The sequence below is a fragment of the Python bivittatus genome, unplaced genomic scaffold (genome assembly GCF_059951505.1).
Source record: "Python bivittatus isolate LINGU-HERP-01145 unplaced genomic scaffold, Pbiv_v1 ctg000410_np1212, whole genome shotgun sequence".
NCBI classification, from domain to species: Eukaryota; Metazoa; Chordata; class Lepidosauria; order Squamata; family Pythonidae; genus Python; species Python bivittatus.
In genome coordinates, this window is record NW_028277067.1 from 10152113 (window position 1) to 10224201 (window position 72089).

Genomic DNA, 72089 nt, shown 5'->3' on the forward strand with positions numbered 1-72089 from the left:
TTTATCATGGAGAGTGAAGAACTAGAATTCAAAAGCTAATATAAAATCCAGCTTACACACCCAAATTGGTAATGTTGTTTCCCTCTTTCCTGTGCTCTCATTTGCTTTCTTGCTTTCTTCAAGAAGAGTCTGCAGACATCTTCACTTGTACCTGGATTAGGATAACAAAAAAGATATTTTCAAATTTAACAGATAACTCTTCTGCTCCCACTACCGGTCCACATGTGAACTCACATGAACGTGTGATACAGAGGTACGCTACCCCTTTTTACTGAAGTGTACCTGCTCAGCACAATTCTAAGCATGTGCAAAGAATGTGTGTTACCCCAAGATTCAGTTTCCATGTCGTCTCCAGCTACCCTCAGGTCTGATGCTTAGCCAAGAATAAAAATAATCTGGCAGTGATCAGTACTTCTATCCATGCTATGTTTCTCAGTCTTGCATTACTAGGAAGTCACAGACCAAAATTACTTCTAGTCCGATTAGTGCATACAGGTAGTCTCTAGTATAAGAACGAGTTCTGTTCCCAAGGTCTGTCCTTAAGTCGAATTTGTATACAAGTCAGAACGGTATTATTGTATAATACTGTATAAATAGTATTGTGTAATGAACTCAAACCATTGTGTATTTAACTCAAATCATTGTGTATTTAGCTTGAATTTTGCTACAATAGGCTCGGTTCTTAACTATGGGTTGTCTGTAACCTGGATGTTCTTAGCCTGGGGACTACCTGTAATCAAGTGAGGCTCAAAGTAACCAATAATGGAAATCAGTAACAGCAGAAGACAAAAACATCAAATACCTACTTCCTGAAAGGAGCTCTGGCTATCTGACATATGAATCAGCAGGGAAAAGTGTCACAATGGAGACCATGTCACTGTTACCTTAGCAACCTGGCTCAGCCATGAACACTTTTTATGGCTTTAATTCCTTCAGCCTGTATTATTTACCCACTTGCTTCTCAGCTAGGCTATAATGGCTTGGCTGCTCATTGTTCAGTTTATAGAACATTACATTTGGGAGGTCACCCCATGTAATGTGAAAGGCTCCATAAAATCATATCTGGCAGCGCCACTAAGGATTCAGTTGCACCGAGAACAACCACAGTGCTGCTTCTGAATCATCAAGCTCTCTTTGCATGTGATATCAACACTTATCTTTCCAGGGAGGGTTATGTGTATGGATAACGGTTGGGAAATTTTACTCTTGTACTGTAGTGCTCTAGTTTGTAATATTATTACTGATTTGGAGACCCATAAGCTGCTCAGAGTCAGACATGACACAAGAGCCCCATAGTTTGGCGTTGTGTATCCCACAGGAGCCAATTCAATGCATGTGGGAAGTTCATAGCTGGGATGGAGAGTGATAGCCCCTTCCACGGTTGCTTCCCATTAACCAGCATTTAAGACACACTGCCTATGATGAAGAAAGTAGTAAATAGCTAATGATAGCCTCCCTTCCCTAATCTGTGCCACAGCTGCTGACCCGGAATTCCAGCTTAGCTTCTTATTTTCTTCTGTTGGTCCTGCATCTCCCTGCATTTAGTTTCAAGGAGCACTCACAGCGAACAACCTAATTCTGCATGGAAGACTTTCTTATCCTGGGTCCTTGATAGTAGTACCAGCTGTGGAGTCCTTGGGGTTCTCTGAACTTGGTTCTTTTCTTGGAAACGTTTCATTACCCGGCTAGGTAACATCTTCAGTGCTAAAATGGGATGGGGTTTACTCTCTATTTATGTGCTGTGGCCTGCCTTGCCAGTGCTGGTAGGGGTAGGGGTTTCGCTCCTCTGGTAGTTCTTTGATTAACATCTGTTTACTGCTTGTGTGCCTGGTGGTAACCTTTGCTTATCTGGGTGATGATTGCTGGTGATGATTGCTGGTGAGGCGATCTTCTGATCTTTTGTCTCTTTTGAATAGTATGTAGATGCTGTTTATCTCTATGTGTCTGTTAATCGCTACCTTGTCTGAATACCAGGCTTCCAAGAATTCTCTTGCATATTTGGATTTAGCTTGGTCTAAAATGCTGACAGTTTCCCAGTTAAAACTATGGTTGAGTCTGTCCATGTGTTGTGAGATTAAGGAATTTTCATCATGTCTTCTGACTGCTAGTTGGTGCTCGTGGATTGTTTGCAAGAAAGGAACCAAGCTCAGAGAACCCCAAGGACCCCACAGTTCAACCCTGAGCTACACATATTCACCTCTATTAGTAGTATCAGCTTCAGATTTGGCAAAAGGAACCACCTTCCTTGCATGACGGAAGAGAAAATATAATTAAAAATAGCCCCCTCCACTGCTCACCCACCCACGTTGCCACAGCAAAATGTAGGATTCAGTACTCTCATCCGTATATATCCTCAAGAGTCCAATCATATGCTACAAGCCACGGAATATATAGCAAACACAAGGGAGAATTTGGGTGAAAAGCACAACACACACAAAGGAGCACTCTGCACAAACAGCCTGTCTCCAGAACATGCAGCCTCATAACTTCTGTTTTAATACAAAGCAGTATTTCTCAGCCTCGGCAACTTTAAGATGTCTGGCCCTCAACTCCCAGAATTCCCTGGCCAGCAATGCTGGCCGGGGAATTCTGGGAGTTGAGGGCCAGACATCTTAAAGTTGCCGAGGCTGAGAAACACTGATATAAAGTCTGCCCAATTAGCCTCTCTTCACTTCCTATTAAGAGATCTGTACTTTGGAGTCCTTGGGGTTCTCTGAGCTTGGTTCTTTTCTTGCAAACGTTTCACTACCCGGCTAGATAACATCTTCAGTGCTAAAATGGGATGAGGATTTGCTCTCTATTTATCTGCTGTGGCCTGCCTTGCCAGGGCGGGTGGGGGTTCTGTTTTGCTCTTCTGTACTTTGCACCTAAGGCTGGAAAGAGCTTCAGCTTAACACATTGATTTTTATTTTTTTAAACATGCGGGACTAAGAACTGCTTATTCTTTTGTCAGCAAAACCTTGGGAAAGTCCTCAGCATAACCTAATGCCAGCTCTCCGCGTCACAGGCCCACTAAACACTGCAAATGCTTTTCATGACTCCATCACTGAAGTCCATACATGGCTTTCATAGGAGCTACAATGTTCCTTTTCCTCTTCTTGTCACCATCCTGTTGACTGAAGACTTCTTAAAAGCTGAAAGCGGTAAATCTTCAGGTCCCTAATATGGGCGCGGGAACCCGCGTACCTTGCTAACATGACGAGGGTTGCAAAAGTCTGGACCGCTAGATGGCAGAGTTTTATGCGGCCTCCGTCCGGATTTTTTAAACCCCAATCCGCTAGCCCTAATTTATTAACGCCTTAAACATCTAGGATTTACCTCTTCTCTTTGCCATAGGTGGACTAGTTTGCTATAACTTGAATGCTAACGTTCCAGATAATAGGTTTACTCTATCCTTTCGCTGTTTCTAAGTTCCTCGAATTCTCCTTTTAGAAATTTCGGGTTGTCCCCCTATTGGTCGAGAATCAATATTTCAGACAGCACGTGACGTTACGTCTTCCGCCATCGTTCGAAGGAGCCTTCGGAATAATAATAACCATGAAAAATGCTCGCTTTTCATTGGGTTCGCGAGAGCCCGCCTTCTACCTTTCTATTGGCAATTTTGTAGTTCTCCTCTTTTGATTTGATGTGATCAGAGAAAGGGGATGGGAAAGAAGAGGGATTGAGTACTGCGGTGATATTTCTGATTGGAGGTTCAGACATTTTTCCCCGCCTCTCAACTTCTGACGAGGGAGGGTAAAGGCAGCTTCGAATTCTAGAGTCTGGCCGCTTCGCTTCTTTTCGCGCATGCGCGCTGTGTGGGAAATGTGACCTTAATGTTTAGGTTCAGGCATCTACTGAGGCTTCGTGCTTCGAGTCCGATCAGCCTTCGTAGCTCGGGTCAAGTTCAAAAATCTTCTTATGCCATGGATTTAGGATCTCTTCGGAAAAACTACAGGGGGGACGAAGAGGTGAGACAGCTAAATGCCCTTCAAGGATTCAGCACAGAGAAAATGTTAGCAAGCGGTTGGCGATAGCCTCTGAACCTGTGCAGAGTGCATGGTGTTACTTGCGCTAGGCTTAATCTCGAGATCTGCTTCCAGGACCGGTGTTTTGTTTTGCCAGAAATAATAATGGGACCCTAAAAATGGTGTTTTACAGAGTGCCCTTTTCTTTAGCCGGGGATCCGATCTCGGGAATGGTTCTGATGGATAAATGGATCTTGGGTTATTTAAAACATGCACGATTTCAGGGTCGCATCAAGCCATTTTATAGCTTTACAACAGCAAAAATGAATAGTAAACAATGAGATGAAATATTTAAAGCAAATACTGTATGTCAAATTAAAATGGCCGGGAAACTATGTATCTTTCAAGTGTTTGGATAGGCGGTAACTCCTGAAGGCAAATTTGACTTTTTAGTTAAAATAAGAGTTAGAAGGTCAGTTATGAACAAGGGCTGTACAAGTGGAGATGTTTGAGCGATGATAGGCACTTATAACAAAGAGGCGGTGAGGGAATAACTGCAGGATTGTGATAGGAAAGGCTGAAGAGTGGTGCTGCTAGATAATTTCAATCTTGGGCTGAATCATTTTATAGGAGAGGAGTCTTTAGACTGCCTTGTGCATTTTTTCTGTTGTGAAGGACCCAGTGACATCTTTCCCTTGAACCATTTTCCTTGTTGCTTTACAACTGCATCTACATTTCTCTTACTACCCACAACAACAAAAATGGGGGTAGTTTGCAGTGGTGGGAAAAACAGAAGTAAATCCTCTGAGCTTGTGCATTTTTACAGGTTCATCTCACTGAACAGGGTTAAGTAAACACCATCATGACTCCAGGGATCAAATGGAATCATTTGACTGTGGAGATCAAACTGAATTGAGTTTTGGTTTCCTGACACTAAACCCATTTCTACCATTTTATTGTAGAAAGTGAGTTTTTCACATTAAAATGATAGGCACTTGTCAACTGTAGAAAGGGGGCTGTTCTTTGGATATCTAGACATCACTGGAAAGCATGTACAGTATCAAAATCAGAGAAGCAGTGGGAATGGATGAAAGCAGTAAAAGAGACCAGCCTCATTTCAAAGAGGAGGAAATTGGCACTTGTAATTGAAAGGGATTGCTAAACACGTGCATGCTTTCTACTTCCACCCCTCTAGGCCTTTGAGGAAAAACATCTCACCTCCCTTAATCCCATTAAACAATTCTCCGCATGGTTTGAAGAGGCTATGAGGTGTCCGTCTATTGGAGAAGTCAATGCTATGTGTTTAGCCACTTGTACCAGGTAGGGTTTGGTTCCTCATGGCTTATCTTTCTTTATTATCTGTCTGTGTTTTATCTGTCTTTCTGTAATCTGGTTTTATCTCTTCCCAGGGAAGGAAGACCTTCTGCTCGGATGCTACTTTTGAAGGGATTTAACCAGGAAGGCTTTCGTTTCTTTACCAACCATGAGAGCCGGAAAGGAAGGGAATTGGTGAGCATTGCCTTATGAAGAATAGTTATTGGAGAGAGACTGAAGCTCATATGCTGAAAGTCTAAGTTATGTGTGAAGCTGATCTATGCACTGGTGGCGGGCGGGGGGGGGCAAGGAAAGGAAGCCACAGATCAGTCAAAATTTTGCCCAGTTACACACAGTTTATGGAAATGTGAAAACTTTGCTTATTTTGCATAATTCTGCTTTTGTTAGTCATGATTTCATGAAAACATTCTAGAACCTGGACATAATGGTCTTACCAGAGCTCTCCCATTTGTTATTACTGAAGTTGTGAGACGTATTTCTCTTACTTCCATGGTTTTACATTCCACGTATGTTACAGCAGCCTTTCTGGGGCCTGCTGACCTACAGATGCATTGGACTATAACTCTTATGATTCCCATCCTGGCTAGTGGTAATGGAAGTTGTTGTCCAAATGTGTCTGGGGGGTACACAGTGAGGAGGTTATGTGCTGGGTGGGTGCTTACAATATTAATAGTTTAAATAACTTCTGTGGATGTTTGCTTCTGTTGCACTGATGCTAAAGTTACTTAACTTGGGGGAGGGAAACTTTTAAACATAATAAAATGAGCATGGATCATCTGGCTAGCCAGTTAGCCTTTAACTATGAAATGCTGAAAGGAAGCAGGCTTCAGTGAACTGCAGCCTATCTGACATGCCCATAGAGGTGCTGAGGCTAGGCCCAGCATCTCCTGTTCCTCTCTGGGTCGTAAAGACCAAGAACGAAGGGGCTGCAGCACTATTGGAGGTATTACAGAAGCCATTTCTGTGTTTTGAGCTCCTTCCAGTTTAGAACAACTGGTGTTCTGGGTATTCCTACTTGTTAGGATCTTATTACTGCAAAACAGACAGTTCAGGCAACAAGGAACACCAGCTGAAGAAAGGCAGATGCTGAAGAGTATACTCTAGCGCAGGGTTCCTCAACCTTGGCAACTTTAAGACGGGTGGACTTCAACTCCCAGAATTCCCTGGGAGTTGAAGTCCACCCGTCTTAAAGTTGCCAAGGTTGAGGAACCCTGCTCTAGTGTTCCTTCTTATATTTATTAGCACAACCCCCCAGCAAACATAATCTCAGTCCAATTATCACCTTCTCAGTCTCACTCTTAGAGAGTTCAGAGGTGTCTTTTAATAAATGGACAATAATCGTTTCCCCTCCCAAATGTTTCGTGTTGCCCTTTCCCACATTATTTACAGGATTCCAACCCTTTTGCTTCAATGGTCTTCTACTGGGAGCCCCTCAATCGGCAGGTAAACTGTATCTTCTTCTCTTCTAATATGGGTGGGGGAGAGAGAAGAAGATGGTAGTCACACTTGAACTTGTTGGAGGCTAAGTGCTTCAGGAAAGGTTATCACAGGTTGTCCTTTCAATCTTACCTTTGTTTATATTTGCCAGTCCCACCTGTATAAGGTGAAGACTTGAGCAGATGAACAGAGCAAAACTTCACTGCAGCCAAGCCATTTGCCTGTTCCCGCTGGTTTATTCAGTGTGGGAAGCTGAGTTCTAGTCCCATTAGGGAATTGCATCTGTGTTTCCTGAGCTGGAGATAGTGGAATTAGAGAGCACAGGGTATGGGACTGAGGTTTGGATACTTGAGAGCTTGCTTTGGAATTGTTCAGCCTGGTGCCAGTGAAATCAACCTTTAAGAGAAGTGTGAGAAGAAGCCTCTTCTTACTCTTCTTGATCTGATTGGAGGGATCTGAAAAATAGGGTAGTGATTCTGCTGATCGGATCTAGTGTCAGTTCTTCAGAAAGTCTATGGGGACAAAGGACTTTTAATTTATCCTCCTTGAGGCTGAAAAGATAACAAGACAAAAGATAGTATCCCTAACTGCTGGAGCTTTGGAGGATGAATATATTGTTAGTTCATCTAGGGAATCAGTTTAGAAACAAGGAATATTTCTCTGTGGAACTACAGGTAGTCCTCAAGTTACCACCATTTGTTCAGCAACTGTTCAAAGTTATGGCCGTGCTGAACGAATGATACTTAGGCCCGGTCCCCAAAGTTACGGCCATTGCAGCGCCTCTGCAGTCACATGATCAAAATTTGGGTGCTTGGCAGCCTACCTGCACTTCTGACAGGAGGGGTGCTTCAACTCCCTCCACCTGCCTATCTTCCCCCAATCTCTGCCCTTTTGGCCTCCTGCACTCCGCCACCCCCAGCTGATCTTCCTGTCTTCTTGCTCCCACTGCTGACCAAGCATGCCCAGTCTGGCCCTTGGTGAGGCAGATGCTGGGTGCATGCAGCAGTTTCCTCGTGAGACCTGGGGAAGAAGGCCTCATGTAGCCAGCAACTGCCTCAGCAAGGGCCAGGCTGGGTACACCTCGTCAGCAGTGGGAGCAAGAAGATGGTGAAGGTCAGCTGGGGTGGCAGAGCATAAGGCTGAGGTTGGGGCTGGGGCATCACGCCACACTGCTGGGTTGGACTGGCACAGCTGAAGCTTCCAGGGGTGGCTGCAGGTTTGCCCTGCAGCTCAGAGGCTTCTTGCAGCCCCAGAGCTGCGGTGCACCAAGAAGGCCCTGAGCCACAGCGCGGCAAGCAGCCCCAGAGCTGCACAGTTCTGGGGCTGCTTGTTGCCCTGCAAGAGATGGGGGAGAATAGGCAGTTTGGGGGAATGCAGCCCCTTACCTTGGAAGAACTGATCGGGGTAGATCCTTGACTAACGACCGGTGGGATTCAGTTAATGACAGCAACGGGGAGTGCCGGGATTGCCGTCGCTAAGTGATGTGGTCACGTGATGTCGAGTTTTACAACCACATCACTTAGGAATGGAAATTCCGGTCCCAATTGCCATCGTAACTTGAGGATTACCTATAGATTAGAGCCTGGCCTCGGTGGTTTCCCCTATTTAATTACTGACATCTGCAAATAGGGCTGTAAACTCTCTGATCTAAAACACTGGAGAGCAGCTGCCAGTCAGTGTTGGCAGTGTTACATGTTGACAATACTACCTGGTACATTGATCTTTATTGATTATCTGACTTAGTATGACAGCTCCTTAGGTTTCCAAAGGGGGGAGGACTCATTTTGATGACAATCTTTGAATGGATAGGGCCTTTTATGAGCAAGTGAGCCCCAATGAACCAAGTCAGAATAGTTCTAATAATGCTGTGAACTTTTAAAAGCACTAATTTAATTAGTAATTATTTAAAGTAATTAAATTACTTTAATTTGCAGTACTGGGGAAGCTTGAGATGAGCTGAAATTTGAGCTACATAGATATCTCCCTCTCCCTTTTTGGCCTTCTCTTTCACTCCTTGAACTGAATTTGCTGCAGGTGCGGATCGAAGGCTCCGTAGAGAGGCTTCCAGAGCAGGAATCAGAGAAATACTTCCATTCGCGTCCAAAGAGCAGTCAAATTGGGGCTGTCGTGAGCCGGCAAAGCTCGGTGATTGCAGACAGAGAGGTGAGGAACTGTAGTGCTGTGTCTCTGGGGTTTCTTGGCTGTACGTCTTTGAGCAAAGAAAGGGCAACCAACACGAAAATATTTCTGCTCTTTATATATAGGAGAGCAGTACTTTTTTCCCCAACCACATATTCAGTCAGTCTCTTTGAATTTGTTTGCCATGATTCTTTTCATGATAAACTTTCATGATAAGGGAACCAGTCTGGTGTAGTGGTTAAGATGCTGGCCTAGAAACCAGGAGACGGTGAGTTCTAGGCCTTCCTTAGGCATGAAAGCCGCTGGGCAATTTTGAGCCAGTCAGTCTTTCTCTCGGCCCAACCCACCTCAAAGGGTTGTTGTTGTGGGAAAAATAGGAGGCAGGAGTATTAAGTATGTTCACCACCTTGAGTTGCCCAAATGTTTATATTAAAAAAAGTGGGATAAAAATGTAATTATCATAAGCTTGAAGGGTTGGGATGCTCACAAAAGCTCATTGGATGAACATCAAATGGATATAAATGTTTAGTTGTTCAGATTGAAAATTCTTCATCAGAACCATTCAATAACAGTTTTAAACATCAGTTTATGGGAAAATGATGAAAGCTTAATCACTGTCTGATACAAATGGTAACCTGACACCTTCAGGCATCATAACCAATATAGTCCTTTGTTGGTTGGGTCTGATGGGAGCTATAATCCAAAGCACGTGACAACATTAGGTTGCCTACCTGTGCTTTTATAGGTAGCCAGTGCAACAGGCTGTAACAGGAAATGTGGTGCGTTGGAAGGACAGGTTAACCATGAAACCTCCCACTAACCACTGAGAGGCATAATTTTGCAAGCAAAAGCAGAAAGCTCAGAATGTTGAATTTAATGTGAACAGATTGTATGCATGCTAGTTATCCTCTCAAAGGTGAAAATATGCCAAGACTTGTTTTTGCTCTTAAATATACTTTGTTGATAGCACCACATGCCTGCTTACCATAAGTGGCCAGGAAATCCATGTAAGTGAATGAGCACATGTGTGTTTTTGCACAGTAGACTTAAGTTCTTCTGTGATGGATCATGTAAGTAGCCTTGAAAAGTAAATCTGTATTTTAGTCATCTCTGAGAGTATATGCAGAAAGCTCTATTAGCAACTTAGAGATGCTACCAAGCTGCTTCTTATTTGCTTGTTGTGATTATCTATATGAGGCCTTCATAACACTGTCCCCTCTCTTAGTATTTAAGGAAGAAGAATGCAGAGCTAGAAGAGATGTACCGAGAGGCCCAAGTGCCTAAGCCAGCATACTGGTGAGTTGGACCATCGTGTGCATTTTGGCATTGGGTATTTCCACTGTGAACTCACCCCTTAATTCACTGTCAGCAAGAATTCATTGTGGTCTCTGAAACTTGAAATGTTTATAGCAATGGATAGCTGGCAAATGTAACCTGTGACAAGACAGTGTGGAGTGGAACAAACTGAAATGGCTTTCCGTTGGTAACACCACCCAGATATCTCTTTTGTTTCTAAGCTAATATGAGAAATTGTACCATAGCCATTGTCTTGGATTCTCTACTGGGTATACAGTATGTGAACTTCCTAAGTAGAGCCCTCCAACACCATATTTTTGCAATCCAGATTCCACTTCAGGGGAAGCTATAAATTTTTATAATTATGTCAAATTTACATAGCTTATTTGTATAACTCTGTTGTTTCTCTTTTGCATAATTTTATGCTAGCCATGAGAGGAACATAAAAACATGACTCCCATTTATTCTCTTATGAGTTATGAGAGTTGAGAACACAGCATTCTCACCACTTTCAAGCATTTTTTTTTCACCAGAAGAAAACTACTTTATTTCAAAATAGGAACTTGAGGTTAATGGATAACTGAGTTCTAGAATAACTGCAATATTCTGTGTCCAAAGCACTGTGAATCTTGGATAGACAGACTGTTTTTCTCCAGGGTTCATCATTGTTATTGAGAAGTGTTTTTGTGAGCAGTGTCTCTATATCTGGGTTGATGATGAGTGAGAAAGTCACATTGTCATGGCTTGCTTTTATTAAGTTATGACTTAATAACTTAGGAGGCTTGTCCCTTTATGGCAGATGGACAGTCGGCTGACCAAATGTAGCCTTTGGACCTTTTTTATGTCTTCCTCCTCCCCCCTCCATTCCTTTCCTTGATGCTTTAGCTATTATAGTTACACTGAATAAGAGACTACAAAATATTTTCCTTAGGATTGCCAAGGAGGATAATGTTAAAATACCTTGTCCAGAAATCCTGAGTAAGATAGCCATTTCCTCCCTGCTAATGTCCCATCCCTTGGTCCTTCTCTGCTAGAGGAAGATGGGTCTTCTCTACTTGAACAGAGGAAGCCTTTGTGGGCATGTTCATTTGGCCCCCAACCCATTGTCCCATTGGATGTGACCTTCTGACCCGAATAGTTCAGCCTAGCCTGGACTTGGAGATCAGGGATCAGTGTAACTCACTGAACATCGCTGTCAAGCAACTTGGTGCTGGTGTTCTTTCTTCCAGGGGAGGCTACATCTTAAAGCCAGAAGTCATTGAGTTCTGGCAGGGCCAGACCAACCGCTTGCATGACCGCATCGTCTTCCGACACATCCAGGCCAGCAGCGCATCCTTGGAGCCTATGACTCACAAAGGGGAGGGCAACTGGGTATATGAGAGACTCTCTCCTTAAAACAGCTTGCAGGATTTGTCTTTGAATATACATGGCAACATCTCTGATCCCAACCCTCCCCTGAGACAGAGCAGATGAAGAACCAGAGGATAAAATCCTGGATCTGCACTAGGAAGACCTGAATTCAGATCTCTGCTAGCCATGAGTAACTTTGGACCAGTCCTTAACTATCAGCCTAATCTACGTCACAGTTTTTGTGAGGATAAACTGAGGGTTTCCTCTGTGTAAACTATCCTGAGCTCATGGAGGAATGCAAACGCAATAAGCACTTTTGGTGCTTAAAGGTGGACTGCTACACATTTTAAATGATTCAAATCTATTTATGCATTATAAAATCATGATTTTTGAGAATTTATATGGAAAGGATTGAATTCTCAACAAGAACACCCCTGTTGAAACAATGCTTCTCAGAGATAGGGAGTGACATTAGTGGGTGTACATGATAGACTGGGCTAATTTTGTAGTTTACACTTAGCAGTTAAATCTGTATAATTCTGCGTTCAGTTGGAATAGATAGATTGAATTTGGTTTTGCAAAATGTCATTACATTATCCAGGATATTAACAGGCTTCTGTTCTAGAGAGGCAGTTTGGTGTAGTGGTTAAAGGCACTGGGCCAGAAACTAGGAGACTGGCATGAAACTAGCCGGGTGACTTGGTGCCAGCCACTCTCAGCCCTGGAAAGAAGGCAATGACAAACCATTTCTGAAAACTTTGCCAAGAAAACTGCATGGACGTGTCCAGGCAGTCCCTGGGAGTCAAGACTGACTCGAAGGCACTAAAAGAAAAAGAAAAATCAGTTCTAAAGTACATATAGTGCCCTTTGGCTCAACCCAGCAGTTAAGATGCATTGCAAGCAATGTGGACGCTGGAGCCATGATTAGAACTAATGGAAAAAACAAGATTAGATCATCAGTGCCAAGTGCAGTAATTGGCATTTATAAAATAATAAACGAGGATAACATGGGCTGTAAACTTCAGAAGATGAATTTCAGGGGTGGGAATAACAGTTGGAAGGTCAGTCTTTTTGCTTCTGATTTCAGTGATCCCTGCCCATGTTTTTAAACTTTTCAACCTGTAAAATGAGAGGGCTGAGGTACCCAAGTCCCCTCTCACTATGATTGCTGAAGATTGATCACAGTTTCCTACCACTTTGAAGTAGGAAACACAAACACTGTACAGGGAGTTCCTGGCTTAAGAATGCCTGGGTTACAGATGACCCATAGTTAAGAATGGAGCCTATTGTAGCAAAATTCAAGTTAAATACACAACAGTTTGAGTTCATTACACAATACGACTTATACAATAATACTGTTCTGGCTTAAGTACAAATTTGACTTAAGGACAGACCTTGGGAATGGAACTCATTCTTAAGCTGGGGACTACCTGTAGTGTAAACCTTAAAATAGGTAGGGCATAGTTTTAAAAAAGCAGGTCCTCTCAAACCCAGAAACCCAGAAAACATACAGAAGCATACCACATATATTGTCAGAGCTGGAAATTCCTGCTCTGACAATATATGTAGCATGCTTCTGTATGTTTTACATCATCAGTCTGCCTACCATGGTCTTCAGCTCTATTAGATGTGGCTATTGGCCATTGAAAGTTTATTCAACCAACTATGCTTTAGAAGGGAGATGCTCGCTTAAAAAAGGAAATATGGGCACTGAAAAGCGGCAATGGATATCTCATTCTATAAGTGCCTAGCTGTTCCTGGGAAACAGAATATGCAAAGTTAGACCCTGTTTCTGCTTGCATGGTGGGAGAGGAAACGCATCCTATCTCCCTCCATCTGCAGCCACTGTATTGCATCACTCAGAGTGCTTTCCAAACCCGAGGACAGATTTTTCAGTGGTGCTGGAAATTTCAGCAAGAAAGGTGGGGGCTGGAAAGCCTCATTCTCTGAACAGTCGTGTTCCATTCGCACAGGAAAAGTTAGAGTCAGAATTACTGAATCCAGCCTGGAACAATAGTTAACAAGGAAACCCTCTGCTTTTGTCGTGAGATGCATTGTCCGCTGTAATAAGCATTGTATATGCTTTTGTTTTCAGAAATGTGGTTCTTTCATGTTAGAACTGGAAATGCAGTTCTCCATCAGCAAGCAGTCGCTGTGGATCAGACACAGGGGGTCGTGAGCACTTTGTGTTAATGTTATTTGTAAAGAAATATTTAAGTGGGGTGTATTATCTTAGTAATTGTTGTTCTGTCTGGCCGACCTATCTTTGTGCTCTTATGTACTTAGTTTGATTCCGTGACTATGTACATTTGGACAATAAAAGTTAGTGAATGATAGCTGAAGGTGAGCATAGTTTAATATTAACTTTTGTCCTGTTTTCTTGCTTCCTTAATTTTCTCAAACACTAGCATGAGGATGTCTCTTCTGTATTTCACAGGAATGCTTTAAGACTTTAAATCAACTGTGCTCCAAAATCAAACTCAACTGGATCAGCTGCTATTAACAACCCTGTTTGTTTATTTGTTTGTTTATAATAGAGCAGTGTTTCTCAACCTTGGGATCTTTAGGATGTCTGGCTTTCAACTCCCAGAACTCCCCAGCCAGCATAGGGTAATACGGTATCAGATACATACTTTTGGATATGCATATTCTAAAAACATCTGCCTTTCTTACCATTTTTAACTAGTATCACTTTTTACCCACCTTTCTCTGGAGAAAGGCTCAGGGGCAATGTGTGGGTGCCTTGTCTGCAGAAGGCCCCGAATCTTGAGAGAAATCCAATCCCAGGTTTCTCCCAAGGAAAGAAGACATTGCAGCTGGTGACACTAACGCTTCTGTTACAGAACCCTGCAAAAATGCTGCAAGTTAGACTAAGACGGCATTGGACCAAAAGGATAAATGGTTTGACCTGATATAAGTCAGCTACTTACATTCCAAAGAAACCCAAAATTTGATCTAATCTACTAGGGTGCTCTCTCAGCACCCTCACCAGCACAATAGTTCCAAACTGTCAGGTGGCTGGTAAAAATTAAATAATTACCAATTCTAACTCCTGAAGGATGCAACCGCCTCTCCCACAATTGCTGAAAACTGGCGAAGTACGAAGGGCTAAAATCAAGTTTAAACCCTTTAAACCCTCTTCCAAGAATTTGGGATTTGGAACCTGAGAAGGGCAAAAGAATGGAACAGCTGAAATGGTTTTTGTGTCCCTGCAGAATGTTCTGCAGAAAAGAAGAATACAGTAAATGTTTGTTTTGAGAGCGTCCTTAGTAAAAGAGTGCAGTATATTTGCTTTCCACCAGGAGGAGCTAGAGGGAGACTTGGTGTACAGTGCAAGTATCGGTTCTCCTGGGTTGCATCCCAGTGAAACTGCAGCTGTGATAACCTTTTGCCCTCGCTCAGCTTCCGGCATGTATTTGCCTTCTCAGTCACTGCTCTTTTGTTTTCTAATCGTGGGTCAGGATCTCTTGCAGCAAATCATTTGAACGATGGGATTCCCTAAAGGCCAGGTGAGTCCCCTGCTTTGTGGAAGGCTTCTTGGACAGCCACTTTCCTTGTTTAGCCTGTGGCTTCTTGAACATCGTTAACATGCCTGCAACTTGCAAGCCATATTCATAATAATGAAGGAAACCCTGCCACAGCCCATGTGCAGAACAACAGCAGCGGCTGAGCAACTGGAAGCAGTTCTCACCTCCTCCATTATACACTGGGGATTGCAAAAGAGGCCCCAACTTGGGAAGTATGGCTTCCAAATTAATTGAGCTAGTGCCATTGATTTTAGAAAGGAACATATTGGCTGTACTTCTCTTGACATGTGGAAACACAAGCCAATGACATCTTAGCTTAGTTTGGCAAATACGGCCTGTGGGATTGGTTTATGGTTCAGAGAGGGGTGTGAGCCTTGAGTCATCTGATGTGATGCCAGCTTTTCCGTAGGTCAATCTTTTTTCTTGCACTGAATGTATCAGAAGCTCAGCGGGGAATCTTTTTTTTCAAGCTTGAGTCCCCAAATGTTGGGCTACAACAAATCTTGCATCTCTACCCAGCACTGCCAAGAAATTAGGGGATGGTCAAGGTGGCAAGAGATACTGGGAAAGATGGGATCAATCTGCCTCCCCCAATCTGGTGACCTTCAACTTGGAATTTTGAGAGCTGTAGTCCCTCTATATCAGCGTTTCTCAATCTCAGAGCCTTTAAGATGAGTGGACTTCAACTCCCAGAATTCCTCAGCCAGTATGCCTGGTTGGGGAATTCTGGAGTTGAAGGCCACACGTCTTAAAGGCTCTGAGACTGAGAAACACTGCTCTATATCAAGGGAGTCCTAGGTTAGAAAGACAGATTTTGATTATGGGGTTGGGAAGTGGTACCACATTTTGGACAGGGATGCAGACTAGATTGAATGGCATGAATGGGCTCTTCAAATTGGATTCCATAACTTGGGGAGTTCTATTAAATGCTTTTTTCCCTTTCTTGATAGTTTGATGGGATTAGATACAATTCAAAAGAGAAAGCAGTCTCTAAAGGCCCAACTAATCATCTTCAGCCTTGTTGACAGGGAATTTGACAGATTTTTAAAAATCTTATTTTGATTATTTTGGGCAGGGGGGGGACCTTGTTCTAATTTATGCCAGCTGGAAATTCAGTCTGTCTTGGATTTGACTGTAGAATTTCTCATTGCAGACTTCTGCTTAACAAGACAACTTTGGACCTAAATTAAGCTTCACAAGATTGGCTAAGGGTTAAAAACTGTAAAATCACTGTAAAACAACATTGAAGTGTGGTATGAAGATGATATTTGCCCTTGAGTGCACATGGAAAGTTATTAACTGTGTTCCTGCGTAACTGGATATCTGAAGCAGAAACACAAGCGTCATTTTACATCCATGTGAGGAGATACAGTACCTGCAAACAGGCACGGTACCTTGAATATAAGTGGCTGAATCCATTGCAAAGAACAAAGAAAGGAGTTTGGATTTGTATAGGACTCATATCTATGTGTTGTACTGAACAGAAAGATGACTCCAAATTTAATTTAAGACAGTCTCTCCCACGCCTCGAAAAGGAAAAGCAGAAAAAACTAATCTGTGTATTGTCATATTCTCAGAAAATATAAGAATCCTCCTATTCGAAGGGTAAATGAGGGCGGGGGGGCAGGCTCCGTACATTTCCTTTCAAGTAAATACATGGTTAAATCAGATTATCGGACCTCGGGGTTATACAGGTAATCCCCAGGTTAAGAACTCCCGGTTTACAGATGACCCATAGTTAAGAACAGAGCCCATTGTAGCAAAATTTGAGTTAAATACACAATGGTTTGAGTTAATTACACAAACTACTTATACAGTATTATACAATAACATTGTTCCAGCTTACATACAAATTCAATATAAGGACAGACCTTGGGAACAGAACTCATCCTTAAACTGGGGGCTACCTGTAGCTTGATTCTAAGGGAGGGGTTTGGGGGGTTTTCTTTGATTTGGTTTGGTTTTAGAAAACCTTCCAGAAGCTTAAGAATTGTCTTGTCATAGCAGGATGAGAAATGGCTCAGAACCAACCTTGCTCAACCCACTGCCTTCTGCATGGGCTGGACTACAAATATCATTATCCTCACCCAACATGGCCACTCAAGGGCACCATGTTGGGCACCACATTGCTCATAGCCTAGATGTTTTTTTATCAAAACAGAGAGAGGAATTAAGTAGAAAGATAGTTCCAGATGCAAGTGAATAAGCTCCTTTGTAAGTGTTGATCCAAAACAGGAATAGCTTCAAAAAGAACCTATTTTTAAACACCTGGGTGTGCCCAATTTTGAAATGAAAGAGAAATAAAGCAGGGACATTTCAGTATGAAGAAAGATTACATTGTATGGACTTGTGCTTTGTGTCAAATTCTCACACAGACATAAACTCTGCCCAAGTTTGCCCCAAGCAGAATGTATTTCCTGTACTTCCCACTCTCTGTTACCAAAATAAGAGATTGCTTTGTCCTGGAATGAGTCCATCTGCATTCTTTCTACCTGGAAGTGTAGCCTCCTTTGGTTGGAGCGGGGCAGGTGAGAAAATTAAAACATATATTTTACAAAGCATAAGAAATGGCTGTAGCCTGAGTGCTGCAATGTCTCCTGTATTATAGTGACACAGAATTGGTGCAAGCAAATTATCGCTCAGGAGGAGGGAAGACTTGGTTCCTCGATTGTGCTAAGCTATAAACTGTGCTCCTAAAACACACTTGGCTTAATCTGTTGTGTGAACTTGGCAAGCGTGCCTAGGTTAGTTTACGATTACCGTTAGGGCTACCACAATAGGGCTGCCAAAATCCAGACAACCACCAGACCGCAGCAAACTTTACAGAGCATCAGCTTTGCTGGCATTTGCCGGCCATACAGATATACCCAAAGGAATGCAATCCATTCCAAATTTTTTTTTTTAGCATCAGCACTGCCCCGCCATGCCATGCCATGCCATCCCCCGCTATCCTCAGTGAGAAACATAACAGCCCTCACTATTTCTCAGTGGAGAAATTCTGAAAATAACCTGATTCAACACAGCCTTTTTCTCACAAATGTTGCTCATAGACATCAGAAATGTAAGACCCGTACTCACAGAAAAATACTCTACGCATGCTTAATTAGATTTACATTTTCTTTCCTTTACTGCTGTAAGGATCAAACCAGCTGTGGTAGTATAGCTAATTTCCGGAGAAGCACCTTACCATGGCAAGGTTTAGTCTGTTGAAATCAAAAGAGGAGCAAGAATAGAACAACCTTTTTGTGACCCAAAAAACCCTTTCCTATTATCTTAGATGCTTATTCATTGCTATCCTTTCTATTACTCCCTGTATCTTTGCATTCACATACTGACACTGGAACACAGCATTTAGGAAGCAACCTTAATTCAAGCCTTGATTATTCTAACTTCAACTAAACTTGCTTCCCACAAAGAGCATTTGAAGACCATCCTATATTGCATAATTAATTAGATCAGGCTTGTCCAACATGGTGCCTTCCAACTCTTACAATTCCAGCTATCATAGCCAAGCTGAAGTCTAACACAGTTGGGGAAGGTTAAATAAGGTTACAGAATGAAATAATCAATAAATAATTATTTAAAGGCAAGTATTTTATCAATAGGATTATTTTGGGGGGGGGTCAATTGTTATCTTTTTGTAGACCCTGGAGGGAACATTTATTTTGATCAGTTGCCTCTGTGAGCTAAGGTGAATGTGTAAAGGCCCTTAAGTCAAGCTTAATTCCTGGTTCCTGCAGTTTTCTTGAGGACAACATGGACATGATGCTGTTGCCTTCTTCCAGGAATTATTTGACACCTCAATCTAGCCTACAGCCTGAGATTTCCTGGTGGTATGCTGTCGAGATACTAACCAGGCCCAATCTGGCTTACTTTTCTGAGACCAGGTAAGGTTGGTTAAGTATTACCACCTGCTGTAGATGAATACAAAATTGACATGTTGAGCATCTCCAGTGTGGTGTTTAACTTATGGCAGAACTTGATATTAAGTGCAGACATCCTTGACTATATTTCATTTCCTCCTCCTCTTTTACTTTTGTCCCACTTGGTGCAGGGTCTGCTTGTCTGCACCGCACTTGCCCAGTTCGTACAGCAAAGTCATCAATGCATGATGTGAGTAGCTGTTTTGTTTTTCAGCCAGGTTGTCACAGAGGCTGACGCTGTTTTGGTCTGAGAGGAGTGACTGGCCCAAGGTCACCCAGCTGGCTCCCAGCCTAAGAGAGAATTAAAACCTGGATTTCTCTACTCATAGTCCAGCACCTTAAGGACCACATCAAACTGCCTCTCATACCGAGTCTCCCCATATAATTGTCTTAAATCTTAAAGCGGTTCTTCCCTTTCCCCACCTCCAGTTTGAATAAGGGTTGTACCACTGGAGGAACAGTCTCTAACATTTTGAAATGTACTACAGCCACAATCCAGATATGCTCCTGCTCCACCCTAGAGTTTCTATTAGTAATAGAGATAACTTTTCCATCTACATTTCAAAGAAGATTGGATGAGGGCCAAGTTGTGAGAGGAAAACAGTTCCTCTGCAACTCTAAATGCGAGCGTCTTGCGGCTGCTTTTAGAAGAAAGAAAATCAAGTGGAAAGATACTGGGTCTTTAACTTTATCTAGTTTGATACTTAATTTTTTACTCTGTAAAAGAAAGTTTAAAATGTCTTCACATTTTAAGCTATAGACACCCAGGTTCCAGCCAACACAAATTCACAAGACTGAGACATAGAACAAACTGCAGTATCTAAAGGGATGATTTTACACCTAAATCTCAAAATAAATGAAGGGAATCTGACCCTCCAGATGTTAGACTACAGCTACTATCATTCCTAACCATAGCCCCTGCTGGTGGTAGCTAATGCAGTTTAACAATTTCTGGAGGCTCACCAATTCTTTACTCGTAAGTAAAACTTTATTTAGGTGAGAAGGGATTGGATTTGATGGGGCAACAACAGCTAACTTTGGAGTTTGTGTTAACAATTCTGATGAAATGGGTAACTTTTCAATTGTTTGCTTAATAAATCCATTTAGGACAAGTGGACTGAATTACGCACCAGGTGATTTGTGTCAGATCATAAGACGAACTGCTACAAAGTTCAACAAAACTGATGTTCAAAGTTCTTCAAAACTGTAGTTTTTACAAGTGCAAAATGAACTTGATGGATGAGTTATTAATATCGTTCTTTGCAGCTAAAGTTCACATGGCTTGCTAGGCAAATTCGAAAGGGACTAGCCTGAAGGCATTTGCAGTGAATGTGAGAAAAGAACAGCCTTGAACTGAACTTATGTAGCAAGCAAATACTTTAGAGGTATTTCTGCTGATTTGGTGGATCAAAATTACAAAATCAGGGGTAATGTTTGCCATCACTGCAGTGACTCATAGGAAATGGAATTTCAGATGTGGACACCAGGATATGGAATAAAAACAACGCTTGAGGCCAATGTATAGATGCGTGGAAAAATATTCAAATCTCCTTTTCAAATGCCATCCCTACCTAACAAGACATTTGTGAGAAATTCAAAAGAAATTATTCTAAGTGACGTTAGAGAACTCTAAGTTACAGAGAGAGAGAGAGACAGAAACAAGAAGTAAGCTACTCTTGAGTCTGTGTATTTAACAATGCCCTCTCTGGAATATAGGAAATGAATTATAAAGTTTCTAATTAACTTTCTGTCCAATTCCTTTTGAGAAGGAACAGCCACCCAACAGAAACCCACTCACTATTTTCACTAACCCATCGGAGAGGGAAAAAAAACAAATAAGCTGTTCAAACTCAGCCATACTGTGGTCCAAAGAGAGGGAAGGTTTGCAAAAGAATGCATTATCTTTGATGACTGAAGCTAGTAAAATACATTATACGTTAGAGGAGGAGGAAATCTTTTTACATGGAGATTACTGTTCAATTTGAGTTGAAGAGAAACTACAGTATTTCTGTTTCAAGAATCCTTGGTATAAACCAGGGTTTCTCAACCTTGGCAACTTTAAGATGGGTGGACTTCAACTTCCAGAATTCCCCAGCCAGGAAATCAAAGGAGATATTAACATACCTTAAAACAATGTAATGCTGCACAATAAGGAATTAAGGAGGAAACTGAAGGTCATAAATGGAGAAGTGAAAAAAAAAGAGACATTTGTAGTCAAAGTCAGTGGAATTTTCATGGGGTGATAATTCACATGCTACGCTTCCCTCTTTAGCTCGCTCCTTTTTATGTGGTGTGCATACACACCACTGCTAATCTGTTGGGTCACATTTGGTCCTGGTCCAGTATATGTTATTATCTGAACAAAAAAATGATATAAGAAAGTAATGGAGCTTACAGATGAATGTTATTTTTACACTGATATCAAGATGGTGGTTTCTATCTGGCCCATGCAATTCTGCAGCGCAAACCCAGGATATTCTGCCATCTGATGCAGAGGACAAGATACTACCTCTTCCCAGTCTATAGACTAGATCCAACAGATTTTGCAGCTGAATTTTTACTTCAAAATTGGAGAAAGGATAGCAAGCTTCATCATACTACAGGACGGCAGACAAACTTAGCAGGATCCCAAAGTGGTGTCCCATTTTCTTTGATTTGACAGGTTGTAAATGTGATTAATAAATAAAATAAAACCATACAACTGCACTCTAAGACACCCTACTACTGATTCCAATCTCTTAGTGACTGGGTTCATATATTTTATTAAGCCATAGTTTATTGAACAAACCACTATTGGTTGATTTTGTACTGTATGCTAAACTATAAAGCATGGTTTATACATCACTGTGTCTCGGTTCACATATTGTGCTAAAACAACCCCAAACAACCACATCATTTAGTAGGTTATATGAACCTGGCCATTGTTGTCTGACACATCCTGTCATTTTGCCCCACAAAAGGGCTGGGCCTGGGGAAGATAAAAGTAGGGCCACAATTTCACCCCATTTTACTTGGGTGCAAGTTTGTGTATTTTGCAGCCCAGCATCCTGAAAACATGATACTCCTTATTTGGTGGCCTGCTGTTAAGATCAGTACCCCTCTTTTTGCTACACATCCAGGAATACAAAAAATAAACAGGACTGTTATATACATGGCAGTGCACAATATGGACTGAGAGGCTGTGTCTGGCTTGGTGGGCCACAGCCTTAAGCAAGCCCTTGTACCAGAAACCTTGATAGCATACTCAAAGCCGTGAGAAGAATCTCCACTTTTGCTTATTGGTAAATTGGTAAAGTGATATTGCCCACAGCTGTCAAGTTCAAGACCCAAAGAATGGAAGGTGCTGTTAGGTCAACTGGTTCCACCCACTGCTCCAATTACAGCATCCCTGGTAAATGATTCTGGCTAGCCTCCACTTGAACACATCCAACAAAGAGGAGCCACTACCTCTCTGAGTAAATAGTTCCATTGTCAAACAGCTCTTACAATTCAGAAGGTTTTTTCCCCCTTCATATTCAGTCAGAATCTCTGTTCCTGTAACTTAAGTCCATTATTCAGTGCCCTATTCTATGTTATATCCTCTCAGGGATTTGAAAAACACTACCCTAGCCCTCATCAGTTTTCTCAAAGATAAGCATCCCTGTTTACTTAACCCAGTGTTTTTCAAACTTGGGAATTTTAAGACGTGTGGACTTCAACTCCCAGAATTCTGGGAGTTGAAGTCCACACATCTTAAAATTGCCAAATTTGAAAAACACTGATTTAATCTCTCTTCCTAGCCCCTTGGTCACCCTCACTGCTATACTCTAAACATGTTCCAGATTGCCTGAACCAGAGCCCAAAACTGGACACAGTATTCAAGGTGGAGGGGATCTGTCAAATGCAGAACAAAGGGCAACTATCATTTCTATTTAGAAGCTAATGTGAAGGATTAGAATGCGAAGGATGTGTGCTTTTTATTCTATGGTTTTTATATTTGTAAGGTGCACTGGGGATGGCATTTAATTTCATTGTACGAGGTACAATGACAATAAAGTTTACTACTACAAAGTTTACTACTAAATCTCTGTTTATGCTACCTAAAATTGTATTTGCCTTTTGGTTTTTTCTTTTTCTTTTTTTCAGCCACATCATATTGCTGACCCATATCCCATATTCAGTATTAGTACTCCAAAATCTTTTTTCACTAGTACTATTACCATGCCATATTTGTGCACTGATTTTTACTTCCTTAGAAAATAACTTTGCAATTGTCTCTATTAAATTTTATTGATATTTTAATCCCATTTCTCTAACTTATAACTTATTTCTGTTTTTAAAGGTATCCTACCCAGTTTTATATCATCTACAAATTCAATAAAGCATTCCCTCGACCACTTCATCTAAGGAATAAAAATGTTTGAGAGTACAGGATCTGGGATCAAACCTTGTAATATCTCCCCCCTCTCCCACTTTACTCCAGTTTGGTAAGGAACCACTGATGAAGTTTTTGAGCTCAATTTTTGAGCCAGGTATGTAACTACCTATCCAGCTCACATTCAAGTAGTATACTAAGCAAATGTAATGGGCTATTTTGTTAAGTGCTTTCCTGCAATCAAGTTAAACTACATCACCAGCATTCCCTCAATCTAAGGATGCTATCCAAACAACACATTTGCTAAGGTTCATTTGGCAAGACTTGTTTTTGACAAGTCATGCTGATTGCTAGTAATTATCACATTGTTTTCAAGTTTCTTAAAAATAAAGATTTCTATGAACTGCTATAGAATCTTTCCAAGTACTGACATCAGACTGACTGGTCTGTAGATCAATATCTAAGAGGCCACCAAAGGCCCCTTTCCCTAGCCATGAGCTTACCTAGAAGAAGCAACTTAATCTGTAAAAAAAAAAAAATTCATTTATATTTTCTACAGTGACTTAGAGCAAGTATACGCAGGGTGAATCAGGGGGTGGATGTGTGATTTTCAGTGATGGTCAGATTTGCAGACTCAGCTGCTGTTGCCAAGAAAGCTTGCAGCTGGGAGAATGGGTGGGTAGGAAGAGGAAAGCAGGTGCCAGTACTGATGAGGCCTATCAGAGCAGCTGCCCAAGAGTGCCAGGAGCTGAGCAGGCCTGAGAGCCAAAGACAAACATTCTCTATTTACTCTGATTAGAAGGTTGACAGGGTTGCTAACCAGGGATAATTGATCTGAGTTTAGCAGCACTGTGTATGTTCCCTGTTCTGCTCCACCTCTTGATTTTCCTTTCTCACTGTTGATTCCTTCGCAAGCTTGTGTTTAATGCAAATATTATCTTTATTTCTTAAATTAAAAAAAGAGGAAAAAAAAACATGGATGATGTTCATGGTTTTTGAGACCTTCACATGAAAATCAGGACCTGATCCTGGACCCCAGATAGCTCCCTCGTTAACTTCATTAGCAAATGTAATGAACCTTATGCGTCGTCAGCTTCTCTTCAGCAGAGAAATGTCCTCAAAGAAGGGATTACGAAGAGCATCTCCTTCAATTGGCTCTTATTTTTCGTCCCGCTCCCCATCGGAGAAGAAGTTGGGGTTTTCTGGCAAAGTAGCCCTGATTTTCTTCTTTTCTTTGAAGCGTCCCGAATTGGAAACTTTGACATGTTTCCCTTTGGTGCTCTTGTCCACAATTTTCTCTAGCCGGGCATTGAATTCTTGCTCGTTGTGGCTTCCGCTGCTCCCATCTCCTGGCACGCCCTCTTGTAGATTCTCGTCATTGGCCACTGCATAAATATCTGGGCTTTCATACAATACCTTTGGAGTGGACTTCTTCTTTCGGAGGAAGGTTAACTTCCACCAGCTATAATTATTTTCTGCCATGGAGCCAACAGGAAGGATTAGTAACCCTTGGGAGAGGGGAAAAAGCACAGATCTGTTATGATCAAGTTCTTGTGACATGGGTTGGTTCTTCTTCCTCCAAAAATGGTCAGTAAGGCATATTTAGAATTCTGCACTTCACATCCCTCATGTACACATAATAAACACCTCACTCCAAATCCCTATTTCCATTCCAAAAAATAAATTATGCACATTAGATGGGCAATGTAAGCGAGACCCTATGAACTTCCTCTCTTGATCTGTGCCGATGCCCCTGGTGCTTTGGAGGAGAAAATTTGTAATGCAGATAAGGACACAATCAAAATTCATGTACATAGCAATGATTCATTTTCAGATGTTTCTGTTTTCTAAAGTGCAAGCATTAAAGCTTCAGTTTGAAGGAAGAGGTTGAAACTGGGGTTGGGAATAGTTGCTTAACCAGGGCTACCTGCAGAGAATGGCAACTCTGGGCAATTGTCAGACCACCAACTTTAATAGCAGGCCCACAACCACCACAGTGCTAGCATAAGTTCTTTGCAGTGAGTACCCAAAATAATGAGATACTGCCTAAAAGAATACTTGGTTTGCATGTCCCTGTTCTGAATACTGCATTTAAGCCTTCCCCCTTAAATCTTAGAGCATCATCTCTTTTTTTTTCTTTTTGACTGTTTTCATCTCAAGTTGCTTCACACCCTAATTTGTTTTATCCCCTGCTAATGGTGGTGGAGACACAGTATATATACTATTAAAATATCAGTGTTAAGCCAGGAAGATATTGGATGAAACTCATCTTATTTGTATACTGCTGGATGATCTTAGCTCAGCCAGTTCATCTCCGCCTAAATTCTTTCATCCATTTGTGATAGACCATAATTATACTGGTCAACTTCACTTACTGTAATCATTCTGAAAAACTGAAATGCACTATATAAATGATACATTGTGGGTAGAGGAAAGAAGCACATTGTGGTGCTTAGACACTGCCAAATGTGCTTTTCAGATGGGCTGGATCTATACATTTTGCTAAGCCATGATTGTTTTAACTTGGTTTGGAAACAATTTACAGTGTTCCCAAGAACCACATCAGCCGAATTCATGGATCATGCTAAGCCAAGCAACTCAAGCAATTGTAATGGACAGAAGGAATAACCTTGAGGAACAGGAGGAAGAACCACAACTAAGACTGTGGTCAGATAAAAGGAGTCTGGGCCAGAACTGTAACCTGAGCGGGCGTCTCAGACAAGACCCTCCCTAGTTCTTACAAAGATAAAGGGAGGAAGTGCATTCAGAGTTGCAAGATTCTGTTACTATAACCTTATAATAAAAGTAATGTCAGTGTGCATGACTTTGGTTTCCTAGTCTGGCCTACTTTGAAAGGTTGATACCAGTATGTCTTATGACACCTCTTAAATCATCCATGTGGGCCAGTCCTGAAGTATCCAGATGGGGAAAGATAATAGAAGAGTTGGCTATAAGTCATATCTTCTTGCTGAATAGAAAAGCTCAACTTGTCCATAAATAACTACAAGAATTTTTACTCTTTCCACGTAGGTAGCAGCACCTAGCTAACCTAATCTTGAAAAATTAAGCAGTCAGGTCTAGTTAACATTTGGATGGGAGACCACCAGGATGCCCCAAGGCTAGACTGGGAAATTGAAAAAAAATCCTAAAAAAAGGGAATAGTAAACTATTTTGTACTGTTTCCAAGAAAACTACATGGACATGCTTATTAAGTCCACAGGAGAGCTCAACTTGGAAGAGTCTTTACCTTTTTTAAAATTATTATGCTGTAATTATTATTGGGCAGCTTCTAGCTCCTCTTAGGATTTCATATTTCCTAAAGGTGTTACTTCTTGCTTTGAATCTGTTCATATCAAGAGCAAGGGCAGGAAATATATGCATGTGAATTTGTTTATTCCAAATCAAAACATCATTTTTCCCCATGTGTGATACAAGGATGCTGTAGCTTGAGATACAGTGATCATTTGTCCTAGTTTACAAATAGACAAAGCCTCTATTTGAAAGGCAGACTGAATTCAAGCCTCTGTTTGAAGGCATGTCTATTCCCTGTGAGCCAAGCAAAAAGGATGAGAGGAAGACTCTCCTATCTCAGGTATGTCCTATATTGGAGCCCATTTACTGTGCCCATAGAATTCAGTGAGAGTTGCTGAAATCCAAGCCGATCTTCCATCTCAGAGGTGGAATCTTAGGAGCTGCTATAACAGCTGAAGAGAGAGATACTAAAAATGTAGATGGATGGTAAGCCCTAGTCCAACACCTTAGCTACTATACCACACGGCTCTCAGTACCAGCCTTCTCCAACCAAGTGCCCTCCAGATGTGTTGGACTACTTTTAAGCTTTGTCACTACGTTAGGGATTACAGATTCAGAGATGCTGCTATGAATTTTTAACTTCTCCCAAACTATGTTTAAACTTTATTTTAAGACATGTAATGCCTCTCTGAAGCATGTGATCTACTGTATTTTTCCTTCTGTCTTTCTTTTGGACTCATGTTCTCTTCCTCCATCAACCTGGTAATACCCCCTGTTGTGTTAGACTTCAGTGCTGGCTCAGAATTATGGGACTTCTAACATCCCTGGAGGGTAGCAGGTTGGGGAAAGGAAGGAAGGATCCATGACCCATCTTTTATTGGGAATCATAGATAACTAGATATCTACCATGTCCTCAGATCAAATATTATTACTGCCTGTTTGACCCCTTCAAAAAGGTTGTCAATGGGAGGTAAGCCTCAGGAGATTTCCCACCAAGATTTCTTCCTTAAGGCAGGCTAATATGTAAAGTCTGCACGCCTCCCTTGTGTACACATCCTGGATTTTTTTCCCCACCCACAGAAGAAGATATTACAACTTTCCTTGACTCTTGACTTGGTGCTGCATGGCTCACTATCATCTCCTGTGGGTACTAAGCCATACCTATGTTTCAGGAATCAGAAGCCCAGTATTTTTGAATTTTTTATCCTCTAAAGCAGTGTTTCTCAAACTTAGCAACTTTATGATATGTGGACTTCAACTCCTAGAATTCCCCAGCCAGCATGGCTGGCTGAGGAATTCTAGGAGTTGAAGTCCACATATCTTAAAGTTGCTAAGGTTGAAAAACACTGCTGTAAAGCTTACCAGGCCTTCCTCAGTGGGAAATCTAGCAATAGACAAGCAACTGGAACAATAGCTTACCCAGCAAAATGAAACGTGGGAAAGTCAATATATTTTAAGGTGCCATCTTAGTCTTAATGGAGCAACAGAGGGATCCAACAAGCCCAGCCAGTGCACTGCTAAAACTGGATATGCACGCCCACAGTCTTCTGTGGAACCTAGAGGTTTTCTATCAGACACACTCTGGTCTTAGACAGACATACTGTATCTGAACTCGAAGAGTGCATCTAGGAGAGTAGAAAACCACTTACAAAATCCAGTCACCTTATGATTCATGATGGCCAACTCTTGCTTGAAAGCATTCAAGGAAGAGAGTTCTAAAGCAGTTTTTTTTCCCAACATGGTGCTCCCCAGATGCCTTGGGATTGGAAGTGTAGTCTCAACACAACTGGAGGGTGCCCTTACGTGGAAAATGTTCTAGGGACTTCTTTACAGTGGAAATAAATCATGGTTCAGGAGTACTAGACTAGCCAATGCTGGATGCTATTTTGCATTTGAATTCATCCCTCCTTGAGAGGAATCTAGCTGGCTGGGACCAAGGCTGTTTAAACAGATCAGAAACTGTTTGAAGTGTTCTGCACAGATACATCTTTTCATTTTCCTCCTTCCTTTTCCCTATATAAAGAAGGTAGTAAGAAGGATCCACTCGCAAGAAAGGAAACCTTCTTCTACTGGAATGGCATGGGAGAAGTAGCACTCATCTCTAACCCAAAACAAAAAACTGGGCCTTTTTAAAAGTCACAAATTGACGGACTTTTGAAATAGACAATGAAGTAAATAAATGTATCAAGACATGCATAGGGACAGAAATGAGCAAACCAGCGCCCTCCACATGTTTTGGACTAGTTCTTGCAATTCCTTGTAAGTTACCCTCTTGGCTAGAGGTGACTGAGAATTGAAATCCAAAACTTTATGAATTTGCCCATCCCTGAGTTAAGGAATCAGGCTTGATCTCTCTGTTAAGTATATTTTTAGCAGTAACTCAGGTTTGCAAAAGCGAAATATGCAAAATAGACAGCTATTCAATGTGTCATCTGTGATGTTTTTGTTTCCCCATCTTATCTGAAAGCCAAATAAAAGTTGTTCTTCCTTCATTCTATCCTCACAACCACCTTGCAAATAGATTAGAGCAAGAGATTATATTTTGGTCTGAGGCTATCCAGAAAAGATCAGGAATAAGCATGGATGAAAACATGTGTTTGCCCCATCTAGATTCAAAACTCTGTCCACTGCAGTTCCACTGGTTTTATGCTTTACATCTGTTACGGTGATCAATTAAACATTTGTGGAGGCTGCAAGGCACACTGTTCCCAGGTGTGGTCTGAGTTTCCTTTCCCTCCTCCCTTAAAAATGCCATAGACAACATACCTGCTTCCTCTGATGTCTGATTTGTCCGACGCTCAACAGTATCTTCAACTCTTGTGGGCAAAGACCAACATGGAGAAGACGGGAGGTAGAAGGAGACACTGAGCTGGACGTTGAGTTACTTTTGTGGCAAAAATGGTAGAGTTGGCTTTGGCAACCAGTAAAAATGTGGTTGTCACATCTCAGGTGTGCGGAGGTGCCACATACCTATTTGTGCTTCACTTCTCTCTCCCTCCCTCTGTATGTCAAGGTTAACCAGGGACTAAGCCACTCCTGCCTAAAGTAAACAGGAGCCAACAGAGGCTGAGCAGGGAGAGTTCTGAATATTCATGGTGAGGGAAATCTAAGCCGAGACCTTTTGCTGCCTAAGAGCAATTCCATTTGATTTTACCCGAGGAGAAGGAGGAGGGGGGTGTTTAAGTCCAGCGGGGTTAAATTCCAGAATCCAGCTGTGTTAGATGTTGGGAATGTGTCCCATGAAGCTTTGGAGATTTATTTACTGAGTCAAAGCCTTAAATAGGTAAACACTTTACTTCCTCAGGTGGATTATGTTGACAACCATGGGCAATATATGTATTATGCACATGCCTACAGAGGCTTAGAAACTTTGGAATGCAAATTGAGTTAACAAGATAAAGCTTAAAACATCATGATTGTAAAAAATTGCATCCTGCTAAATGGCTGGTCCTGCAGGGTACAAACGCTCACATGGGGACAATATTATTCTGCAGGAAGGTAAGCTCCATCCTCATTCGCAATACTTATTGAAGATAAATTTTCCCTGTCCAGATCCACTTTTGATAATCCGGCCATCTTATTTCTTCTGACAAATGTGGGAACCAACTACTGAAAAACATGGCAGCTAAGAAGTTAATTGAAAATTCACAAACATTCTTCTATGGGATTTAATCCTCAGAGTCACATGTACATATAATTTTATATTGCAGTAATCAAATGATAAATGACACGTGTGAACTCGTGTTTTATAAATGCTTGTTTTGTGACTTCTAGTTCCAGTTACTGTATTTATTATTAGATATTTCTTTTAGCCTTCTAATAACCCAGCAAAATAGGGTAGGCAAGAAAATGAAAGACAATGAGCTAGGTAGCCAAATCCTAGGCATATTTTTATTGTATTATCACAGTATTATCATTTTCATCCTGGTTTGTCATCATCATCATTATCATTTTCATCCTGGTTTGTCATCATCATAATACTATAATACATTCCTGCTGAATTCCTCTGGACTTACAAACATGTTGATGTGATCCCTTCTGAAGATCAAAACAGTCTATAAATAAAAACTATATAAAACTATATATAAAATATATAAAATATATATTTTATATATATAAAATAAAAATATATAAAATATATAAAATATATATATAAAACTATATATAAAAACTGCATAAATAGAGAGATGGTGGGATTGGAACATAATCAACCCCAAGCACTATTTCATGTTAAAGTACTTCCTCAGGCTGAGAGTTGATCAGAGACATCCAATACTCTGTATCTGCAGTATAGAACTGTAAACCTCCTTTCTTGCTTAAAGGTCAAATTTTATTACAATAAACAAAACCTTTGTGGGCAGAATTTGGAGTGGAGTCACATAGTTCTGCTCATGAATTGGTGAAATGGAGTAAGAAATACCTATGTGGGACCTTGCCCTTAATATCTAGGGTGTCCCAAAAACTCTTACTGCAGTTTTAAGCTTTTATAAAGGACCTTCAAGGCAGATTGTTTGAGCAGGGTGCCACTGGCATGTCTTCTAATTTTGTGTTAATTCATTTTTAAAAAATAAATATTAATCTGATTTGACCACATGAAGGGCTACTTCCTAAACATAATTTTTTCACCTCTAGATTTTATGAAAGGGAGAAAAGCTTTCCCTCCAGAGATACATCTGGATTGCCAAGTGCTATGCTTCAGTTCATGCTGGGGCTTAGGCCTCTGAAGCACTGGGCAAGGTTAGCTGGAGGGTTTTTGTTTTTTTTTATAGGGAAGTAGACTTGCCTACCACTATCATGATGTTTGCAAAGCTTTCAACAATCGTGACTATTTGTTATTTACACAATGTCCCCAATATACTTGGTTCTTTATGAAGATTTAAAAATAAGGAAATAAAAAATACAGATTTGGGACTCCAAGGTGCTTCCGATCTAAACTGGACAACAGAAGAAAACAATCCTTTCCTGGCTGAAATTCCCAGGACAGGTAAGCCCAGCAAAAACATCCTGGTAAATGGGCACTCTGCCATCCATCTATGTAAACCTCCAAATCCAACTTTCTGAGACACAAAATGTAGATTACTAGATGTCAGACCAGTATGGGGGACAGCAGAGTTCATATGCCCAATGGGAAACTAGGAGCTAATTTTCAGCTTAACCTGCCTAACAAAGAGCTCCTTGTTAAAAATAAAACAAAATAACTCTTAAACTGACATTTGATTTGATATTAACTGGTGGAACTTCCTGGTCCTAGTTCTTACCCATGCCAAACAATCTTCTACTGTAGTGTCTATTTCTTTACCCTTCATGGAAACTAAAGGGTTAACATCTTTAGCTCTCACTTGTCTGGTTCTTTTACATCTATTCTTTTCTTTGAAGGCTTAGTCAAACTAAACTCTGGCTCAGCCACTCACCAGACCGGTTTAGACTTTTCTTTTTTCTTTCTATTTTTGGGGCGAGGGGGAAAAATTGATTCCCTTTCCAGCTCAGCTACCAATAGCTCCCATTATTCTAGGTTAGAGATCATTCAGTTGTTTTCGCAGGCAAATCATTGTCCAAAAACAGCAGATCTTTCCAAGAGATGGAGACTAACATCCTACTTAGAGCTGAAAGGAATTTGGATACGTGCTTCTTTGAAAGTGAAATTGTTCAGAACTGAACCTATTTGCAAGAATTCAAATTTATATCAGTGTTCAATTTATGGACAGAATCTGAATGAAATTTCAAACCCACTTGGTTACCTGCTCCCAGTCATAATAAAATCATGACCCTTATAATTCTAAAACTAGACACTGGGTAAAGGTGGGGTGAGGAAGGTTGGTCTTCCTCCACTCATCTATAGCTCACATGCTAATTTATGTATTTCCAGCTTGGATTTTATTTAATCATCCTTAATTTTGTCTGCCACTTGAATCTACCCTCATTCCAGAAAAAAATGATTTCATTTATGTTCCATTAAATAGAATAGGACTTAAGTTAAATACAACTATCACCAAAATTCTCTGAGCCCTGGACAATAAGTATGTTTAATGGGCTCAATTCAAACTCCTTAGAAGATCCTTTCAAATCAATGGGACAGAGATGTTGCACTGATTTTAAGGTGTCTTCTCCAGGCATGTCTAAGTCCAAACTCAATGCAATCAATCTGGTGTATATCAATAGGCATTCCATAGTACTTGGTAGTGAAATGTTTTTGTTACTGTAAATTTGCTTTCCACAATCTGATGCCCTAGAGATGGGTTGGATTAGAGCTTTCAAGAGAGGAAGATTCTATAGTCCAATATATTTGCAGAGGAGCATGGCTGGAGAAGACTTACACAGACATATAAGAGACACTCGTCTTCCCAGCAACTGCCTGGAAGTTATAGAATAATAGTGGTGAGATTGGGAGACTATTTGAAGTGTCAAAATACACTTAATACTCATTCGGATCATTCAGATTCTGAAATATAACATCAGTGTTTATAATTAAAACTTCTTGTATATGATCTAGTAAGCCATTTATGAAAGGCTTATGACCTTTGATATTAGCAAACACATGAACTGAATCACAGGTAGATGCTTAACTATTGCCAGGCTCTGTAATTTCACCTTCTTTTCTGTCAAAGGCAGTTTCACCCTAGAATCATGTTACTAAAACAAAAGCTGAAAATATTCACAATTCAGATTTGGAAATTTGCTAAACACTTTGGCGCCAAATATCATGCCATATCTATAAAACACTGGAATTCCTGGACAATTCAACTTGGGGAATAGGTTTCTTTGCATTGTTTTTGCCGTTGCTATTATTACCAGGTTATACAACTCTAACATTAACATCTCGTTGGAGGAAATGGCTAATTTTGAAAAAGAAAATTACTGGAAACGACTTTCCAATGTGACTTTTCACTCCTGTAATTTTTTAATCTGTAGGAACTTTGCGAAGTTGAAAAAGATAGGTGCTTAAAGGTAGTCTCATTATCATTTTTCAGCATCCAAGTAGTAAACAGCTGATCTGCTGGGCAGCCTTGGGCTGAATTACTATACAACATGAAGGAATTCGACTACCATTTTATCTCGACCTGTTGAATTTCTGTATACTATTCTCCGACAGGATTTCTAGGGGGGAAAAAAAGGGTAACTGTTTACCCTTAGAGAATTTGCGGATTGACTTAAATCTTCCATCTGCATGCAACCCTTTTATCACTGATCGCGCCCTTAGCTGAAACGGTTTAGCATTTCCGCTTCACCTACATTAAGGTGCAAATTTGCACGTGCACAGTACGCACATACAAAAGCAGCCCGTCCAAAGAATCCAAACCTCCCCGCAAATTTTGAGTGCCACCTACCGACCAGTCCCTAAACTCCCTTCCTCTGCCCGCCGCTTCTCCTTCTCTATTACGGTATTAGTGAATTCCTGTCGGCCAATCACAAAAAGGATGCGTGGCCTTTTGTGCGGCTCCCTCATTTCACTTCCCACAGAAGGCGGGCTCTGCGTATTGGAACTTGCATTTATTATTGGCTGCGGCGGAAGAACTTTGTCCTGCGTCTGCGCCGATTGGTTGTTGAGGCGGAAGAGTAGCGTCTCGAAGAGAAGAGCGTTCTTTTGGAGGCGGACGCAATAGAAATCATGCAGGTGGGAAAAACCATTTAATGATAAAGGGGAGTTGGTGGGAGACAGCACTTTGGCTGTTGGGGAGTCATCAGTTCGTTTTGAGGTTGCTTGTAATCTGTTTCCAGGCTGAAATTTCCTCTTTCCCTGTTTTGCACGTACATTGTAACGCCCCCTGTTTAATCTCTAAAATGAATGCCGCGTAGTTTCCTCCGTTAACTCTACTAATCCTAGCTTTATGGCCACCCTGGATGCAGTTAGCAAGAGTGAATCTAATACTTCTGGAAATACTGACTCTTAAAAGAAGTCTTTCAGAGGCTCTAAAGTAGGCGCTCAAACGAAGTCTTGCCTCTGATTACAGCCAGGGGTCTGTCTGTGGAGGGAACCCTCCACTTCGAGGCCTCAAAGCCTTTCCTGTTTGTTCCAACCCACTTTACCTTTTAAAATTTCTACCCCGGGTTACCTGTCTCCCTTTATTCCTCAGCATTTCTCAGTCTGTGAGAGAGGCATCTTGCTTTTATTTGTTTATTTTAAAAAACTATACGCTGCGGCTGCGGACTCTTAAAGGTTTGATTCACAACCTTTTTATGGCACAGAGTATCTCAAACTCAGCAAAACTTTAAGATGTGTGGACTTCAACTCCCAGAATTGCTGGCTGGGGAATTTTGGGAGTTGAAGTCCACACATCTTAGGGTTTTGCTGAGGTTGAGAAACTCTGGAGCACGGGTTGTTAACACGGTCACACAGTAATCTAAGACACATTTGGAGGAAAGACAGATAATCTAAATATGTAGTGGGTGTAAGTAGCCACAGCTCCCCTTAGCACATAAGAATTTCCAGATACTAAAAGTCTACTGTATGTGTACATCTATCTAACTGAAGATGTTCTGTCACCTAAACTTTGGAGGTCTAATTTAGGGTGCTGATTTTGACAAATTAAGCACAGTACTGAAGAATTAGGCACAATTTTGCTAAATTCACTTCCTGCATCCTATTGCAATAACTTAACTCTACTAAAGTATTGTTTTAAATATTTCAGATTTTCTATGATTAGTGAAAACTCTTTAACCATCAATAGAGTTCACCCGTCATTGTTAAACTGTATGATGTTGTTTTGGTTTAGCATAAAGAGGTGAACCTTAATATGTTTTGTAACTCATGGGCTATAGGTTTGCATGATATGTAAGCCCAACTAATTGTAACCTACTCAACAACCTTGCTAAGAAACTGTGGCATAGTGCGATATGTGTACCCAGTCACTGTCTTGTAATTGGAGCAAAAATTAAGCATATAATGGTCATTTTACTTCAATATGATATTTTAATATTTTAATAGATGTTTTATTTGCCAGTATTACTGGATGTGTTATTTCCTCTAGGTCTTCAGTGGGTGTATACATTGGGGGTTTAACATGTCATTGACATAGTGATTTCACTGAGTTAAATCTCCTTGAGACTTCTCACCTTTTGTTTCTGCTTCTACAGGACTATCAGAACTTGCCAATTGATATACAGACTAGCAAGTTACTTGGTAGGTCTCTTTTGTTTTCTTTACTTGTCCTGTTGAAATAGGTGGCTGCTTTAAAAGTACTACATGTATAAGTATAACTTGGGATAGGAAAATGATCTTTCTGGCTTTTATTTTGATGTGTACTTTTTCTTTTTGAAGATTGGCTGGTGGATAGGCGACACTGCAGCCTGAAATGGCAGGCTCAGGTCCGCACCATCCGTGAAAAAATTGCTTTGGCTATCCAAGACATGCCAGAAAATGAAGAGATCAAATGTCTTCTTTCTGGTTCCTGTGAGTATTTAGGGAAGCTGTTAAATGAATATATAATCTTGTATTTAAATGCTTACCTAGTGCCTGGGATTTTTGCTGTTTATTTTTTAAAGGAAAATAAGAGTTTCTCAGAAGAAAATGTGCTTAATCAAAATCTCACTGTCCTTGTGTCTCTGGTTCCAGATATTCACTATTTTCATTGCCTCAGAATTGTGGAGATCCTCAAAAGGACAGAAGCCTCTACTAAAAACATATTTGGTCGCTATTCTTCTCAGCGAATGAAGGTAAGTGAACTGGAGGAGGAGAACAGCATCTGTTGTATTCCACACTGCTCAGTGAACTCCACGTTTAGTATGATTCCTTTTCTAAGGGCTGGAGGTCTCCACTCCTCTAAGATTCATTGAATTAAGACATAAAATACCAGTTAGCTTCACCACACTCAGCTGTGGCGTTTTGGGTCATGGTTTACTGCATATACCACAATTGGGTGAGCTAACACAAGATGCTAAGCCAAAACTCAACATTCCACATTATGTTTTAGTGAATGTATAATACAGCAGACTTGAAACTTGTAAGATGTGTATATGAGAGACAGTTTAACTAGAGCCAATTTCAAATTAAAGAATTCTGAGCTGTTTATGTTCTGACTAACAAAACTGAATAGAGTCCATAGTCTGTAGGTTTCAAGGTAAAATGTGAGTTATTGCTTGGTTGCTATTGTAAAACATTTGGGAATCAGATGTTTTTGCTGATCAAATTGCCCAGAAAGCTACCAAAAGATCAACATTTACTTTCTATCTATCTCAGTTACAGTGTATTGTATAGATTTTGCTTTATAAATTGTCCTTGGCTCAGTAAATGGAGCCAGGTTTTTGCTCACCATAAATTTTATTGATCACCATAGTTGGCAATCAGAAACACAGTACTCTACAGGTTATACTGATAAGTAACCTTGGAGCAGTTGTTGCTTTTTACTGTAGCATATGGCTTGTGCTAAAAATTACAGCATAGAACAATCTTCCTCAGCCTGGGTGCCTTCAGATTTAGTTCCAGAAATGGCTATGTTGGCTAGACAGTTGAGATCCATACAGTAGGTTGGTGTAATGGAACTTAAGGCTAGTATAGATGTTCTGTGAAGCACAGATTTGAGGACTTGGATGATCTTAGCGAAACAGAAATTGTGGGGCGAACGTGAAAATGTTGACATTGGATGCTGAATTTACAAGTGAAGATCCAGAGCGATTTGTTCTCTTTTCTCTCTTTCTGTCTTCTTAGAACTCTTTTATTTTATTGCCCAAAACTGTTTTATCCTGTCTAAAGGGCTCACAATGAATACAACAGTGTAAAATCCAAAATAGGTGTACAACCAAGGCTCCAGGACTGCAGTTCCTGAAAGTCTTGGATGTGGTCCTGGAGACTTTTTAAAATTGTTACAAAATGGTAACTTTTAAAGCAGTAGAAGAGATAAATTATTAAATACAGGATTGGGGAGTAATTGTGTAAACTATATTTAATTATATATTTATATTTAAGTTAAGATCAAACCAAATTTAGCTTTTATCCTGGCTCTACACATTGCTATTGAGCATGTGGCATCAGGCATGTCACTCAAAGGCCAAGTGTGATCCAGAGGTCAGAAAGAGTTGTTTATCCTGCTCTATAACATGAAACATAAGAAACAACAGAAAACATACAATATCAAAAATACTTAAAATATTAGAAAGCAGTGATTGGTTTAAACAGCAAGTAACGTTATTCAGTGAGGGCCTTCCTAAAAATTGTATTTTTCTTGATGATTAGAAGGTTGTTAATGAAGAAAACAGAAAGGCTTCCACTGGCAGGAAATTGCACTGCTTAGGCACAACTACTCAAAAGACCCTGTCCCTGGCTCCTCCAGTTACATCTCAGGCATTGCTGGGGCTACAAGAAGGCTTCCAAGGTTCCCTCAATAAGTGAGCAATTCACTGCTTGCTGGGTTTCCGATGGTTGAATCAAGAACTCCAGGCTTCCAAGTTCTCATCCACTTCCAGCAAAAATGTTAGTTACGCTGAATAGGAGCTGAAAGGCATTGTAAGCCAATAAATCCAGGTAGAATTACACTGTGGAAGACTGTCCAAGAAGATAGCACACCAAAACTGGGCATCTCCTAAAACTCTTGTCTTTCAGAACATAGCATGGAGAACTTTTGCATCTGAAACATTGTTTATATAGTGTTCATTCATTAAACAAACTTATATGACCGCTCTGGGTGGTGAAAAAGAATAAGAAACACAATATAATTAGAACAAAACAAAATTTGAAATAACACTGAGGCCCCAGTGAAACATGCTTCTATTCATTGACTGTACTGTCCTGGCTCCACCAACATTCCAACCCCAGTGTCTGGAGGAAAAGCCAGGTCTTCTCTTGTTTCCTGAAGGCCAATAGAGGTGGAGCCATCTGTATCTCTGCAGGGAGGCTGTTCCATGAGGCATGTGCCATGACAGAGAAGGCATGCTTTCAAGGCCCCACCAAGTGATGCTGTGTCACTGAGGGAGCATGCCAACCCTGCCAGATCTAGTGGGACAGGCAGAAACTACTGGGGATAAGCGGTCCCACAAGTAATCTGGCCTCATACCATGTAAAGCTTTAAAGGTGATGACCAACACCTTGAATTGTACCTGGAAGCTTACTGGGAGCCACTGCAGCTCACACAACAGTGGTGTTATGTGGGCATGCTGCAGTGTGCCCACTACTGCCTATGCCACTGCATTCTGGATGAGCTGCAGCTTCTGAATGCTCTTCAGTGGCAGCCCATGTAGAGCAAGTTGCATTAGTCTAGTCCAGAGGTGACTAAAGTATGAGTGATGGTGAGCAATACCTCCCAACCAAGAAAGAGTGCAACTGGCGCTGAAAGTGTATTTGTGCAAAGGCCTTCTAGCCACAACTGCCACCTGCTGTTTAAGCAGGAGCCGGGAGTCCAGGAGAACTCCCAGTTTGTACACCAGCTCTGACTGGGAGAGTGTAACTCCCACCAGTCTTAAAGATGGCATACCACTAGATATGGGGAGCCCTAAAAACCACAGCCACTTACATAGTGTTTGTGTAGAATAATATAAAAATGCAGTCAGTATAGTCTGTAAACCATGGGTTATAGTTAAACATTGTATATGAATCAGATCACTGTGCTTTGTTCAACAAACCATTATTAGGTAAATCATAGATTAGTGCTGTGTATGAACCAAGTTACACTGAGATGGATGGGGATTGGTGTAATGTCCTCTCTGCCATAGATAACAGTCAAGCTTAAAATATTTGAATGATCTTGGAAGAAGAGAAAGCAAACTAGTTTATATGAGCTTCAGTCTGCTTACATGGAGCAGTGAGCTATTATTGCTTTGTTCAACAGTGCTCCTTTCGGAAATCTTTGAAGGGCTAGCCCAACTTCTTTCTTATAATTTTAATGGATTTTCTTTTATTCATTCAGTAAATTAAGTTTTTCTTCCTGGTATATTTTCTATTTAAGCGTCTTCTGCTTTTTTTGTTTTCACTGTTTTAAAAATAAGGGTAAAATGCAATACATGCTGTGGTATCTATACCTTCTCATCTTTGAGAGATGGCATTCCAGCCTGTAGAACGATTGGAAAATGGGTTGCAGACTGGTTAGCACAGCAGTGTTCACCGCCGCTCATTCTTTTCTCTGTTCCTCTTTTTTACAGGATTGGCAAGAAATTGTATCACTGTATGAAAAGGATAACACTTACTTGGGTAAGGCAGCCTCCAGGTGTCACACAGAAACACTACACAATTCTCATAATGAGACTAAGTGGACTCATTTCTCTGGGTAGTTTTCTGCAATTAAGGCTATATAAATTCAATATTTACAGTATACTGCTTGTCCCAGCAGTTGAAATCACATTTCCTCTTATCAGAAGCATTTTCATAGATCAGAAGGTTTAAACTATGAAGAAGCCAGATCACTCCAACTTAGGAAAACCTTCTGTATCCATGTTGTCATTTCTTAGCCTAGGATATACCCTCTCCCTCAGTAGGGTTTTTCTTAATGTCTGCAGTCTCCAAGCACAAAGGAATTTGAGGCTTCAGAAAAGCATGAGGGCTTTAGAGCAGCCCTTCCTGACTGGGTTCCCTTTAGCTGTTAGACTTCAGCTCTCCAAATTCTCACCCATGTCCACCTTGGATGGGGAATCCACACATCTGGACGGAGCCCAGACTGGAGAAGGCTGTTCTAGGGTCATCAGCAGTCAGGAGTCCTTCTCCCCTAAATGAAGCTTCAGTGGATCACAGACCCTGCTGGAGCAATAGCTTTTTCTGGAGTGTTGTTAACTCAGCCTATAAACTTCCTCCACTAAATTTTCCAGGCTCAAGATCTGTTTGCATGTCTTATATGCTTTGCTAGTAACCAGTCCTAAGTGGATTCCTTGGGTTCCTTAGCCAGAGTAGGAATGTATCTTTGATAGTGATAACTGGATTTCTATAATATTGTAAATCTGCGCATATCCAGAATATTTTCATTAGCTTCAAGCCTCTGATTCTTATTGCTAAAGTTCTGCATCAGAGTAGGGCAATTCTGTGGCATTCTTTATATTACTGAACTACACATTTTTACTTCCTTCAGCATTTGTCATACTAGCTGGAGCTGGGACTCTACCAGTGTGTGCAGTTTACATGTGAAAGACTGTTTCTCTATAGGGAATATCTACCTTAAGTGAACTATTCTGTAGCCCAGCTGCATCACTGCCACATGGATTCTTTTGATTTCTGAGGAAGCTTTCCCCAATGTGGTGCTCCCTAGATACGTTGGATCATTTGGAACGGCCTTCAGCCATGTTGAATGGGAACTACAAGTACTATTCCAATACCTCTGCGGGGTAGCAGGTCAAAAAGGTTGGGGATTTTCTAAGCATATGTAGCTGGAGGCCTGTGTTAATTAACATGGAAAGATTTTAGACATGGGAAGCCCTATATGGGAAGTTGTAGTTGACATTTCATTCAGGATATGGAGGTGGTGCATAAAATATATAGATGGTTCTCATTTCTCTTTGTCAGTTCTTTGTGCCCCTTCTCACTGATTTGTTCTGTATGTTCCCCTTCAGCACCCCAAGCAACCTACCTATTTAGGATGTGGTCACCTAGGCCAACCTCCACTCTTCTTTGTTCACTTCATTGTCCTTTGTAATACATGGCCTGAGGTATGGAGGCCTGCTGGTCAAGAGATGCAAATTAGTATAATGGGAGTGAAGAGGGTAATTCTGGTGTTAAATTCACCAGCAAGGATTAATTTGGAATTTGGGTGTCTCGACATCAAATGCAGAAGCACATCCTCAAGCATATCCCAGCTGCCATTAGATGTGCCACTCCTGGAAGCTTGTCCAACCCAGTACCCATCCCAAAAAATTTAAATAAGGATGGATACTTGCTCCTTGTTACTGTACTAATTAGTACAGTAATTAGCACTAATTTCTGTACTAATTCCATCACACAGACCATCAAAAAATCAACTTCCATACTTTGTTTTTGGCAGCTAAACCTTTTCAATATTTTTATATACTGACAATGCAGTTATTTTATTTCTGACTCAAATAAGTGTAAGCCAGAGCTTGCTAGCACTACCAGCTTATTACATCAAAGGAAAATTGGACATTAATTATGCCGGAACTAAAATTGTTGTTCCCAGTTCTGTTCCCCAGGGTAATTGTAAACATAATTGGAAGTTAACTGTATTAGTACTGAATGAGTAAAAAATTCAAATATTTGGGAGTTGTCTTCCAATCTTCCTTAATATGGAAGAACCAAACACAAGATATCATTCAAGCCTCAGAGATGTCCAACAGTTTGCAGAGGCATTAATTTTCTCCCTGTAGCAATAAAACTACAGGCCAAGGTATTGAGCCTTTTGCTTTATAGCACACAATTGTGTGTGTACAAGGACTTAAAAGCCTTAGAAACAACTCAGTGTAAATTTACAAGAGCTATACTTTGTGTATCTTGCTGTGTGTTAAATGCTCTCTTGAGTCTAAAAGGTGACTTTTCCTTTCTAGAGGTAATTTGGGAATTCGTCATTTAAGATACTGGTTTAAATTAAGCTTGATGGAAAGCTTGACCTCTCCTCCCCCTCCCCCAATTCTCATTGACAAGTTTGTTTCTTCCTAGAAGAAAAGATAGGCAGACTTAGATTATCTCGCCTCAATTCTTACTGTGACAAGGGTACGCCTAGTCATGGACGTTAGAGCAGCATGTGCTTGACTCTTTATCAAAAGGCTACTTCCATATTAGTGTTAAGTGATATATGGAAAAGGTTGCTTATATTAGCCAACTGTTGTGGATAGGAGGTTCAGATGGCCAGTACTGAAAAGCATGGCTCCCTTGAAGATTAGTCCTTGCTTTGCCAGGGGATGACTATTCTGTGAATTTGAATTTCTTTTGTACCATATAGACAGGGCTTTTCTCCCTGTTCCTTTCTCCCAGTCCAGTTACACTTCCCTTGCCTCATCTCCATTCCCACAACCTCTTTCTTTCCTGTCTGAATGTGACTATCCATTCCTTTTGTTGCTCTTTATACTAGAAGGAGGGGGTGTCCTTGTGCCTAGCTGTGTGAGTGGACTGTGAGTGTGAGATAGGTTGGTATATACAGATGGAGATCAGTTAATTCTATAAGGGGAGTATGTTATTTATAGTCAATTAATTTTAATTGGTAGTTATTAATTCATGGGTGTGGGAGGGTACGTGTGTGTATTGGTCTGGCTTTGCCCTTTTTTGGAACATGACATTCAGTGTGTTCACGCATGCATATATGAATATCTGTATACAAATGCACAAGTTTATTAGGAAGGGGAAATCTCTAAGATTCATTCCACTTAGCATCGGCAATCCAACTCTGACAAGGTAGGGAAGTACTTTTTCCTGTTTATCATTTTTTTCCTACACTCTTCCTTTTTTGGAGTGGTGGTGGTCATCAGAGTGGTCTTCCTTTCTGGTAAATACAGTATGTGTGCATTCCACCTGCTCTGGCCCTCCACTGAAAAACACTGTGCTTTTCACAGGTGTTTCCTGGCCAATGAAAAGTTGCCCATCCCCACTCTGTAGTGCTTTGAAGGGTGTGTACAGCTTGTCTACCACAACGTCATGAGGCCTTTGCTCAGATGCAGAGCGGAAGCAAGGTAAAGCACCCAGGCTCACTCCTCCTCCTTTTCTCCTGCAGTGGAACTGGCCAGCCTTCTGGGGCGAAATGTCAGCTACGAGATCCCCTCCCTCAAGAAGCAGATCAGCAAATGCCAGCAACTGCGGCAAGAGCACAGCCGTAAGGAGGAGGAGTGTCAGCTGGCAGCTGCTGAGATGAGGGAGCGCTTCTGCACCTCCTGCAAGCAGTACGGAATTGCGGTACAAAGGGACACTTTCCCCCAACCCCGACTTTTAGTCTACTTTGAACATTTTGGCAGAAGGCGGAGGCCACTTCAGATCTTGAAAGCGTATCCCCACCTCAACTGACCCGTTGACTTCTTGTGGTTGTTTTTCTGCAGTGGAGGAAAATGGCTCTTGATGGATGTTTTAACTTGATTGCATCCTCTTCTTGGATTTGTGATGTGTCTAGGTGTGTTGAGGGTGGGACAGATAACATTTTAAGAAATAAATTACATTTAGAATATAGGACTGATTGGAAACTCAGAGCTCACTGCAGAAACATGTGCCATGATCACCCAGTCATCTTTCTTCAGGTACTTTTCCCTCTGAAAAAACAGAGATAATGCAGGAAGTTCATGCATCACGTTTATCTCTCACCAGTGAATAATGCTCAGAGGGTAATCACATGCAGCTTCAAAATTAAGCTCCTAAACCTGTGAGGTCTTAGCAGACCTTCTCCTGAACATTGTCCATTCATTCTTATGTGTCCCATTTCTACCTTCCCAGGGGGATGATATACGCCGGGAGCTCCTGGCCTTAGTGAAAGACTTGCCATCACAACTGGATGAGATTGGAGCAGGTGCCAAGGGACTGTTGGAAGCCATTAACCTATACCAAGCCTGTGTACAATTTGTGTGTGATGGGTAGGTGCTTGCAAGCTAAAAATGATCTATAAATACTTTTGGGGAGGTATGCATTCCTCCCCATTATTTAAAATCTGCTGATGCAACAGGAGAGGGACAATAGCTCTATGCTACAACATGGGGTTCACATGCCAAAGGTGGGAAGTACCATTTTTAAGGTCTCCGTGTGAAAAAGCATTTGAATTAAGAGAACTGCAAAAAATTCTTATCTCAGACTTGAAGAGCCACCGCTGGAGAAAAGACCACACAGGTTTAAGTGTAGACCAGTGGTCCAAGTCAAGTTGATGTGATGTATATGGTTGAAGAGAGAGGCCATGTCTCAGCAGAATAATATGTGCATCTTCAAGTTGGGCTAGAAAAGCTCTTGTCTGAAAGCCTGGAAGATGCTGAGATGGGTTGACATATTGCTAAACTAAATGGATAAATATGGATTACTTGGAGATTTTTCCTTTAAGAGGTTGAGCTGCTCCATTTATCTGAATCCTGTTAAAGATCCTGGGAGCCCCCTCCCCCCCCCACACACGCATAGGAGTTCTTTTTACAGCTGCTTTCAGTTTTTAAACTTAGATATATTTCCAAGAAAGTGCAGGTCATCTTTGCTTCTACAAACTGTAGCAAAGTGCAATCGGAGGCTTCTTTGATGCATTCTAGTTCTACAGAACAAGTAGTCCCATTGCTGAGACACGTGCAGGCTCACGGCAACACCACCGTGTATGAGTGGAGGCGAGGAGTCAAACCAGTACTGGTGGAACGGCCAAAGACAGAGGAAGTGAAGGAAACAGTCGAGGAGGAGGCGGTATGTCTGAAGGGGACCCAAAGGGGTACAATCAAATATATTGAATCTATCTGAAAAAAGGTACTTTTTTTCTCTCCACCAACTATTACGGCATTAACATAAGAGCCTTATCTTAGATTCTCTAAGAATACAATAAAGGAAGCGTACAGTTCTTTTCTGTTCCATTTTGAGGGTCTGTCTTAAATGCAGAGTTCTCTTCCTTTTCACTAAATACAGTGTATGGTTTGTGGGGTGTGCCTGCAATATAAAAAATGTGTTTTGTTCCATGGACAGGATAAGTCTACTAGGGCTCAGAAGTTTGGCCAGACTATTCTGAGCGGGGTTGCAGTCTGCCCAGACTTAAACCCGAAACATCTTTGTTGTTCTGGGCTTTGGTGATGACAAATCCAGAGGGGTCTTAGTAGAAGACAACTGGTACACCTCGCCCCTCCCTCCCCTCCTCCACATGGCCCTTGTCTCTGCCCCCCCCGCCACCACTTGAAGTCAGATGTTGCGTACCCCATTGGCTGCCCCAACCGCCCATCTTCCAATTCTCCCTCTGCCCCTCTAGCTGCTGCCTCTGCTGACCCGCCCTTTTTCCTGGTCTCCCCATCCTGCAGTGCCTGATGTTTCAGATGTGTGCTTGGATGAAATGTGAATGGAGTCGTTTGCACATTTGTATTGATTTATATACATCCGCTAATGGGGAAAAGAAGAAGAATGTAACCATGGTTATATATGCTATGGCCAGCCATACAACCGCAGGCACTATTAAATATTAAAATACTTTTTGTATAAAAAAAGGTATTTATACTAACTGCTACATAATTTACAATGTCATAAAACTCATAAAGCATTAGAGAGATTAAAATATATTAAAATACACAAACAATATAAATCAGTAGTTATGACTAACAGAGGATTACCATCATGAGGTATCAGATGCTGAAGTGAATAAAAATATGTGCCAGAATTGTAATAAAGTTGGTACGGAGTTTAATCTCTAAGGGGAGGGTATCTCACAAAGAAGAGTCCTTACTGTGAGAGAAATGTAGCATCTGTAGGAATAATTATCCTAAAATAGTCCCAGGTTGTTCTCATCTATCTGAAATTTGTCTCATTTTATTGGCCAGATGGGTGCCCAAATACTCAACATTCTAAGTGGCCAGTGCAGAAAGTCCCAAGTTTTCAAATGTTATGTATTTGTACTTTCATGTTCTGTTAACAACAGTAGAAAACATGAAATTCATGACCATGTAACTCTGTTAAAATAGTAACTGTGAGTAAAAATAGAAGACACATGAGAGTTTAAAGCATGAGAGTTGATTTGAAAGGAAAAATAATACCATAAAGTCATGTGATATCTCCAAAATCACCTAGTTTCAGAGCCTGTGTTTTGTGTTCTCATTGCAGATTGACTGGGGTGACTTTGGAGCAGAGTCGGCATCTATCTCCGAGGCAACTGATTATGGTATCTCAGTTGAAGGAGCAAGTGAGGAGACAGATTGGGGAATTTCTTTGGAACCAGAAGTTCAAGTGGGTGTCTTCCATATCTGCCTCTTATATATTCAGCCTGTATACTGTATGTGCAGGTTTCCTTTGTGGAATAATAAAAAAAGATTCTCACCTGGTTCATTCATCAAGTTAACTCATAGTTTGCTTAATCATAGCTCATTGAATAAACCACTGGCTGGATTGACATACTGTACCACACTTAGTAATAAACCGTAGCTGGGTTCACACAGTACACTAAATCAGAAAAATATGTCAAAATGTGTTGGCTTTGCATTATATGTGAATGCTTTTGTTGCATAGCCACTCAATTTTAAGAGGGAATGTATGCTAATATAACACTAAGCTGGGATTTATTTTAACCATGTTTGTTAAACAAGCTGGAAATATCCTTTGGGACAGTCAAACTAATTGTGACTACTGATATATTTACTCAATTTCTTTTGCCAGGACCCAAAAGAAATGGTGAAATACAAAAACAAGCCAGAATTAAGCCAGGATATAATAAATTTGCGCCATATTTAAAATTGGATCAAGATTTGTAAACTGATAAAAGACAATAGATTTAAATTGGTTTGTTGCCAGAAATAAACCATAATTGCTTTGTTGATCTAAGTTCGCATTTCTTGTATAGTGAAATATAAATGATCCCAATAGGCCTTGTCGTTACATGTGAACCAGCCCATATTTCATGCGTGTTAGAACTAACGACAGTGTATGGGTCCATACCCTAATGTGCATGGAATGTAAACTAACATTTTGGATCGTGAATCCGTGAGCCTTGTGTATTGTTGCCACGTGTCACCCTCACCTGCTTGTGCCATCTTTGCAGATCCCGGTCCACTGAAATAGTCTCTGCTTTCCTTCCCATAGGAGAGCAGCTCTTCGGGCATTGACTGGGGAGACAGGAAGGATGATGTGGCTCAAATCGTAAGCGAGGGTAAGTGAAGGGAGCTATATGCACTCGTGGTATGAGCCAGAGTGAAACTCATTGGCGGATGAGCTGAAAAAGTCTTCCCCGGGGAAAATAGTAGTTCAAGACCAGGGGGGTTTGAAGGTGAGAATTGGCAGACATGGGAGGGATTAAGGGCTACTTCCTTGAACAATTTGAAAAGCTATTGCACCAAATAGTTTTACCCCAGGGCAAATTAACAGTGGCCGGATTTGAAAGAAAGGTAGAGAAGTTAGACACAAGAGGGCGGTATTGGATACATGATTCTTGTTCATATACTGGGATCCTTATCCAGAGATCAGGCTGTATTTCATACTCTTCTCGTTTTGGATTTCTTCTTCCTTTCAAGTTGTGCCGGTCGTTCCTTGCTTTGTCCATTGGTGATACATAGATGTAACTGTCAATACTAGGATTCTTGCTGGGGGCTGTGAAATTGCAGGCGGTAGCACCTTGACTCATCAAAAGTAGATTTTCTCTTGCCAGTGTATGAGCTAGAAACATCTAATTTTTTTAAAGAAAATTGAGTTGTTTGGAGGCTGCTTGTTTCATTGCTGGATTTATTACATGAAGCCATCACTCATAGTACATGGGGCTGTGATACAGTTCTACTTGTCTTTGGCTGTGGTGGCTGGGGATGATAGATTCAGAGTCCAACACATCTAGAGGGCTCCATGTGGAGACAGCTGATTCAGAAAGAACAGGGTAGATTCCCAGTCATATGTAGATTGGTTTTCTGTTGGTCTGCTAATTTGCTTTCTAAGACAGCAGGCTGGGAAATAAATTTTAATTCAAATGCATTCAAAATGTCATTTGAAACCAAGAAACCAAATAGGGGTCAATGTTCCTTATGCTAGCTAATTTGCAGTCACAAAAGACTTGCCAAAAAATGCATACCTTTTTATTAAGATACTGGCTTTCTCCAAAGAAAATGTGGAAGATATGCCCAAGCCTACTATAGTACTTGAGTTGGCATCAGCTTTTTCTTATGCTCTGAGAATGGAACAAATTCTGTTTTTCTGGGCCAAAATTTCACAGGTGGACCTCTGACATAGGCAACATTGGAGGGAGGGTGAAAAACTCTGTAGGTTGGAAATGACAACAGATACTCTATTGGTATCAACTCTAATACCCACTGTGAAACGTATTTTTGCATGTTTCTATGAATTAACAGCAGCTTGCAGAGAAAATCTCAGATCTGTACAAAATCCTTCCCAGTTACTGTGTAGAAATTGGATTTCCTTGTGCATTCTCTTTATGATAATCAAAAATTGTGTTCTTTAAAGAATACACAATATTGAAATTGGGAATTGTTAATTCAGGCCCCACACCAAGAAGAGCTGGAATCTGTAACCCTTATGATACAGAATTAAGCAAATGTTATATGTTTGTTGCATTTCTCTTTGCTAATGAAAATGGAAAAGGCTTCATAATCCACTGACTCTTACCATTGTGGTTTTTGATATTCATTAGAGGCTTTAAACAGATGTATAAATTAGTACTTACTCTCATGGGAGCTAGACGCTCGGCTTTATATATACTAGTAAGCTCAGACAGAATAATTTGGTGCTCATATTAACTCCCATCTTTGTACAGCACTTCCTGTCTGCAACTTCCATTGACAATATAGAGGGGCATGGAGCTGCGCAGAATACTGAGGTTATTCAGGACCTTTTAGAATGAATTCCCTCTGGATTTGTTTGATTATGGGAAAGTTGAAAGATAAGGAAACTAAGCCTTTGCCTCATAGCTTTTGGAATTTTATAAAAGAAACAAATGGTATTTTTCTCTTTCACCCATGTCCCCTGTCATTCCTACCTAGCCCCTGAGGGAGTTGCACAAGGTCCTGATGCTCTCACCCTTCTGGAAACACCAGAGACCCGTAATCAGTTCATTGATGAGCTCATGGAGGTAACGGTTGCTACTTTTAGTTTAATCCTTTTGCCTCCATTCTTCTAATACTCTGAAACCAACCTGTGTCTCTCTTTTCCATCAGTGTAGATCTGAGGAGCTCACTCTCCCAGTTTCTTAGATTTCCTTGCCTTTCAAGATAACATATGTGATGTCCAAGATGCCCCAACATAGTATTTCTGAGACTCCAAATTTATTTTTTTTAAAGTAGCAGCAATCTCACAGTATTGCCAAATCCAGTGAAATCTATGGTTTTCATACCATATCTCACTGGATTTCCAAAAAGACCACTTCGGTTATTTAAAAGTTAGGTGGCTGATTTCTTGCCAGATTTCACCCATTGTGATATTTTGATGCACTGTGTGATGTTCACAATGGCTGAGGATATCTGAAAATGTTGTTGATCCTTGGGGAAAACAAGGAGTGTGAAGGTCTCCTTTTGTTTAGAGCAGTGTTGTCCAAACTTGGCCACTTTAAGATGAGTGGACTTCAACTCCCAGAATTCCCCAGCCAGCATGGGTGGTTTAGAGTTTTGAAGGGAATTCAGGAATCCTGTTTCCCAATTCCTTCTGGGTCAGCCTCTGAAAAATCCTTTCGTTCTTGTTTTATTTTTGTTTTTCCTTGTTTTAAATGCGGGTGTAGTTCTCATTGAAGTGAAAACTTGTGTTTCACCTAATGCAGAAGAGCATTTGTGTTTGGACCTACAGTGACATATACAGCTGAGATATATTTTTACCTGCCTGTCAGTGTGAATGAGGCCTTAGGAATCCGTGCATGAAATCCTAACTTTTAAAGTCCAAATGAGTTGATTTGAACATGCAGTTAGGTACTTGACAGCTCTAGTTGAATTCCCAGTTTGCCAACAAATCTAAAGGCTGACAAATCTAAAGATTCACCTTTTCCATCAGTCTTCATGAGGGTGTATGCACCAGTTCAATGCTTTTGAACAAGGCAAAGCCCACCCTCAGGATCATAAAACTTAATTTGGGGAAGGCAACTTAAGGCAAGCCACATGTTTGCTTAATATCAGATGTCCCTGCAGACGGTCAGTTCAAACGTCTGGCAAGAGCATTCTTCCTCCGCCCCTGCCACCTCCAGAGGTGGAGAAAGAAATGGGGACGGCAGAGAAGCAGTGTCAACTTCCACTTCTGTCTACCTCATTCACACGGTAGGCTTTATTTATGAGAATTGAACCAAATGTGAGAAGCTCCTTATAGTGGCAGTGTCTTTTTTAACTTCCTAACTTCTCTTTTGCTTTCCCCAGCTGGAGATCTTCCTTTCCCAGCGCATTGCTGAGATGAGTGAAGAGACAGATATCCTATCTGTGAGTCAGTTCCAGCGAGCGCCACCTATCTTGCAAGACCAGACCAAAGAGAAGTTAGAAGCCATGATGGCAGCCATCCAGAGTCTTATAGGACAGCTAACCAACCTGAGAATGCAACATCTTTTTATGATCCTTGCCTCTCCAAGGTGGGGTAAACTAATGTTTTCTCTCCAGTCCTGATAATAATGGTTGGTATTAGTTGACTGTGCTTGGCCAGATTAATATTCTCTCAGTTAAATTTTGGCTGACATAAAGGATAAATGCAGATCAGAGATTTTTAGAATCTTGAATTTGGATTTCTGGAGAATTTTTGGTCTGTTGGGGGGAAAAACACAACTTTCTAGTATCCACTGATATTGCTGGAAAAGCATACAAGATTACTTAGAAGAGTCCCATGATATGGAGCTGGAGCTGATATTTTGACTTACGTGGCTTTATGCTTCAGACTTAGGATTTTTTAAAGTCCTCTTTATGGCAGGGGCATCTTTTTTCTGGTGGGAGTGGTACACCAAAGTGCCTCTCAGACAAATAAAGCATTAGTAAACAGTCTGCCACAATCTTCTAGTTTGTGCATTGCTGTGTGTTTTGTTTGAGATAACAAACCGCAGTGCATGTGTGACGATCCTTTCACCATATGTGCTCTCTTTTTCTTGGAAGAGCTGCCTGCATCTTGAGCCTGTGCCAAGTCACAAACTGGAAGGAACCTGTGCTGCCAGTTATTCAGCTTTAAAATATACTTGGCTAGAAATTCATTCTGTTGAACCAAGTAGATCTTATTTTGGTGTAAACATTTTTAAGGTCAAGCTATTAGTTAATTGGATTATCTCAGTCAATAGATTAAAATGTGGGACTCCATTTCAAATACTAAACCAAACATTTTATGCATCTCCTGTCCTCCTTTGCTCCCATAGCTCCTTTGTCTTCAGAAGAGATTATTCCAGAGTAGGTTACTTCTAAGACCATCCCCTGCCTTTTTCAGTTATCAAATTATATATTTTATCAGCTTCTATGAAAGAAAACAAAAACATGATATGGTTCCCACAGTTAAATGGAATGCTTTAATGACTAGGGATAGAGAGTCTTATTGTGGGACAGATCAGCTGGTCTTGTCTAATGCTCTGAGAGATCAGAATGGTACAATGGAACCTTGATTTAATTGGGAGCAGGGTTGTCTGTTACTCCTGAATGTCCATTAATTGCATGTTGTGTCAGTTGCATTATTTTATGTTATGTACAGTATGTAATGTCATTATGTGAATATTGTATTAATATAAAAGTAATGCAAATTTAACTGCTTTCTTCAGACCATCTCAGATTAAAAGTTGTCTGTAATTTTGGCAACATCAGCCCAGACATTTGGTCCGTTAAATCCAAAGTCTGCTAAATGGGGGTCCGTTAAATTGAGATTTCATTGTAGAAGTAGTTAGGGATACAGCAGATAAGGATTGGTTTGTAGGTATTATGTGGATGCCCTTATGGTTCAGGTATGTGGACCGTGTGACTGAGCTCCTCCACCAAAAATTGAAGCAAGCAGATCTATTGCTCCAGAAGAAGGAGGTGATGGTGCAGAAGCAGAAAGAGGCACTGGAAGAGCAGGCTAACCTGGAACCAAAGCTTGACTTGCTTGTGGAGAAAACCAGAGATTTGCAGAAACTGGTGAGTACCAAGGAAGTCACTTGCCTAGTCTTTCAGTTGTTAAGATCTTTAGATCATTTCTATTTTGTGTGTACTCCAGCATACACCTTACTTCTTGACTCAGTGTATCTTACATTCCTGCCATAAATTGCATCTTCCTTCTGTGGCATAATACCCCTGAGAAATGTGAAAGAAAATATAAGTCAACATCACATGACATTTTCAGGAAAGCTCTGCAGACAGAAGGTGTTCTATTAGGCCATGAAGGGCAGAAGTCTGGAATGCAATAATTGGGGATGCTAGTGTTGGACCAGCAAGTTCGTAAATATGAAGCTGAGAATCTGGGAAGGGTAATATCAGTCTGAAGGCAGTTTTGCCTTCAATCTGAAAGATGAAATACTTGGGCTGAAATGACATTTTAAAAAAATAAAAACAGTTTTTTATTTCTTTTTCTCTGAAGAAACTCCTGGGTTAGTTTGAATTAGAATACCTTATTCCTCCCTCCCTCCCTCCCTCCCTCCTGTTATAATTTATTTGTTTATTTATGTACTTATTTATTACTGAAAATTGACCCCCTCTGAGCAACTGCTGTTGCCTCTGAAGAAAACGTATTTAATCATGATTAACGAATTGATGGCAGGCTGCAAGACCACATGTTCTTTTACTCCTTTGATCTCCCCTTTCACATACAAGTTTTGCCATTTTCACGACCCTTGTCTGTAGCAAACATTTGTTTTCTCAGGAGGGGAAGGACAAAATCTGGGAGAAAAGATACAGTGAAAATCCTTAGGCGGAATTCAGTTCTCCAACGGTTGTCTTCATGCAGCCCAGATAGCACCACCTAAGTGTGAGAGGTAGATTATGCAGGCCTGGGAGAATCCTAGGCTTTCAGAAGCACAAAAATAGCCTTCGGGAAAACCCCAACATAAAGAGTAAACGAAGTATTCCAAGAAGGATCAAATCTGCTCAGTGGCTAGAGATGGCCGATTGGAGGGGAAAAAGAAGGAAATGAAATAGTGCAGTTTGAAATCAAAATGGGAATACTGGCCACTGTAAAACTGCACCGGAGTGCCATGCATACCCCTATAATACTGCTATAAGTGTGCACAGTATTTTATGTTGCACAATTCATTCTGCTTCAGCTAGTCCCTGGGGAAGAACAAGTCCTATTCAAATTGTTGATGTCACAACAACATACACAAAAAGGGCGCCACACTGCAGTACTGACATTACAAAACCTTAATAAATTACTTTTTTTTAAATAGTCATTTTATTAAAAATTACAGTTGCAAAGATAAAAACTAATACAAACCCCAAAAGTAAAAGAATAAAAAGAAAAAGTAGAAGGTGCAGAGAAGAAAAAAATAGAAAGAAAAATAGAAAAGAAAGAAAAAATAAGAATATAGTAAAGAAAAAGAAATATATAAAGAAATGACTTCCCCCTTCATCACAAGTATAAACAATTTTAGTAACTTATCACCTTCTCTTAAAATACGACAAATGGTCTCTTCTTCCCACATCCCATCTCTATCTATAAACAAATCCTTAAAGCCTTGTCGTTTCAGGACTGATCAGCAAAAGTCCATTAAGGGTTACCAGAGATAACAGCATATCTGTTGACCTTGATCAAACAAACTGACTTTATATTCCTTACTTTTGCTTTTAACAATCTTGATCTTTAGTCCCCTCAAATAATGTCCTAGAACTTGATTTCTTTTCATTTTTTCTTTGTCCCAAAATTCTTCAAAGCTTTAACAAGCCTCTTTTGTAAATCCAATATAGGAAAATTATCCAGGTCACTCTTTTGGTTTGTTATTTGTATATTCCTTTTAATTATTAAGACATCAGCCAGTTTCTTCTGTATGTCCAGTGTGGCATCTTTTTCCATATCATTCTTGTAGCCTGTCATTTTTAAATCCACTTTCAGATCAGTCTTAATCTTGTCAGCTAAAACTTGTTCCTCTTTCATAGCATCTTTTAAACACAGTCTATCTATAGAGGCAAACACTCTTAAAATTAACTTTTGGGTCCATTGTTCAAAAATATCCTTCAATATGTCCAATGTTAAAATATGTTGCTTCATTCTGTATTAGTAAGTCAAATTTAAATTTTCTTCTCTTTTAATTGTAATCTTTAGTTGCTTCTGGTTCTCTTTATTGTCCAACCTTCAAAGTCTCATCCTATCATGTTTTTTTTTTAAAGAGAATTCAAAACAAAAGCATTTTCCCTTGGGATAGATTCTTATAATTAATTCCAAAATCTTATTTGAAATCCATCTGAACCCTTAGTCAATTTGTAACTTTCCAAAATCAATGTTTTAATCACCTTTTTGCTGTTTATTTCCCCCCAAAAGATTAAGTCCTTAAACTTGTATTTAAAACTTCTTTCACTAAGGATTGAAGGAAACTCACCTGGTGCTATAAAACTTGTCAATCCAAAGGTTCCTAATAGCTGAAGAGCAGTTAACAAGCAATTTCTGAAACTGATTAGCAAGGGAAGTATGTGAACCCAGTGTCCTTAAAGGCGCCGGCCATGGGTTGAGCAAGATAACTATTCCTTCATCTCCCAGAGCTCTAAACCCACTGGAGACCACTGTTTTGCTGAATCAGAGTGAATCAGAATGTGTGTGAGTGCCCATTAAAGCAGCCATGTCGTTTTCCAGGATTGTGCAACTGCAGGCAGCTTTGTTCCGATTCCAAAACCCATCTTCCAGAGTGAATCCAAAGCACTGCAGAGCTCTGCTTGCCAAATCTCATATGGCCCTCATGATTATTTGAGTTTAAGACCTCTGGTTTAGAGCAATGTTGCATGGTTGAAAGCAGAGGTGGGACATACAACTTAGAGACTGAGAGGTGGTGATTGGTGAAAGAAAACTTGCACTACTTCACTGCATCGCATTGTGGCTGCCAAAATTTTATGAAGGATTAAGCCTTGTTTAATTCAGTAAAAATAGATATACAATTTGCATTTTTTGAAAAACTGGATATTTTATAGATCATAAGTGGTAAGAAACCTTTGTTGTTTCGATTCGGAATACACCTGACAGTAAACATTCTGTGTTTCAGATAGAAGCTGACATCTCTAAACGGTATAGTGGCCGACCTGTGAACTTGATGGGTGCCTCCCTTTGATTCCTCCTCCTCAAACCTGCCAGAGACAGCCTTTCGAGCAGCAAAGTGTTAACCATCCCCTCAACCAGAAGAAGGAAAATTGAAGAAAAAGGAGAAGTATTAAAGAGTATAAGAACTCTTATAAGGACAAGGGTTGCCACTGGCCAAGCTCCAGGAGTTTGGAACCTCTAGTGGAAAAGATTCTCTGATTCCATTCTGCGTGAGCTGTAAGCATTTCTTAATAGGTTTCTAATGGGTCAATAAAGTTGCTGCTGTCATGCTAAATTCCTTGTTCATCTTACATATCTTCTGGTTAAGGAAGGTAAAAAGGGTCTCCCTCTTATTTCTCTGGAGTACTAATTGCATCTTTAATTTTTCCTTGCTTTCTGGGGAAATTCTCTGCACCCACTACTTGGTAGCAGGGAATATTCTGTGAATGCCAGTGAGTGATTAGTTTTTTGCCTGACCAAAGAACCAAAGGGGGATACTGTACCCATGGTTGTTGAGCCATCTGCTATTTCTCTTGCACAATATCTCTAGGAAATAAGTCTGCCTGTCTCTATCTGTGTGATACTTATTCAACTTCCAGCTTTCCTAAGGAAGAGACGTTTACTAATAATGCCACTGTCATTGTCCTCTACACTTTTATAACTAATTGAACTGCCACTTATTTCAGTGGCTTCACATAAAGTATGAAGGAGCTTGGGTTCAGCCTACTTTCAGCTCTAAATTCTAATTTTATGGTTCCAGTTTTGATTGTGGGAAAGATTCCAGCTGCTATGCAAGCCGCTTCCACTTTTCAAGAGACTTCTACTTCTGCCTAGGAAGCAAACCCTTTACACGGCCAGTTTGGTTTTTGCTGCATTTATACTTCACGTTTCCAGGTGCACACCTAACTCCAAATACCACCTGTTCATACATAATGCATCTGGAATACAGAGTCTGCCCTAAACTGTGGGGCAAGAGAAGCCCTAGTTACATGCTTTCTATTCCTGCTTTTTCTCTGAAATATTTGCATCAGGTAGGGAGATCAATGGATGTTTTTCTCTTAAGTCTCCCATTTCCATGTTGTTCCATGTTGTGATTCAGCTTTGAGTGACAACGAAATGGTACAGTAGCTAGACACATAGTGAATCTGCCCTTCCCTCCCGTCCACTCAAAGTTGGCATCCTAGAAGAGGCTAAATCAAGTCATCCCTAAGCTGTGAATGTACAGTGGTGCCAGCAGGTAGCTGTGTGAGTGGCCTCAAATCGGTGCCCATTGTCTCTTCTCCGGGCAGATGATAGGAGAAGAGTACCAGTACCACCCCTTTTTCCCTCTTATTTGTTGGGGGTGGGGTGAAGAGAGTGAGATCGTTTTGGGGTGTGGGGGGGAGGTGATTCAATTTTAATTTCATAGGAGAGCAGTTGATTCATTGCTCTTTGTCGGTGGTGTTGACTCTCGTAATGACTTCCCATCAAAATGAAAAGTGGAATGACAGCGTTCATTATTCCTGCTGCTTGTTATCTCAGCAGCGGGGGGAGGGCTGCCCCCTCCCCCCCACGCCGCCTTTCAGCCATCCTGGACAGTGAGTGATGGGCCCTATTAATCACCGACCCTGCGGACTCTGGTGGACACACGCTACCCGGCAGAGAAGGAGAGAGAGATAAGGCACCAACAGCCGCTACAATCCATTAACGTCAAGTGGGACTCTCTGGCCCCTCCTTCATTCTCTGCTTTCACCCTCTTGTGGTTACAGAGGTGGCTGTCTTGGGGTGGGGGTGGGGAGCGAGAGGAGAAAAGCAAACAGGGGCTCTACCCTTTTGGACCATCAGCTGGAAACTGAGCAAAGCCCTAGCGTCTTCCATCAAAGCTCAGTTGCCTTCTGGGTTGTTTAGAGCTAAACCTTGTAATCGGATTGCCACTGCTATGGCCACCCAAAAGGAAAAGGTTCTGTTTTCCCTCCTTGTTGGGAGTCCAAGCCCTCTCTTTGTTGACACACCTCCTCTCTAAATCCATTGGCCACTGCAGACACTTTCTACCTCCTGCATGATTGAAAGGATCATTTATGACACCTCCTGGTTGATGTATTTCAGCCTTGCCCAAATATGTTCGAGGGCAACTCCCAGAATGCCTAGCTACACATGGATTTCCTGCATAAGATGAAGATTCCTATATAAATGTATGGGTATATATTGCATTTAAGCCAAAAGCCTATTGAACACAATGTAGCTGTCTGGCTTGCATTAGCTAGGCCTAGGGTGCTCTTGTTTTACCTACATTCTTGCAGAAGACTTGCCGTTCTTTTTTTTTTTTTAATGCTCCTGGAATTTTAATTTAATTGACTATACTTTGGGTTTTTGTCACACATGTCAGTGGCTTAATGTCTTGATATGGAGATGCAAAGAATAATATAAACTGTAAAAACTGTTAAAAAGATGGTAGTTAATAATACAAACAGTCAGACATACCCTAAATGCATAGTTCAAAAATCCCAGATTAAGGGAGAGACACAAAAATTACATCATTCAATAATTACAGATTTGGTGGAGTGCATTGAAATTAATTGGAATGTAGCAGATAGCAAAAGAAAGTAATCTGGTAGTAGCAACAGTGTGAGGCTGTACTTTTTGTTGGATCTATATGGTTACAATCTCCTTTGTGCTGTAGTCCACCGAAAAGCACCCTTTGTATCTATTGTTAAAAACTTATATATATATATATATATTTGGATATTACATTTAATGTTGCATCTAATTTGGCCCTAAAATGACACCATTACAAAGACTAAAGACTTCAGCAGAAAACAGACTTAGAAGTCCAAATAGGACTGTGCATTTAAGACTTAACAAAAATATATTTCCTAAGTGTTTAGGCGGAGATAGAAAAACCCTATTCAATCTCCAGTGCAACAGAGCTCCAAAATTTAAATTGTATCACCAAGAAATTCTTGTGTCTATAACAAGGGCAGCCGCCTTAAAACATGTCACAATTTGAAATGTGTCACTGTTATTATTAAAGTATATATTTATTAACCATATATAACAAAATATTGTATGAGTGTCACAAATACTATTATTAGTTTTTATCTTTCTGGGTTTTTTTAATTTAATAAAGTTATTATTAAAAAAAATACTATTCAGGTTCTTCTGTTTCTACAAATTGTTGTTTTTTGTGAAATGCAAAATATTTATTCCAAACATTAAACAGTAATCCTTTGATTTCAGAGTTGTTCCATCAGTGCTCTTATTTTCACGAGATGGATTAATTTATTAATATTTATTCTGTAATTTCTCCTAGCTCTGGCCCAGAATGATTTATTTTAACAAATAGTAGGATGTTTTTTAAAAAATCTTTTGATTCCCCTCCCTTTTTTGACCAGTTCCACACCAGCCCATTTTTACTCCCAAATCTCCCAAAAGCCAACCTGTGTTCACGTGTGCCAGCCTTGAAATGTTGAGAACATCAGGAGATAATTGCTGCTCTCTCCAGCTGATCAAGAGGAAAGTGTAAAGAACAGCATTCAGTTAGTGCTTTGCTAATGAACTACTGCCAGTCCCAGAGTCACAAAACTTCTCTTATCCACGTTTCACACAAAAGTGAAAGGCAGTACATTGTTATTGTTCCCACTCTTTCTCCACTTTTTCATTCATGTCATATGCATTTCTCTGGTTATACACAGAAAATCTGAGCAGTTACAATGAGCGGAGCTGCTAACCCACCAGTACCCTGTTGCATTAAAAAGGCCCTATGAAATGGAGCCAGGAGGTGGCTAAGATTTCCCATCAACGGGCAAACAGCCTACCCGTAGGTTTTGTAAAGTTGCAGTGATGTAAACGTAAAGACCTCCTTTGCTGTGCTGTGAAATATTCATGCTTGTGTTGAACGCAGCTAATGTTAAATTATATGGCTTCAGAGCTTATTCTAAACTGATGTGGGGATTCCAAATGAAGCTACCCTTAGCTGCAAATTTACACAGTGGCTGTTTTCCCCTCTAAAATATATCACAATGCTCTTGTTTTAATCCTATTACTATATTTTGTTCTTACTCCTCATAATCAGGGATAGTTAGCTGTTCCAAAGCTTGTTTTGACTAAACCATAAGCCCAGATACAGAAGTACACCAGTAGTAACTCTATAAACCTGTATTACTCATCAAATGCAAAGTGTTCTGAAAGGAAAGAAGAGTCAAGGGAAAACCTTGATAAATGGTTGTGCTGGAAAACCAGATCAATGATGATAATTGCTTAACACTTTGTATATTTTTATATCACACTTTCAGAGTATTCACATACAATGTCTTACATTTCTTTTGACAACCTTTTAAATTAGGTCATAATTACTGTGCTCTAGAGTGACGTTGTCCCTCTAGGGGGAATAAAGCAATTTAAAATAGTCCATCACATAGACTCCAGGATTCTGATAGATTTCTAAGAATGGAAAGTTTTTTTGTGGCATGGATGGTGCCATTATCCAAGGCTCTTTTCACATTTCAGAATCCTAGATGGTAAAAAACAATTGTTCCTGTGCACTCTTTTCCACTGAAAAGAATCTATTTGGTTCATCATCAACATCTGCTGAGCTACTGGAGGTGAATGAAGTGGGTGGTGGGGGCAATAGCTAGAACACTAGTGGGAGGAGCTATGAGCTAAATGCCTATTTAGCATTTACAACTTCCAAGTTTCCGTACAGAGCTTAAGAAACCAACACAGTCTCTGTTGGCAGGCTTACAATCAAAGTTAATACAGGTTTTCCTCCCTCCCTCTCTCAAATGGTATCCAGATAAAATGCATGCAAGTATACTGTTCTATATGGTAGGTATATCAGTTTTCTTCAGGTCCTTGCCATCTGGCAAGTCTAGTTCCAGAAACTTCTCCTGGGGAGAGAGCGTGTGTGAGATGAGCTGCAGCTAGACTCTGGCTGGGTGATGCTGGAGAATACCCCACAAAAGCAGCCCTTTCAATAACCTGCAGAATCTTCTGGTCCTCAGTTAATTAAGAGGTCAGTAAATCAGATGTGTCCTAAGGAACTTAAGAAATACTTGAAATGTGCTTTATTTGCAAAGATCCCTGGAGGCATGTTAGTTTACTACAGAAAAACACAGTAGATAACAAAGTTGGACATTTTTGTGACTCCTTAGAACATTTTTGTGTGATATAAACTTTCATGATCTGAAATCCCTTCAAGTGATCAGAGACAGTAATCCATAGAATCTTATGCCATAATAAATGCCATTAAGGTGCCAACAACAAGGCTCTTTGCTCTTACTTGCAAAATGCTTTGAAGTTTTATAAATCAATCACTTAGCTAACATGTTACGTCAGACCGGGATCCCATTTTATTCACTCTTTCATTACTCGATTTCATTTTGTACTATCCTTTAAGGTGCCATCTGAGAATGTCATAAGGGAAACTAGGCAGGATTCAGTGCAAACAATGGGAACTGCTACAGAATCAACAGAAGGCCCAACTGGGTGCATGGGATGAATGAAAAGATCCCCCACCAAGGCCACCATTTTGCCACTGCGTCCCACTTGTACAGCACACAGTATGAATGTTCCCACAAGGGCAGTCCTTTGGTTCATAGCTTTGTCTATTTGCTTTTGCTTATTTTAGGTTTCTTGATTAATTGATTGATTGATTGATTATGTGCCATCAAGTCATTGTCATCTCATAGAGACCACATACACAGATTTTCTCCATGATTTAGGCATCTTAGCAGGTGGCAAAATCTGGCCGATCTTCTCTAGACTTCAGAAGTTAAGCAGATCCAGGCCTGGTTGACATTGGGATAGGAGGTTGCCAGAGAGTATCAGGCAGATCTGAGAATTTCAAAAACATCCTGGAAAAAGTCAATAGAAAACTTCTTCTATATTACCAAGAAAACTACATCAATATCTCAATGTTTTATTTGATTTTAGATATTAAAAAGTGGCAGTCATTTTTACAGATTCCATTGTATTTCTTTTTTTTGTTGTTGTTGTTGTTACTTGACTTGCTTTTTCTCAGGATCTTCAGGATTTTTTTTAATGGTTTATGGAAGCTGCCTTTTAGAAGTTGTTCACTATGAAGTATGTTGCACTGATTGATTTATGGATTGTGAGTGTGCCTAGTACAATTTCCAAAAGCCAAAATCCCAAGCATTGTTTTGGAGGAAGGTGTCCATAGGAAGGGTATTTCCAAAAATAAAGCATCTACTGAACATGCTTCTACACAGAATTATTGGCAGGACTTCATATGCCCTGATATTAGTAAGTGGAAAATGTTAAGAATGAGCAGAAGCTGTGACCATTTCCAGAGCACATTCACACATCTATCCTGTTCTCACATTCATATGCTCAACAGACATCTGTTGCCCTGCTTGAACAAAAGCAGTGACCTGAGGAAATGTATTAATTACCATACCTTTATTCAGAATTAATTAATCTAGAGTAATTAGCACCCTCTGGACTAATACTCAGAATTGCTAATAAGGCATGGTAGGAGATTCACCCAAGTATGATATTTTAAAAATTCTTCCTAATTACAAAAATAAAATAAAAATAAAAAATAAGGAATCTTTTGTGTTATGAGTTCTTCCATTTCAAAAGCGTGAATTCACATCTGTCATTTTATAACCCACATAAAATGACACATGTGAGGTGTTTTTATTTTTACAGAAAAAAATATTTGAGGGCTTTCGATGTTCCAGTTCAGCTTTCTGCATCCTGGTTCCCTCTAGATACGTTGAGCTGTATCTTCTATCATTTTCCAACCACTTGGTAGCCTGTTGGTTGGAAGATGGGAGAGCTGGGCTGCAGCCCAACAGTTCAGGAAGATAGCAAGATCAGTTTGCCCCATTTTCTAAGTATATGTGCTTGTGTGAAAGAGCTATCATAGATTAACCACCTTACAGATTGAACACAGACATCAACTAATTCAAGCACAAAACAATTTTGTGAGGAAGAGTGTTCTCATAATTAGGTAGTTTTATTATTTCAGGATAAATTATTTGCTCACCAAACCTAATATAATCTACTTTGCCAAAGCTTTAACTGAAGGTATCAAGGATTGAACTCAAAATATTTTGCATGGAAGAACATCTGGACTATCACTGAGCTAGATCTCCTTCCCACTGAATAAAAATCACAGTTGCTGAGTAATCAAATAGTATGTAGGTATGCATAAAGTATCATTTATCCTCTGTAAATCTGTCTAACCCTTTTCAAGCTAGAGAGCATCACCTCATCTTGATGGCAATGAATTGTGTTTCTCTTTCCATTGCTTTTGAAAGCTTTATGGGATAAACATGAGTTCCTGTGTTTTGAGACAGAGAGGATAGAGACGCTATCCTCCACCTTTGCTCTTTTTAAAAAATCAATTTTAAACTATGTTTTATAAAAACTACTATTTTATAAAAATTACTATTAGTTGGGTTTCTAAATGATGCCTTTGGGCGCCAATATCCCCATTTCTATAGATATCCAGTAGGTACTCTGCCTTCACTGATCTTTGTAAACAATACGTTTAGGGTTGTTTTTTTTTTTAATGGGAAATTAATATATTGAAAAACAAAGCACAGCTTTAAGCATCATATTTCCACCAATGTCTCTCTGGGTCACGTGTAGACTCAGAGGCATCTTAAAAAAGACTGTGATGTGGTGGTTGCACCTTATTGCTTGGTTTAAAATTATGCCCACCTCTCCAGGAAAAAAAAAAAAGGCAAAGGTAAGCTAAGGAAATAGAAAATGTCCTGGGAAATGAGAGGGGATTGTGGAGAACAAATTCACCAGTGCCTTTTCAATGATTGGATGTTTTAGAATTAATCAAGTTCACCACAGCAACTATTTTGTGAGGGGCACTATCTGCCAAAGTGAGGACCGACCACTATTTTATATTTCCATATGCAGCAGAGGTCATCTGATCTTTCTGGGCAAATAGGCACAAATAGAAGTTTGAGAGCATGCTGCAGGCAATTTCACAAAATGGCTGCCATGAGAGACCCAGTCATAAAATCTCAGTCATTTCACTAGAAGGCAAACATGTGAGGATGCTCCATATGATCACCACAACCATACCATTCTTTTCTTTTGATGGATACAGTGCCAAGCAAAACCCTAGGCTGAAATTAATCTTCAGTTTTATTTTCTAACAATGTCTACGCAGTCCATGGGCACTTTGGGAACTAAGATCATGCTAGAAACGGGCTTGAAAAAAGCTGAGTTGGAGCACAGAACCTGCCTGATCTTAAAAGAAGCATCCATGGGCCCATCACATTGAGGACTCCAGATACAGAGAATACAAAAGCAGACAAACAAACTTCATAAAAAGCCATACCTTGTATAATTCAAACTGGAAATCAAACACTTCCTGTGGTATCTTCATAACAACTTGTTTCCAGATTAATAATACACTGATATTTTATTTTGTTGCCCTTAACAATTATTAGTTGTCATTCACCTGTACCAGCCTCATCTTATATTTTTGTACACCCCCATTAACTTTATTAATTCATTAATTTCAATGAGGTTGTGCATGAGAACTCTCCTGTGGAGTTATATTCCTTGTTATCCATATGCAGTGCAGTCCCATATATTGCAAAACCCCTGAGCTTAATGAGGCTTACTCTGAGGTAAATGAATATAGGATTATAGCCTTATTCATTATCTTGACACTGCTTAGCTATTATAATCTTCACCCCAAATTTCCCTAGCAGTTTCTTTAACTTAAAGATTCTTTAAAAGAAAAAAAATATCCTTCTCATTTACCCACTCCAAAGTAGCATGCAAGGGTTCGATTTCACTTAGACTTTTCATCAAAGTGGATATCAAGTGAAAACCAGGAAGAGGCAGAGGAACTAGAGAAGGAAATAGAAGAAATGGAATAGTAAAATAAAATAAAAAACTATGGGGCATGTTGGCCATGTCAGTTTTTAGCAAGATGAAAAGCTGGAGGATGTGTGAGGCCTTCATAACTTCTCTAGCACTTCATCTTCCAATTATCATAAACTACAAATTTGGGACAATAACATCATGCTCAACTAGAAAAGCAGACAAACATCAATGTAGTGCCCAATCCCTATGCAGTGTTGGCTGAGCTTGAACAACCAAGTAAAATTCTTTACCACATCTGAAGACAGCAGTCAGAGGACCAAGGACAGCTCCGTCATTTACATAACTGTGTCTTCCAACCCAGGAGAATCCAGCATGTGCAGCAAGAAAATTGTTTCCCCTGGACCAGCTTGCTTGTATTGTTTTGATTGCTCTTAATTAAAAAAAAAAATCATACTGTGACTTCTAAGTAAATATAGATGGACTTCTAATATATTTGAAATGCAGACCTAAAATGTGAAGTGTAAATGTGGGTTTGAGTAATAATAAAGTTCAATTAGGTTCCTCAAGTAGCTGTGAATGTGTGCAATTGCAAAGGACCCTGTGTGTTTCTGTGTGTCTGCATGTACCCTGTCACTCTGCCTATTCATGAACATGTGTCAGATCAACTTCTGCAGGCTTTGCATCTGGAATGATCCTTTTGCCCCCAAAGCAGGAAGGGAAATCTGCAGAACATCAGAGGCCTCTAACCTTCCAGAGACTACAAGAAGCCTTCTGGTGACATGGTGAAGAGGCTGAACTGAATTTTACCTGATCTGGGGGGAATAGGGTGGGAAGGATAGGAGTATGTATAGAAATCCTCTGGAAGGCAGAGTACATCGGTTCCCATTTCTATTCCTAAACCATCTTCAAATGGCCTGAAATTGTGCCATCAAAATTAAAGAACGATTTGACCAGAATGGCTGAATTTGGGTGGTACAATGTCAGGCTTTTTCCAGGTTTTTTGGAGGGATGTTTAAGGGTAAAGATTGAAGCAATTTGCTATTCAGAGGCCTCTTGTTCCAATCCATACTTTTTAACAAACAAGACAAAACTTACAAAACTTAATGCTATGGGTGTCCATATGGCTTATGGGTGTCCACCTTTGACTTATAAGACTGTTGTAAAGACTATAACTAGGTAATGCAGTGTTGAAGTCATTTGAACACATGAACACATTATTCAAATACTTTTCTTTCTCCTCATACTCTTCCTTATAAGTCCCACTGCCGTTGTGTGTCATTGCCACGTTCATATTGACAAACAAAGCAATGGGTTTTCTCCTCTCCATTGTGTATATTGTAATGTGAGGTGGAACACTAGTTTGTCTGAATGCAGAATAACTTAGCCATAGGAAAAAAATGAGGAAAAGTTATTCCAATTTACCACCCTCAGCTATTCATTAACATACAGTATCTCTGAAATGTCCCGTTTCTTGCAAATGCACCGTCCATACTTCTGCACTTCCCCCTGCTTCCTGAAGAAGAAGAAGAAGAAGAAGAAGAAGAAGAAGAAGAAGAAGAAGAAGAAGAAGAAGAAGAAGAAGAAGGAAAGAAGGAAAGAAGGAAAGAAAGAAAGAAAGAAAGAAAGAAAAAGAAAGAAAGAAAGAAAGAAAGAAAGAAAGAAAGAAAGAAAGAAAGAAAGAAAGAAAGAAAGAAAGAAAGAAAGAAGCTTCAGTACCGCAAAGCCATTTGTCAAACATTCCCGTGAGCTCTGCTTGGCTGTGTCTGAAAGGACACGGTGCTACTGCAGGGGAAGGTGAACATGAATAAAAGCACTATGTAAATTGGTGCTTAATCTGTGGAGAAACACCCAGGCTCCAGAGAGCTACTCATCACTCCTCTTAACTGTGATTAACGGATGAATTAAGCAGCACCTTTAACACTTTCTTTCCTTGCCACAAGATTGCCACACCGCACAGAACTATGCATCCTTCATGAAAGGCCTGTTCTCACAACCCTTTGGAGACAAGCATTGCTTAGGGAAGGCTTGCATATTTTGCCTTCAAGCAAGAGTTGAAGCATTTTTTACAGTTTGCCACTGTGAGTAGGATTTGTTTTTCACCAAGTCAGTTAAGGGTTTATATTAGTGTTTCTCAGCCTTGGCAACTTTAAGATGTGTGGACTTCAACTCTCAGAATTCCCCAGCCAGCTTTGCTGGCTAGGGAATTCTGGGAGTTGAAGTCCACACATCTTAAAGTTGCCAAAATTGAGAAGCACTGGTTTATACACTGCATTCTAAAATTGGGATGGACAGTTTGTGCTTCAATGTGCTGTGGGACATGTTATGTGAACAAGATCATCATGTTAAGCCCCATAATACAGTTCATTCATTTCAGAATAGCATGTTATATGAACTAGTGTCTTAATGTTTAACATGATGTATGAATCCAACCGTTGGATAAGGAAGAGGTGATGGATTTTATACATTGTTCCTTGAACGTGTGAATGGATGTCATAGAGCTAACTCTTCAAGTAAGGATGTTCCATATCAAGGATATATGTTGGGATACTATTGTTAATGTCAGCATGGCTAAACATTAATGTAGCATGGCTAAACATCTGACTTTGCTCCTGCAAGATTTTTATGCTTATGCAATTTAGACAGCCTAATTTCTCCAATGTTCTTAATTGCATGGGGACATCCATAAACGTAAAACGTTTCCTGTTGCAGAACTGCCCTCCACGAATGTGAGAAACTGGGAACAAATGTACAAATTCAGGAATGGAGCTAAAAGTGCAGCCTTTCTATATTCATGTTGCCCTTAAGAATAAGTAGTGCCTGATTGAGCTAATGGAGGTCGATACCAACGTTCCACAGCCTTTGGTACCTGCAGCCTCCCTGCCAGACTTTAGTTATTTTTAGATTATTTCAATTTAAAAAACAATGGGAAGCTGGTATGTGCAAAGCAAAGCACCAAGCTGAAGCATCATCTTTACTTACAATAATGCTTCTGCGATTCACATAGGCCTCATAGGCATTCTTGGAAAATAAAAATGGTGGGTGGCTGCAGTGCTTTGTTTGGAAATGTGTCCACCAGAGCAAAAAAAAGGCCAACGTAAGCATGGGTGGAAGAAAACATTCTGAGGAGCTAAAGAAGGTGGCAGGGAGCAACCTTCCTAATTTGCCTCCTGGTCAATGTGTGTTTTGTGACTGGTCATTTTCTGAGAATGCCCATGGCATGTTCTCAAAATTCCAAAATATACCCACTGGTCCAAAAAGATTGCCTATTCCTGGCCTAATGTATCCCAAAGAGTCAGTTCAGATGCCATCCATCAAAGGCAATGTCACATATCGCAGTTTATTACCTGATGACCACCCGATCGAGGAACAGCTCAAGTGGATGAATGAGCATCACACCTCATCATCTGTCCCTCAAACTGCAAGATCAGGTAATAAATGCCCACAGAAATGGGGTCAAAACAGGACACTGAGAAGAAAGGGGGAAATATGACCACACTTGAAGGAAAACTTAGGTTTGCAGAAGTACACTTCTTTTTTAAAGTGAATTACCTTCCCACTGCCTACAGATAAACAGGGAAATGAGGACTGAGCATATTCTATAAACACACAGTGCTGAATGTCAGCTGGAAAATAAAAATGGAAAACTGGTGGTGTAGTAAGCTGATTTAGTTTGCTTTTGTTCTAATATGATGAAGAAGAGCATGGCAGCCTGGTGGTATCCCTGAACATGAGCACTGCTGCTAAAAGATAATAATTGTCACATTTTGTTACTTATTCCCTCTAAGGGCTCATCAACATAGCCTGCTTCACACTGCTTGAAATATCACACTGTTTGCCAAGGTACAACGGAGTCTCCCTCTTCTCACCAGCCTGATGAAATTGGGCTAAAACATTCTGGCCCCAAAATAGCTTTCTCCATCTTATGCCAACAGGTCTCCCATGAAGACATTCTGGAGTGCATTGAGAAGGTCCTACAGAGGAGATCTACTGAACTCCAATTGATCCCCTGAAAGACTGACCTCTCCCAGCCGACTGCTGAGTCAGCCGCTCACCGGGGCTGGACACCTCACTTTAATGATTTATACAGTATCAGTTTTTTTCAAACCTGGCAACTTTAAGATGTGTGGACCAACTCCCAGAATTCCCCAGCCAGCAGATTTTTGAAGGGAGGGAGACATCCTTTCACCTGTTGAAGCTCTAATGGCTTATTGATAGGAGGCACAGCTTTAACACTAAAAAGCTCTGCTCCTCAACTTCATATTGTGCATCAGTTGCACCCATTCCTAGATCAGAGGGACCTACTCACAGTCACTCATGCCCTGGTCACTCTCGATTAGACTACTACAATGCACTCTTCATGGGGCTGCCCTTGAAGAGTATCTGTAAACTTCAGCTGGTGCAAAATGCAGCGGTGTGAGCAGTTGTGTGTGTTTCTAGTAGAACCTCTGCTTCGCAAGCTGCATTGGTTACCAGTGTTTCTGGGTCCAATTCAAGGTGCTGGTATTGACCTTTAAAGCCCTTCATGGCATGGTGCTGGGCTATCTGAGGGATCACGTCTCCCCAATTTCATCTGCCCATCCTACCAGGTCCAGCAGAGAGGACATGTTATGGGTTCCGTCGCCCAGGGAGCTACATTTGGCAGGCCACAGGCGGCGGGCCTTTTCTGCTGTGGCACCTGTGCTGTTGAATCTTCTCCCCCTGAGGTGAGGTTGGCCTCGTCATTGTTGAGCTTCTGGAGGTCCCTTAAGATTTGGTTATGCCAGCAGGCCTGGGGACCCCAGGGGACGGGGTAATTAGTGAGGTGGCTCCCTTATTTTAACATCTTTTTATTCTTTCAGTTTTGTTTTGCTTTATATATTTTTAATGCATTTATTGATTGTTTTTAGCTTTGTTTTATGCCACTCAGAATCACCTTTGGTGAGATGGGCGGCTATATAGATTGGTTTAATAAATAAATAAATATAGGAAAGTTTCAAGACAGTTTCCCACACTCCAGACTCCCATCTCCACTCAAGGAGCAACTTACCCATTAGCCACAATAGGCACAGTGCCTAGGGCCCACAGAAATGTTTTCATTTGTTTTAAATCAGAAAGAATAAAAATGAAAGAGTTATTTATTTTCATGCCTTTAAATACATGTTTATTTATTTTCATGCCTTTTAATGTTACATGAGACATAATTAATCAGCAATGACTGATTACAATAAAATAATACATACATTCCCTATTTCTCTGTAAAAATATTGAAAATATTGAAAATCATATGAACTATAATGTTTAATACTATTATTTTTGTGGAGGGAAGGGCCCACAAAGGCAAAAGTGCCTAAAGCCCACAAAAGTCTTCACGTTGTCCTATCACCACTCTATGGCTTTCAAAGGTCAGTGTGCAGAGCAGCATCTACTTCCATTCTGATCTAATACTACAAATGCTGAAAGATGGGAGACAAAAAAAGAGTTGATGCTGAACACCAGATGCAGAAATAAAGTGAATACACTGCATTCAGTGACAACACTCAGATATGCAGTGATCATTTGAATAATTAAAAATTGTGCCATGAATATTGACGTTGGAATGGAATTCGAAGAATCGTTTCAGCTCCAGCCAATTTGCTTGAGGGGCTAAACTGGGGTAAACTTTGCCTTAAGTCCTTCTTAACTTCACTAATTACATTTTTACTGGGCTCAGAAATAAGCTTCTGTTCTCTCTCTGACTACCAGCCAGAGTGGCTATTCATGCATCAGGAAAGAAGGAAAGGCATGATGGAAAGCACACATCTACATAAAATGCGTATGTGCTGATTTATATGTACAAATGTTAATATGAAAATCAGTTATAATTTAAACAGAAACCCCATGTATCTCTCATCAGTGAATAACTGAGTGTGTCTTTGCTCAGTTTGTTGTCCAGGTAAAACACTCATTGGCAACTCAAAGACCTGTGCTCGGTTTTGTACATTTTATCTCTGAACCTGGACTTCGACTTTCAAAGAGAGAATGCCTTTAACTAGATGACTGTCTGTAGGTAAGATTCATGGCCAGCTTATATCAATACTCTATTTGCATCACAAAGACAACAGTTCACTTTATAGGGGCATAAGCTATATGAAATGTGCCGAAGCATTTATGTGCTAGATGAGTGCTAATTTGTTTTTGCTTTTTAAATTTAATTTAGTTTACACTTTACTTACTGTTTCCTTTAATCTGCTTTTTTCTCTCTCTCTATCTTAGACAACCCACTTAAAGCTACTGTAAAATCAGAGCTGTAATGAAAGTGTTGAAATTAAAATATGTATTTCATGTCCTGCTTCAGTTTCAGTTCTTTTCTGAATCCTTCTCCTCCCCTTTGTGGTGGTGAGTGTAAGCGTTCCCCTATGTGATGTCCTCAAGATGTGTTTGATTCCACTTCCATAATCCTCAACCAGCATGCCCTATGTTAACCTGGGAATAACAGAAATAGCATTTCTATTTCTATTTAAATAAGGAGGAACCTAGATTAATCCATTCAGTAGCAAGATCCAGCAGTTTTTTGTTTTACTGATAGCATGCCAAAGAGAAAAATTTCTGATCTTGAATGTTTAGCATGCCAAAGGCTGCATGGAAAAGCACGCATTTTTATTGTCACATCATGCACACCCATAACAAGAAGTCTTGAAGCCTGTTACAAATAACCTTTTTAGACTAGAGTCTATTTCATTAGATGCATGATGTGTATCTCCAGATTTCACAAATGCAAGTATAAATCAGCCTTAATGTTCTGGATGGGAATTACGAGAGCTGAAATTCAGCACTCGAGGCACTAGTTTGGAGAAGTTTGATACAGATAAATATAATTATATACACAGTTTATTTAAAGAAGAACAGTGGGATAGAATGGCCAAAAAATCAGAAAAATACAATCCATGATGACTAAAGCTTAAATGTAAGCAAAGTAAGTCATGCTACATATAGTAATTGCTGATAATTTTACTGGCAAGTATTCAAGGCAGCTATGAAAACTTAGAAAACAAAATCAGAACATGACATGTTAATAAAGACACATTAAAATGAACAATAAGTGATAACATCATTTTTAAAATATTCTAACAATTAAACAGCTGGCAGAAGAGATGCATGTTTAACTGACAGAGTGGAAACTAAGGGAGTATGTTCCATAAACTGTGAGCAACATAAGAGGTGCTAGAAAGATGCCTTTGATATTGCAGGCGTGTCCAATCTCCTACAGGTTTTATCAAGTTGGAGAAATTTAAAATGGAAGAAGCAATCCCTTAGACAGTTTGACCCTAGGCCACGTAGGACTTTAACGATCTGTACCAACCCCTTACAATGTCTCTGGCAAGGAAATGGCAATCAGAGCAGATCTTTCACTACAGGCATCATAAGATCCATTACCTTGCATCAGTTAACAATCTAACCCCTGCATTTTGCAGCATCTGCAACTTCCACGCACTTTTCAGTGGTAGTCCCATACTGACATACATAGCTAGGACATGGAGAGCCGTCACAAAATTTGACCAGCTCCGAAAGAACCTCAGTTAGAATACTAAGCATAACTCTGCAAAAGTACTCCTTGTCACAGCCACCCACTTCAAGTTCAGTGATAGCTGAGTAATAAGGAATACTCCTTGATTACAGTCTTGCTCCTTCAGGGGGAGGGCAACCCCATCCAAAACACACTGAGCTCAGTCCCTGAGTTCTGCCACCTGTAACCAAAAGTGTTGTCTTGGCTTTTATTTGATGGCATATTTCTGGAAGTTATTACAGAAACTAGGGAACCCTATGGGCAAGGCTGTGATGTGCGCATGTGTGTTTTCAACCTCTCAGGAATCATTTTTAGATCAAGCCTCAGGAGGAACCATGGACGTACAAATAAATACTATATGGTCAACGTGTTTGTGTCATGGAAAGATGGCTAATGTACCACACAAACAGGAAAACAAGCGTTCATTGACCCAGTTTTTTAATCCTGTGGTAGTTAGATTTATCTCCAAATAGGGCTGGTCTTAGATGTTAAAATAACTCCCCCATCAGCCATGTTGGGCAAACAGCTGCCCTGGGAGTTAACTAACTGTTGTCTGAGATCAAGAAAACATCCTAGAGAGGACTGAAGAA

At 40.4% G+C, this 72089-nt stretch overlaps 3 protein-coding genes across 3 annotated transcripts; 2 read left to right on the forward strand and 1 right to left on the reverse strand.

Moving 5' to 3' along the window:
- Nucleotides 1-3765: 3765 nt before the first annotated feature.
- PNPO (pyridoxamine 5'-phosphate oxidase) lies at nt 3766-13872 on the forward strand. The gene is made up of 7 exons (XM_007420142.4): nt 3766-3950; nt 5143-5267; nt 5357-5456; nt 6672-6725; nt 8754-8882; nt 10084-10154; nt 11384-13872. Exons 1-7 carry the CDS (start codon nt 3816-3818, stop codon nt 11547-11549), a joined length of 780 nt encoding a protein of 259 aa, XP_007420204.1. The 5' UTR covers nt 3766-3815; the 3' UTR covers nt 11550-13872.
- Nucleotides 13873-22673: 8801 nt separating this feature from the next.
- Nucleotides 22674-29697, reverse strand: PRR15L (proline rich 15 like). Its single transcript, XM_015891611.3, has 2 exons — nt 29327-29697; nt 22674-24816 (listed from the first exon to the last, which is right to left on the reverse strand). Exon 2 carries the CDS (start codon nt 24788-24790, stop codon nt 24467-24469), a length of 324 nt encoding a protein of 107 aa, XP_015747097.1. The 5' UTR covers nt 24791-24816; nt 29327-29697; the 3' UTR covers nt 22674-24466.
- A 4364-nt stretch (nt 29698-34061) lies between these two features.
- Nucleotides 34062-55470, forward strand: CDK5RAP3 (CDK5 regulatory subunit associated protein 3). Its single transcript, XM_007420141.4, has 14 exons — nt 34062-34172; nt 35633-35678; nt 35817-35948; nt 36111-36211; nt 39626-39674; nt 43126-43304; nt 43833-43969; nt 44621-44765; nt 46158-46280; nt 47130-47196; nt 49028-49116; nt 50381-50586; nt 51925-52096; nt 55141-55470. Exons 1-14 carry the CDS (start codon nt 34167-34169, stop codon nt 55204-55206), a joined length of 1518 nt encoding a protein of 505 aa, XP_007420203.2. The 5' UTR covers nt 34062-34166; the 3' UTR covers nt 55207-55470.
- Nucleotides 55471-72089: the final 16619 nt, after the last annotated feature.

Excerpts from the sequence above, each read along its gene's own strand:
- PNPO (XM_007420142.4), top strand. The coding sequence starts at position 3,816 with ATGTTTAGGTTCAGGCATCTACTGAGGCTTCGTGCTTCGAGTCCGATC. Across the intron at positions 3,951-5,142 it reads ACTACAGGGGGGACGAAGAG|GCCTTTGAGGAAAAACATCT; the intron begins GTGAGACAGCTA and ends CCACCCCTCTAG. Across the intron at positions 8,883-10,083 it reads CGGTGATTGCAGACAGAGAG|TATTTAAGGAAGAAGAATGC; the intron begins GTGAGGAACTGT and ends CCCCTCTCTTAG.
- PRR15L (XM_015891611.3), bottom strand. The coding sequence starts at position 24,790 with ATGGCAGAAAATAATTATAGCTGGTGGAAGTTAACCTTCCTCCGAAAG.
- CDK5RAP3 (XM_007420141.4), top strand. Across the intron at positions 44,766-46,157 it reads AAACAGTCGAGGAGGAGGCG|ATTGACTGGGGTGACTTTGG; the intron begins GTATGTCTGAAG and ends TTCTCATTGCAG. Across the intron at positions 47,197-49,027 it reads GGCTCAAATCGTAAGCGAGG|CCCCTGAGGGAGTTGCACAA; the intron begins GTAAGTGAAGGG and ends ATTCCTACCTAG.